We start from the raw sequence: 53,503 nt of genomic DNA, 5'->3' as shown, positions 1-53,503 counted from the left end.
GTGTGTGTGTGTATGTGAGTGTGTGTGTGTGTGTGTGTGTGTGTGTGTGGGGGGGGGGGGGGGGGGGGGGGGGGGGGGGGGGGGGGGGGGGGGGTCACATCTGTTCTCATGTGCTTATCCGTGACCAACGTTTCTCTACAAGAGTTTCTGAACCTGAAGACGATTGTTCATCATATAATGATAAAAGAATAACAAATTTAAATCTTACCAGCATACTTTGGATGAAATTATGTAGACAAATGCAATTAAATTAAATGGAAGTGTATTTGTGTTTCTAATGTGAAGGTATCAGTTTGTACTTTACCTGTGTATTCCACACTCACAATGTTTTATGTAATGCGTGTGTGTGTGTGTGTGTTTATTACTGTATCCCTGTCAGGTGTATTTACAATAAATAGACTACAGATGTTACTTAGGATTCAAGCGCGGTCTTGATGCCTCTGCGAGTGTGTGTTTGCGAGCGTGTGTTAGTCAGCGTGTGTGAAGTGAGAGTAAGAGACAGAGAGCGAGTGAGTGATTGACAGCAGACACGTGTGTCACACCCAGGGGGATTGGGAGAGGCCATGCAGCCAGTCTGGCAGGTCATTATCAGCGTGTCACACGCCGGCGTGACGGCTACTTCCTCTGAGACAAAACACACACGTACACACACGCACACACACTCCTTCACTGAGTCATTGAGGAATGCCTATCCAAGCCAATCAATTGGGCGATCAATTGGGGACCAACTGGCAATCCCCTGCAATCAATACGCCCCTTGTTGCATTGCTCCCGAAGTGCCACAATGGCTGTGGCACTTAATTAAGTTGTTAATTGCTGCGTTAAGCTTTCTCAGGTACCCTCCCAAGACGGTAATTGAGAGTGGCTGGACAATTCGGCTATCGGCAGCACTTTGCTAAATTTAATCACAAATCCGAGTAATGGCAGTGGCTGTAATACAAGCAGCCAAACAACAGGGACAGTGTCGGTTTACGAGGAGGAGAGACGGTGCAGACTGTTGCAGTCCGACTCCTTCGAAGTGCAGACAGTATGCTGGATTCTGTCCCTGTTTACTGCAGCATGTTGACATCTGGATGACATCATGCAGCCGTGCGAGCCTATCACAGTTTAGTACACACTATACAGGCTTTTTATCATCCCCAAAAAATACTCAAAGATACTGCTCTTTTGAAACTCGACTGTGAACTTTATTGAGCTTCAAAACATCTGGCTTACTGTTTATTGGTGCCGCAACAAAATATGGGCGTCCACCTCTAAGATACCCGCATATAAACGAGTCTTTATCTCACTAATGGGGGTTATCACCGTCACTGACTGATGATTGTAGTGAAAACAGATGATTTAATCACTGCGCTTTCAAAGTGTGATATGATTATAGAACATCGTAGTATTGTTTTTATTATCAACGTGGAGCCAATTTTAGATACTATACGTACTACTTGGAAGATTTAACCAGTAACTCTACATTTAGGGGAGTAGAAAGTAGCAGAAATGAAAATATTCAAGTATGTGAATGTCAAAATTGTACTACAACGCAGTACTTGAGTCATTAATGTACTTAGTTTTATTCCACCAAGAGAATAATTGCCAAAAAATCATCGAATTAGAAATGCACCGTGATTTACCAACAGCTTTTTAAAGAGTTTTTACATGTTCACACTCAACAGAAATCATGTGCTGTTGCTCCAGTTTACTAACACGATAAGTAAACTGGTGTTGTGTGACATATAACCTGTATGGAGTTGCCCTCCATCACTGCGAACACCATGAATTGTAATTTGAATGGATGTAAACTCTATCGTCATTATGTACATCAGACCATGAGTGCAAAGTAATCCCCTGTTTGATTGCGGCTCCGTTGCTACTTATCTAAGACGTCGCCCACGAAAATCAAAACAGCAGGTCCTCCATTTCAAACAGGTAGCTTCACCTGTTTAGTGCGTTCTTTACAAAATGGGTCTAATGTAATGAAATATTGATGCAGGAACACTCAGCCTCCCACGCAGCCAAACGGCTTTCTCCTCGCTCCTGTACCCGGTGCTTGGTCTGAGGGGGGTGATTTTACATCGCCTCCAACCAGGGTGGGGTTACGAGGGAGTCGGACGACTGCTGGCTGGCACTTTTATGGCGCTATTAGCGCACGTCCCAGCGTCTCGGTGTTAACACGCCTTTTTGCAGCCTAATCCCATTACTTCCAACACTCAAATGGAATTCAGATGGAATGGGTGTCCTCCATTTTAAGGAAACGACTCCAAACACAGCGGGCGTCTGCATTCGTATCCCTGCTTTGCTGGGGGAAAATTAGAAGAAGAAAAAAATGCGCAGGCGGTAGCCAAAAGCGTATCAAATCATCATCATTACAAAATGGGATCTTTTTTAACGTCGTCCCATAGTGTAAACGTTTTCACCGCGGCGCATCCACTTCTCCGGCTTCCAGAGAGGCCCCCACGAAAGTGCCGCACAGCCCTTCAGAGATTTGGGGAGAAGTGTCGGGGTTTAGTGGAGCAGGAAAAGTGGAAGTAGCAGTGAGACAATGAGAAACAACCACCGCTGCTCTAGGCTCTGTGAACAGGCTTGCCATTGATTAAAACAGCAAGGTGTGCAATAAAGCGCAAGGCAAAGTGTTTCCTTCCATATGGACCCCCGGACCCTTAGGCTCTGGCCACCAATTGGGCCTTTTTGTCTGCCGCTGTTCCCCCTTTTTCTCCTCCCCGCTTCCCCTTCTCTCTCCCTCGGTTCCCCAGATGGTAAAAACAATTTCCCAGCCCTCTGTCTCTCTCCGCTGCCGCCCGCCACTCTGCCGCCACAAAGGGCCCCGGCCGGGATTCAAGCGTTTACTCCAGTAATTAACAGCACCCATACCACAACAATTACAGTCACTACTACGCTCCAACTACACACACACACACACACGCACACACACACAGTGTTAACGGTGTCACAGTGTGAATTAGAAGGGAAGGTGACAGCCGGAAGCTGTGAATAAAAAATAAAATTAAAGCAGTATTAACAAAAAGGTGAGAACAACATGCTGGCACTACAGCGATGATTACCTCATAATTAGAGGAGACAAAGCTCTCTTCCTATCTAGTGGCAAAACGCTGTAATTACTGCCGTGACAGAAAATCAAAGGCTACTTTGTAAGCTGCAGGAAAAATTAACATTTCAGGCCCTGAAGCTGTATGTCCTGATTAGAAACGTATTAAATCAATGCATCGCTAACTGCTGGGCATAAATACGTCGCCTCCTGAAGGGGCCTATAATTGTGAGAGCGCAGAAAAAAAATACAAGAAGTGGGTTTCAATTTCACAAGGAGGTGGCATTAAGCGTAATGGCAGTATTATTTTGGCAAACGTACACTGTTTTTGTTAAAGATGATGCACTTAAAGCAGCGCTTTTTTGATCAAATGTGTTTTTGGTCGGAGTGGAGATCACAGCGTGTGTCACATTAATTATTGGCGGCCTATAACCTGATTGCAATGCACCAAAGCGACAGCATTTGTCGAAACCTCTTTAAACAGGACCATCAGCATACTGTACTTTGCTTTAATTCTTGTTAGAAAATACTTTGATGAGCTTATTCTCATGTTTTCTTATCCAGATTCCTCTAATCATGCAGGATGACATTGGCAATAAGAGTTTGCTCTCAGGTTGGTTGAATCAAGGTTACAGAAAAAGGAAATGAGTTGTTAAATACAACAAAAACAAAAAACACCGTTGTGGAACAGTCATCGCTCGTGGCTCAAGAAATATTATAAATTCAGTTTTGGCGCGAGCTTACAGGTGCGCGAACTTTGTATGCAAGATTTATCGTGAAATTTGAATAAATATTTGAGTATTTGTTGAATTTCTGTGAAAGAAGAGGGCACGGCTTTTGTTAAAAGTCAGCTTGTATTTCAATTTGTTCAAGCAGCTCCTTTCACCTGCCAGGTGGGCCACGTGACTCACACGGAGAGCCACGTGGGTTATGACCCACCTCGTCTCCGTTCCTGTTTAAATTGATAAAAGCTGCTGGTGGGAAAGCCAGCTGATCCCGAGCATCTTTAACACACCCACAATGAGCTCCTTGGGAATACAACTAATTACTTCACATCTGTATTTATTTGATCCGCGTGGAATTCTCCCTTCTGTCGGCGCCGAGCTACGCCAGCTTGGACTAACAGTGATTCATCTAAGTGACACTTCTGGCGCAGATTCGTATCAAAGCAGCGCCAAAATCAATGGGGGAAAGCATGGGGAGGATGGGGGAGGAGGAACTTCTTTTTTTTCCTTCTTCTTACCACCCTCAGCAAAACGGTCATGCATAAAAATCCAGCGGCGTCAATAAAGTACGCCTGTGCTTGCAGGTTTGCTGAATCAGAGAGGGTGGAAATAAGATACAAGCTGTTTGTTAATGGTGGCTTAAAGAAAGACGTTCACGACGACAGCGTTGTGTGTAAACTTAAGCACTCGGTGTGACACACCAGCTCTGATGGAGAGGATGCGATGTCGCTTCATGCAACAGCAGCTTCTGGTGACCTCTGTTGTACACGGAGTAAACTGCAAAACGCCCTGCAAGGAGCCAGCTGGTTAAAGGACTGGCAGGTGGAGCTGCATAACCAAACAATCTGGATATGTTGAAGACCGCATTCATATCAGCTTCCGATCACTTCTTCACATATCAGGTTCAACACTTGAGTCTGAATACCCACTCGCGGGCCAATAGAGGCCGCAACCATTTATTGCAATACTTCAGTGTGCCGGACAGAATAAACAACATGCTTATTATTTACCGTTAGAAGCCTTGAGGCCGCCGAAGGAAGGAAAAGGTCATTTCACGAGCAGAATAAACAACATGAATTATTCCAGAAGACGTCATCGTAACCTGCGCAGGACACTTTGTTTGTACTGCAGCTGCTCTTACAAAATGCGTACTGTTGCATTCAGGATGCATCCAATGGGGACACATTTCCTCGTAACATGGCACCTTGACCTTTGACCCTCTCGCTCGTATATCTGCTGCTCAGAGGATTGTGGGTCAGAACGGCCAGAAAAGCCATGCTGACTTGCCGACTGCAAAATGCCACCGGATGTAGAAGGTCCTGGTATTTTTGGCATACTGCTTTTGACATATTAAATATCTTCTGGCATACTAACTAGTAGGGTATGATGGTTTTTTGGAACGCACGGATGCTTCTGTCGTCAGAGTTTGGCAGTAATGGTCCTCAGTGGCCAACAGAGGAGTGTGGTGGTACCAGGTTGTAACAGTGTGGCATTCCTGTAATAGAGAGGCAACATTAGTCCTGTTACCTGAAGGAATAGCCGCGATAAATGTCAATGCCAATCCATCCATGACAAAGTTGTGTGTAAGAAGGACAGAGGTCAGTTCATAGAGCCGACTAAAGTGCAACAGGTTCATCCTGATGAAGACCATTCAACTCCTTTGTGTTCAGCTCCGTAGATTTTAATACTTCTTGTGTACGTTTTGTTCCAATCGTGGAACCAATGAGGTTTTTTTTAAAGTCAAAGAGTTTGATGAGCATACATCCTCCTGCGATCATGGATAAGTGCAGCATTTTTCCATAGAATGCATGAACTTTACTTTTTTATATATTTGACCTTGAAAATGAAAAATCTACTTTTATGCAATCGATACGGCATTTATGCAAATGCTCACTGACAAAAAGAAACTGTGTGGAAAAACACTGACATTCAAAATTGTTGATGTACGTGACGCCTCTCCGTCACATGTGATGGTATTCGTGTGACTACGTAAGTCACATGTCGTTTCATTTATTCCTTTCTTAATCCTGTGACCCTTCATATTCATCCGAGACCCCTTGGAGAGTCCCGATCCCCGTGATGGGAACGACTGCACTGTGGCAACTTGTTTATTGTCCTGAAGTTAAAGCACCAATGAAATGGCATCCCGGAACAGAAAAGTCCAACTCACTTGAATAGTCCGCATCCCAATGAGCCCTCAGGTGTCCTGAAAACATCTCAGCATGAGGCACTGCAGCCTTTACACGCTGCTTCCCTCCAGAAAACAAACACACTGAGGTCTCAATGGCTTCATAAAAGAAAGAAAAAAGAAAGTGCATCATCTCATCCTCAAGGCTAGAAGGTGATGACTGCTCCAGGCGGAGCATTCATATAACTATATAGCTAATTTGAAACAAATTTACATCATAGTGTTGTATATTTAAACACAACTAAAACGCAAAAAAAACAGGACTTTTAACTTCTTAATTATTCTTGTTCACACTGCATTTCCCATGCACACAGTCGCCTTAAGTGCAAATAAAGCCTCCCATCTGTTTGTAATTACAACTACATAATTTCAGTCGTTGTGGCTAATCATTTCGACTGCACATTCGATTAAAACTAGTGCAGCAATGGTGCAACTTTCTGCATTAAGCCTTTCGTGTTACATACAGATGTCGGACGGACGAAATGTAGCAGATTAACATCGGGGCTGCAAAAGTGACGCTGAATATGTATAAAAGCAGAAACTGGCTTAATACCAAAATCCTTTATGGCCCATTCTCCACGAGCACCTTCAAAATTACGCCACTGCTAGGAAAAGCTCACCCTGCTAAGGTTGCGTGATGCTTTTTATTTGCCTAATCCCCGAATTAAATGATGTTTGACGCAAGAAATTTTAAAAGCTCATGTCATCAAGCCTCTGCTCTCATCGTGTTTTATTTCCCCGCGGTGCCCGTGGAATAGGGCGAGCAGGCGGCGTGGCAGGCTACTTCAATAAAAGGAGTTGAGAAACGTCATGTAACATCACTTTACTGCGGCTCTATGTAAGCTAACGACATTATGAACCCCGGGGCAATGGTGAAAGCTAATGACGGGAGGAGGATGGCAACGCGGTGATGCCATAGCAGCCAATTTCCAGTGGCTTGCCAGATGTTAGACATCTAACTGTGCATTGATCAGTGACAGTATAGCCCATAGAGATTTCTTCATTTGCCCAAAAAACGAAAAATTAGGTTTGACTATGTTCCTCCTCAGTTTAACAGGAACTGAGCGAGGCATAAATGATATGATTTGAATTAATTACATATGTAAAAAATATCTAGTCTCAATTAATTCAGTTAGCCTGCAACGTGATTCCACTGGCAAGGGGTAGATTAGACGGTGTAATTAACAGGAAATGCATCACGACGCAACACACAGCAAACCCTAATTAAAAAGGGATCAGCGGTCTCACACAGATGACAGTTTTGAGTTAAAAACTGGTGGCCTTGTGTTTGTGAAGTTTACAGTACAGTGTTGGAATGATCGGTTGGTTTAATCGATTAAGTCGATCGACTGCTAATTCAGAAACATCTTTGATAACTGATCATAAATCGTCTTTACTGCTCTCAGAGATGGGGATGAGATACTTGTTTCAGTTTCATACGACTGTAAATTCTAAATATTTGTTTTTTTAAGTCTGCACTTTCCCCATTTTCTGGCAGTCTGCTATATGGCATTTTATAGACTTGCTCAATCTAGTGAACTAACTGTCATTAAAAAAATAATACGGTCTCTATTTTGAAGAATATCTTATTGCCTTAGACTTAAAGCTGATACTGCATCATCAGTTTATTGCATTTTGTGCTTGCGTGTGCAGATACTTTAAATAATTTTGCTAATGTGCTGATATTTAACCGACAAAAATGCAGATGAATACACGAGTAAAAGCTTAATAAATAATAATAAAGTGTAATAATGAAACTAAAAGAAAGAGTAAAAAAGAAATTTATGATCTTGTTGAGGACTTCTGACTTCTATATTCGAGAAAGTGCTTCCGTTTGAGGCGTCCTGCCAGCCAATCAGAAGTAAAAAGTATTTATATGAACATAAATGAAATTAACCATCAACGCGATCAGGCAAAAATGTTCTTAAACTGGCAGATATCTGAAGTGAGTATTGTCTGAGGTAATTTAATGACGGAGAACGTGCCACTGAACAGGGATGGATGTATATACAGTAGAAATGCATTATCAACAGATCCATATCTCAGCTTTTGATATCAATCCCATATATCTCACTCCGAGGAAAGGTTTCTCAAATAAACATTAATGTGCACTCTAATATTTATGCTTTTTAATGTATTATTTCAAATAATACGTTTTGTCCAAATTATGCAACCTTTTGGTATTGCATACATATCCTGTGAAGGACTTTTTTTTTATTTTAACAAACAAACTGAAGATGTTAAAACAAAGTACTCAGTATTATCAGTGGATTCAAATAGCACATATTTACTTATTTTTAGAAAATGGCTCCACAATAGTTTAGTTTCTAAGAGACAATACAGTGCACATGTTCTCAAATGTGATCTAAAATCCATGTGTCGAGTTCATTGTTTCTGTAAACATTGCAGAGTTCACTGTGAGATGTTCTACAGGAACTCTAAAAGACCTCCAACAGAGAGGAGTAAACACGAGTAGTTACTTCTTTGTCTCTCTTTTCCACCTCCGGATGAACTTCAACTCTCCGCCATCATGTGACACGGAGCAGAATCCATCTGTTAATTCAGCAACACCGACTTATATCACAGTGTCTGCTGCATCCTCTCCAACTCTGTGACGCGGCCGGTGACCAGTCACACGCGTCATCCAACATCCTGTATTTGGTTCGGTGGCGTATTTCCTGTCGCGATGACACCATTTTCCACGTCGTCGCAAAACGAGCTCTCCTGATCTTTGAGAAACGAAAATCAACAACATTGTTGTTTATCCACTCCAGACCGGGCAGATAACAGCGTCAAACCTCAGCGACACACGAAAGATGACAACCAAGTGACAGGGCCTCGCCCCAATAAACACGAAACATGCAACTAACCCAACTATCGCCCTATAATCACGAGTCAACTGTGGAGCTAGCGTGGTTCCCCCCGCTTTGCTGGTAGCGATCGTCCCCCCCCCCATTTTTGGCAGCCGAGCCCTTTGGAGGGAAAACATGGAACATCTGGTGGAAGCAGACAGGGGCTGGCGCTACACGATGGGAGAACAAGTGCCTGAAAGCTTCATTATGTCCCAGCTGTTGGGCTCGCTGTTGCCCTCAGCCAAAACAACCTCGGCAGGTTGATGTTCCTGGCAAATACGCTGCAGATCATTTGAAGCAAGACCTCTTTTTTTTCTTCTTCTTTTCTTCCTGTGGTGTTTTTCCGGGGGAAACGTGAGCAGGAGGGGGGTCGTGTGCAAGTTGACCCATGTGCATGTAAGGGTCGAGTTCTTGAGGAGGCAATACCAACATGGAGCTCAGCACGGACGCTCAGACGAGGGGAAACTCACTTTGATTGGGTTTTTTTTCCGTCCAAACTTTCTTTGAGTTTTTTTTTTTTTTTTAGGAGCTGTTGTTGGAGCTCCGGATTGAAACATTGTTGGGTGAAATGAAGCTTTTCATCATCAGGTCAAACGTTTTACTTTTTTTACAGGCTGTTTTGGTTTGTGATCAAATACCTGCAGCGTGAATGACATTCCCATCAACCTACAGCTGCTGCTTAACAAATGACAGCATGCTAACACACTTTAACTAAGATGGTCCCCCATTTTAACCTGCTTAACATTTAGCTCAAATCACCTTTTGTGTCAAAGTCCTCACAGAGCTGCTTGTGTGTCTGTGGACCCTTCAGTCTGGTTTTGTGGTGCATGAAACAGATGATTGACAGGTGCTGGGCTCAGCTGTCAAAGATGCGCAGTGAACTTAAATTGAAGACTAGTCTTGATGACGTCTGAGAGTTAAAAAAACATTACTTTTTTTGCATGAAATCCCACAAGAGCCAGAGTTTCAGAAAAACTGAGCACAAGATCCGAATTCCAATAAACATTGCTGAAGACATGTGCTCATTGTGCTCATTGGCCCTGAATCCCTCAATGTTTTACTTTTAAAAAAATCACTTACAGTTGATTCAGGAGTATCTGATGTTCACTGCTCACTACTTGAGTAAAACTATTGCATGTGTGTATTATGTAGAGAACAACCAACGGAGTCCGGCAAGGTGTTCAAAGGTCAAAGGTTGTGATGTGAACCTTCTTTCTGTTTTTTCCCCCGTTTCTAACTTTTCTTATTTCCTCCTCTCTGCAGCCCGTTGCCGTGCCGGCCGCAGCAGAGCCCGCTCTCTCAGGTTGGACAGCTTGTTCAAGTCGAATGCTATTAGTTCTAGGTCAGCGCTTGGGCTTTCTCTACACCCCAACAACACCTTTTCACCAGGCAGGGGTTCCAGCCACCATAAATCAGAGTGGTGACAGCCCATGGATGTCAGTAAATATGTTTCCCTCTCTGCCTCTTTTTACCACCACTTTCCTTTCCCACTCTCTCTCTCTCTCTATTGCTCCTATGATTGTTCTTTCCCCCTCTTCTTTGGAGGTTTAACGTTGACCTGTTCTTGCTTTGATCTTTATTATTAATATCAGGAATCAGCGATGGAAGCGTTCCACTACACATTTAAGTTGGATAGTTTGAGATCAGAAAAAAAGAAAAGAAAGGAAAGAAAACTACACCAAGGAGCAGCAAAATTGCTCGGAGGGGGAAATAAATTAAACCCTTTTGTTTCGCTTGTTCCCCGCTGCACCAGACATACTCATACAACCAGCTTGCTTTTGAGCATCTTATATGCATGTTTGTTCTTTTGCACTGAACATAATTGCTGGCCAGGTGTTTATGAATGTTGTTGGAAGAAAAACGTCTGCTCAGTTGAGACGGTGCGACACTTTCCTCTCCTGCACGGGTGGTACAGCTGACAGTGGGGAAGGGGGGAGTGCTGGCTGGTGTGTGTGTGTGTGTGTGTGCCCGTCTCCATTGGCATGCAGGGCCGGGTACCTGCTGCTGTCCAGAGACAGCTGCAATGTAGCCACCCGTGACGGTGCAATCAGGTCGGTGGCTACTGAAGGCCGATGATGCTGCAGTCTTTTCTCCGGCTGGCAGACGGAGCTGCGAACGACCGACGACAGGCATTCCTCATAAAAACAAGTCCGGCCGGTGCCAGAGAAGTAAACAGAGAGCAGGAAAGGGCAGGAAAGAGAGTGGTGACGAGGGAGAGAGACGAAGAGATGAAGAGGGAAGACAGAGTGAGGGGAGAACGACGTTGAGCAAATGGTGACCTTTGCGAAGACGGATTTGTTTACCAACAAAAAATGAGCGACCACCTGAGTGACCTTCAGAGACGGAGCTGACGGCACTCATCTGTTCATCTTTGTGCCCACTCGTCAACGCGCGAGTCGTATCAATTCAACAATCATCCCACTGCACACAGCCGTGCTCCGTTAATCACTATTAGCTGTAATCACGAGGGCCGAAACAGGCCAACACTAACATGCCATTGAGTTACGAGTGATGAATGCATGTATAGGTATGCACATCTTTTCTGTTCAATAATCTCTGTATTGCTTATTGAGATCAATTTTGTGCAGCGATTGAATCTTGATATTATTATTATTATTATTCATACCATATCACAATGTGATGTCTCTCTTTTGCTTCATTGAGGTGCATTTCAAATGAACTCACTTGGCCTTACGGGCCAACTGGAGATGTAATAGTTAACTTTAAAATGTCAGAAAACGGTCTACGTTTACAACGAATACAAGAAGACAAAAGTATGTCTGGCGCATCTACATTTGTTAAATATCTGCAGTTGTCTGTTGTCACTTTATCCTATGAGTGTGCTGCACAGACGACGCTTCCTCATTGAGCTGTTCAATACTACTGGGTCTGTCCTGTTAACCCTTTAACTGCCTGCCCTACACTTTGGTAGAGCACATTTTGTGTCACTATATCTCATTGAAAAATGTATTGACCTTAACTTAACCTGAATAAGCTCTACTACTTAGTTGAGGTACCACATCGTAAAACAATCTACTAGACGTCACTGTGTCTTTAAGAAGTATGACTTCTCAGCTAGCTTCTTCACAGGAAGTTAGCAAGACACATTTTCCTCCAGACATGTGGACACTATTTGGTGAAAATTTCAAAGGTAAGTGAATTTATTCGACATATTACAGCACTTGAGGTCTTACTGAACATAATTATGTAACTTGATACAAAACAAAAACTAATAAGGGTAAAATAATTTTCCTAAAAACATGCGCTACCAAACGGTTTAATTGTCACTTCATAATAAAGTTAGCGAAGTTAAGCTAATGTAAAAACAAGTCATTATTTGCTTTGAAATGAAACACATCTGACAATTATTCATTGTTGTAAATATGATGCATGTAATGTTACTAATATATGCAAAAGTGCAACCTGTGTCCAGAAGAGATGGAAATGTGCAACGTTTTCCTGTGTTTGAATGCAAACCAGCAATGCTTGTAGCATACCATGAGCAACACAGTTTAGGAGTGTTGAGACTACAATGTTATAAATGCAATGTTTTTTCTGTGTTTTGCAGTGTTTTTTTGTCTTCTGTTTTGGTATATATGTAGCTACTTTTACCATGTAGTGACATCTCAACCGTTTGGTAGACACCTGTATTTACAAAACTGTGAGGTATGTTAAAAAAAATGTTGGGAGATTTTGTTATTACTGCCCCAAAGAATAAAAAAAATGCAAAGAAATAATTTTAAATTTTAACATTAAAGGGTTAAAGCTGATCATTTTCACACCAAAGTGTTACAATTATTCGTCTTACATCAAAACTAATACTAGTTTGCCGTCGACTATCAAATAAAGGCAAATATACCCCAAAACCAAATAACCAAATTGATGTTTTGGACAGTTTTGGACACACTTCCTAATATACGAGATTAGAGTTCCTCCAGCAATAATCCCCACAGCCACCAGATGGCAGTGTTGAGCTAGCGTCATTAACACAGTGACGCACACACAATGCTTCACGAACAACAAACAATAGAGATATTAATTTAAAATCAAACAATTTAGATTAGACCATGAATCAGTTTGATGTATTATGGTGTTATCAGCATGTGAGCATATGTGTTGAACTAAAAGCACCATGGATTAATAGGACACCCGTTTCATTTGAGGTGCACAAGAGTACACAACCAAATAATAATAAGCTAGTCTGGTTCTATTCATATGAGAATGTAGGAAGTTAGGAAGGTTTTAACAGAAGTGAAAGAAACATAAAAAGTTCAAATATCTCAAATTCTAAATGATTAAAGAGCATAAAAGTGCACTTAACCTGAACATGAACCACACCCTCTCCTGCTCTGCACTCACGGGGGAATTGCTTGTGTCTGGATCTTCTTGCCTGTGTGAAATAAATCATACGAAGCCATTATTTATAAATGATCCTTCACTCGGACAGAACCACTCCCTGCTTTTTGACATCATCGCATGTGTGATTGTGATTTATTGTCCAAACCTCACGGAGATGTTGATGTCTTAGTTTAGTGCATTAAACCTGAAGCTATTTTACTTTCTTGGGGTTCACTTTAGGAGAACACGACTTAGATAGTTTAAAGTACATTTAGCTGTATTTGTGGTACAATTATTAGGTGTTGTTGCGTACACTGTTACTGTAGAGTACATTAGAACGAGAATATTGGAAAGTGTATCCATAGATTTCAAACCAAGTAATAAGTCAAACTGCTTGACAATTGTGTTAAAAAAAAAAGAGATAATAACTTCACTGCTATCCTAATTCTTCGAGAACTAAATCTGCCTCCCTGTCCATTTTCATTGGAGCAGCTCCAGATTTGATGGAAGCACGTGCACACGTATAGACCCCATCCCTGTGTGCTTGTTTAATAATTTAATATTTGTGTTGTCTGAATGAAATACCATTCGGCTTTACTTCCTGCCACTTCCACAACTGATTGACTCGTGCAGTCAAAAGTATTTGTCTCCACAGCGCCGGTCGTTCTACCTTAAGGGCTTCAGAACAAAGCCCTGCATTCATATTCAAAAACCATGTTACACCTCTGTGACAGCAGACATTGTTATGGTTTGCATTAGCTTGAAACTTAGAAATAAGAGAAGAGCCCAGAGCGTCTGCGTTGGGCCTGTCATTACCGCTCATGTCTGCGTCTGACGACAATTATACACCACGGGCGAGGAAATCCCCGAACTACAGAAGAAAAATAGTTTCTGAAGCCTGAAAAGTCTCCAGAGAGCTTCAATAACTACATTTAATTCGACTCGTTAAGCTATAAAAATCCAGTTAGTACGTTGTGAGTGTTCCTGAAATACAGATGTGGTTTGCTTCTTACTCTGCCCCCAGTCAACACCAGATATATAGACTTTATTCATAGAACAATAATACACAGAAATATAAAGCAATCACATCAACTTTTTTTTTTTTTTTTTATAGGCAGAGAAAAATAAAAAAAAGGTATACTTTTATACAAGACATCTAAAAAAAACAATTCAGAGCACGAATACATAAATCACAACTAATAACTATTACAGGGAACAGTTTATACAAGGAGGAGAAGAAAAAAAAAAGCACAAGCACTATAATTTGAAGAGTGTATAAAAATGACAAAATATTCCCTACTGGGTGAATTACATTGACCAGCGGGTAAAAGAGCCCACGAGGGTCAGGACTGCTGCGTTCAAAGACACCTGAAGCTCTCGTAAGAACCGACACGTCTCAGATTGGTAGATGCTACCGTCTCTGAGACAATCCCACATTGTATTTTGAAGGTTGAAAAAAAAGAAAAGAAAAATAAGTCATAATTAGTTAATAGAGATCAAAAAATAAACCAGCTTCAACGGTATAATCGTATGGCTTTGCTGTTCTCTTGAGTCCCTAAAAATGTTAAAGATTAGCACCACTGGGCTGGCATTAACATCAAAAGTAAGTTAATGTAAATAACGAACGTGAAAAGGATTCAACATATTGTCTGCTGTTGTGGAGCGAGAAGGAAATCGATCCACTTCCACCACAGCGGGGCGCTGACAGGAAACGGGATCAAAGCGGAGGAAAGCTTCTCCGTTTCAGCAAAAAGCTTTTCTCAACTTTTTCTATTTTCAAGCCTTTCTCTCTTTTTTTTTTTTTTTTTTTCTTTTGTTTCAAAAACCATCAACATTATAAAGGTTGACGGTCACATTATAGGACATGTACTACATGTACAAAGACCAAGAAATAAAACAAAAACAAGGGTACATCAGATTTTGAGAAGCTCCTGATATTTACATGTAAAAGGTTTCACTCGTCTTCTTCACAGGTAGAAAAATACACGGTTCGTATTTTCTTTCAAGCAAAAAAAAAAAACCTTATTGTCCTACAAAAATAATTGGTATTAAAATAGACGTTAAGAGTCTCGAGAGTCACGCGTCTGTTCTTTTCACTGGATTATGTACATAATTCAGCTGTTTTTTGTTTTTTTTTCACGGTCCTGAGTGTGCAAAAAAAAGTCAATATCACTGATGGCTAAAAATAAGACCGATATTATGGACTGCTGAGAGAGAAAATTAAAAAAGCAAAAAGGCATCTTCCTGCTCTCTTTACGCAGCCTTCTGCAGAATACTCATATCACAGACAAGTATTCAGACTACATTTCGTGTGCTCAAGTCATAATTTAACTAAAGGTTTGCAGAACTGTACAGTATGTGAGATGTTTTTCAAGTCATAATACTACCTACTTACACAATAGAATGCAAATTGGCAAAGCTTCCTGAAATCAATGCAGGATATATTTCATATAACCTTCTGACAAGAACTATTGCAGCCACGAACTACAACTGCCATTGAATGCACTTTGCCAACATTGCTTTGCTAGAATATTTGTTAAAAAATAATAAAAAAGTGCATCATCCTCCTGATGACATTTGATGAATGCTACTGTGTTTAAGTACTCGTATGGGTTTTAAGAGTTGTAACTCCTGTAGATGCTTCGGTTTAATCTAGACTATCTTTTGTTCCCATCTGAAAATCAAATCTGTGGTTGAACATGGAGCTATTTGCCTGGTCAGCGTAACACAGGCAACAGGAACATAATGTACAGTATGTTCCTTCACACAGGGTTTACAAAAGGTGGCTGAACATTCCCATTAGAATATTAATTTTCAATCCGTCTCACTGGGTCACATTTGTTAATGTCTTCATAACCAATCAAATGCCCAAAATACAGAGACAAAGTCAAGTGAAATGCATTTAACATGATCTCATACATGCTTTACAAAATTATTATTAATGCTTAAAAAAAATTAAGTTAATTTCTTTTTTTTTTTTTTTTTATATCCACTGTAACATCTGTACAAAAAAAAAAATACGTATATAAATCACAAACAATAAAATGAAATTTAAACAAGAGGAAAGAAATGAGAAACTCTTAATTGAAAAGAAGAAGAAAAAAACCCTCCTCCCGTTGCCTCAGCCTTTCTGGCACTTTGCCATCATAATAATTCTGGACAAAATGTTGAGAACATACTTACATGGTACTGCTTTAATGCACTTGTCCCCTTTCGCCACAAACATGTATATAAAAAGTGCTACTGACAGCTGGTGGGGAGGAGGGACTTACAGATTGAGGATTGGCTGAATGAGGGTAGGGGGTGGGTGGGTGGGGTCGTCATCTTTCCGTACTTGTGTAGCTGTGCCTGCATGCATTCTGTGGGTGCATCCCAAGTCTCTTAATTGCGTCCCCGTTTCCCTCACTTGCATCTTTTCCTCGCGTCTTAGTCCCTCCCACCAGGGATACAGGGAGAGACGCAAGGAAACCATGCGAGGAGAGAGGAAACGAGGAAACATGTTTTAAGAGAAATGAGAAGTCCTTTCCTCTGAAGCGTCACGCGAAGCGTCACGTGAAGCTCTGATCACCGCTGGATCAGCTGTCAGTCGTCTTTAACAGCTGGAGAGACTTTTGACGTTGAGTTTGGCTCTCTGCAGTTTTTAAGCAAAAATTCTTTTAAAAATCTGCTTAGAATATTGATAACGACTTTTTTCTGTATCCATGATAACAGTTATGGAGGGAAATAACAGATCAAGAAAAGACAATTATATTTAAAAATGAAGAAAGTTGTTTGTAGTCCTTTTGTTGTTCAGACATACAACGACGATATATTTTAACCAGATGGTGAATCAGAAAACAAATCTAATATATAAAACTTGAGTTTAATCTGTGATCTGTCTTTCCTCTGGTATCAGTTGCAGCCGTCCAATCAAATAACGGATGAACAACGAGGGGGCGTGTCGAGCGTTAAAACACTTCCTGGAAACGCGCTCTCGTGCCTCCTCCATCGTGGCTCCTCCGAGATCCCTCCTCGCTCCCTTAGAGCAGAATAAGAGCGTTGGGACAGCAGTCAATATGGCGGCGCAGAACAACTTCCGGTTCAAGCGAGGAGCGAGGAAACGACAATTAAGAGACTCGGGATGCACCCTGCATGTTTTTAGTCACTGACAGGAAGTGGGTGGGTGACGGTTTCCCTAAGAGACGCTGGAGCAGCGGATGCTGGGGGAGCCCATTTGTGTGAGCACCTTGTCGAGCCACTGCAGGGGGCCGTTCAGGTGCAGCTCGATCCAGCAGGGGGTGCTGGTCACCGTCTGTCGCCTGGGAGACACACAAGGAGAGCAGATGTTGAGTACACTGGGAGAGCAGAACGTGTGTGAGTAAACTCTACGACTAATCTACTCTACTTTCATTTTAGCCCTTATGTAAGGTTTGTAACTGACACATTTCATTTGGGTTAAGACAGAATTTAAGATCAGTTTAATATCAAATAAACCGAGTGTGAAGTTAAAAATAGTCTTCTCTTTTCTATTTGCAGGTTTCATACACATGTTGACCAATGGATTTCCATGACTTAGCAAATTTCCATGACCAAACATTTTGTGAAATCTCGGTGTATACATGAGTATACCTTAAATGAGACAATAGTTTGATTAAAAGAATAAATATTTATATAAATGATTATTCTTTTAATCAAACTGCGTATATGAACATAACAAATTTCCATGACTTTTCCAAAACTTTTGGAATTACATTTTTTTTTTTTTCAAGGACTTTTCCAGGCCTGGAAATAACCATTTTAAAATTCCATGACTTTTCCAGGTTTTCCATGACCGTACGAACCCTGTATTGATGTTGTCTTTTTTCCCCCCTTGGTATTGAAAGCTAAGCTAAGATAAGAACTATATTTTATGTCTATATCTATTGAGTTTGATCGTGGGTCTATGTTTTCAATGCCTCATCTACATCGTGACGAGTTTAGCTGAATCAGAATAAATATGATGACCTGAAAACATGCTCGTCTCTGTCTTTCTGTTTAAATAATACTTTTTTTTTTAAATAGTCTGATTTATGTGTATCATACTGTTTCATAAAGTGTGTTAACCTTGGCTGTACAAAGTGATGATACGGTTTCTCCACTTACACGTCGTTTCTTTTGTTCACGGTAAAAGAAAAACTTAAGCAAGAAAAACAAGCCTTTTCCAGACATTCAACCTCTTGATCTCCATATCCGTTGGCACCTCTGTGAGTCCCTACAGGCTTTATACAAAAACACTTACTGCTGAGGACAGGAGAGGCAAAAGTGTTCAAAGTAGCATAACGTATGAGAGCATATGGAGTTAAGGGACAGCTCTTATGCCTTAAGTGCCCCGATGAAAGAACAAAATCGTCTCCAGATAAAACATTGCAGACGGCGTATTACAAAATGCAGTTTGTAAGTACTATGAAAAAAAAAAAAAAAAGGGGGATTGTTTTTCTAAACGTGTGCCTCATTTCTGCCATTGACTTGTGTCTGTGGTGCTTTTTTTCCTGAACATTTCATTCGGTTAAAAGTGATAATAAGTAAAAGAAACCACCGACACCATTATCTCTCAGTCAATACCGAGAACAACAGCAGGCAAAATGTATCCTGTACGTTGTTATACATCTAATTTATGCGCTGGCGAGCCAGATGAACAGAGACACTTGCCAGCTGCGTGATTTGCCTCTGGTTTACATAAAGCTCCTGACTGAATAAATTAGATGCAACAATAAGATTTTTCATTCATCTTCATGCCCGTCTGTTAATGTTTTGAACAGGTGAAAGAGACAAACAGTCAGCATGGGAAAAGACAGAGAGTGAGGCGTGAGCGGGGCCCGGCTGGTCCAGTAACCTGAACCCTGTCTCCACATGTCTGGACAGGACGCTCCCGGCACAAAAGGTTTCCCCCTTGAGGAAACCTCCGGCGCAGAGCCAACAGTCAGCCAATCAGCGACTCCTCCTTACTTTCCATCAGTGAGTCAGACTGTATGGAAAACAGGTGAGAGATGGAAAAGGGGAAAGTCTGACATCTCTTTTGACACACCACATGTGTGTTTGTTTAAAAATAGTCTGCCGTGTCAACCGGGGCCCTGCTTCAATTGATGAGGGCTCGGTGATGTCATCCACCGGATTCACCAAAGTGTGAGCAGATGCGTGGGGGCGGCTGGTTTGCTGGGATGTGAATCAGAGCCCGTTTTGTTTATATTGTCTGTGTTTATATAAGGGGATGTTAAGGACTTGATCTCTACACAACCACGCTTCTAATGTTGCAGATGAGTTGGCTGTGGGTTTTATCAGCTCTGTCGCGGTTGGGGTTTACCATTTAGGAAATGAGTGAGGGGCTGTCACTGATGTGTGACAGAAGCTTACCTGTACTCTGCCCCCCAGCCCTTGACAAAGCTCATTCGGATGGTGCACATCCTCGTGAGTTGGTACACAGCCTCAAAGCCCTGGTTGACTGACTGGGCCAGCAGGGCGGCAAACTCCTGGTTATTGAAGATCTTTAGGTTACATCCTGGAGGGAAACAACCAACACAACCACAAGTCAGGCCTCAACAACTAGTCACTTTGGTTTCACTCTGTTTCGACATGTAGTCTTTAATAAGGGGAGCTTGTTATTTATAGCTTTGTGTGGCCCAGGAGGGAGGTGAAACATGTCCCAGTGCATTGTGGTAAATAGAGGCACCGTGTTTTGACAAGAATACATTGAGAGAAAAAAAAAAAAAAAAGATTTCTGGTCTTGATGAATCAATTCTGATATCTTCTTCTTTTTTGTATACTATCAATGAGGTATCAAACAGTGCTACAGGAGTACAATGCTATATCAGTGGGGCATTCTTTTAAACATGGGTGGGAACTGTGGATGAAAGTTGATAAGATAAGTCTGAATATTACAATGTTCTTTGTTGACCCTCGCAATTTATGGAGCCTAATCTGACACACAATTAATCTTTCTAGAATCAGCTGATTGATACTGTTTAATACTTCAATAAAGTGATTTTAATGTTAATCATTCAATTCTGACGTGTTGTGTTCCAAGGTTTGACCTAATATGAATGCAGTCATTTCTTCTGAATACAAACCTCGATCAAGGAAAACTTGTAACACTCCTCTCACACTTTCATAAATTGTGTGGAAAAAGAAAACCTCTATATTCAACAGATGTCTCTTTAGCTAAAAAGGACATTCTTGGATGAAGGAAAGTGGGTTGGATTTGTCTTCTGCCGTAATGATACAGTCTGTTCTGAATCATCCATTTTAATGAATTAACTTTACTTAAATGGATCCCAACTTGGCTGCCCAAAGAGGTCCTTCAATGTCATCACTTACAGATATTGAAAGTGCTCAAAAATTCTGGCAGCAAAAAGTCGCCGACACACACTCATACTTGTCTCCAGATGGAACAACACAACCAACTGGATGCTTATTTTCTTTTTCTTTTTTACATGTACACATTTGGAAAAGGTGTCTCTGTCAGCTTGACACACACCTGGAGGGATCTTGCAGACGGTGGCAGGGTGCCAGCCGTAGCGTTGGTTACAGTTGGGGCTCTGGACAAAGATGGCGCTGTCGCTGAGACACTCGGCGAACACTTCTCCTCCGATGTAATACAGCCGCACACCACGGCCTTGAAGAAAACAGACAGATTAAACTCCTCAGATAAAATGGCACACACACAAAAAAAAGGGCATTAATAACAAAAAAGGTAGAGTCATGTCATATTTGGATATAGTCTTTAAAAAAAAGATCATCATATGCGCAGAAAATGTAGTCATACCAATATGTCTGCGTGTTAATTCCACGGCGGCGTTGCGGTTGACGTTGGACAACAGGCCCAGGCAGAAACGCTCTGAGTTTGAGGGGTCCGTGAAGCCGTCTACGGTCAGCGAGGGCTGTGAGGCGTGGAAGGTCTCTCCTACTCGCTGGTTCAACTCGTAGTAGGAAATGGAGCACCAGAAGGCCGGCTCGCAGTATGTCACTGGCTGAAGGTCTGACACAAAGATATAGAGTTCGCTTTCATCAAACAGACAGAGACACAAGTGAAGGGAGTACAATACTGTAGACAGTAGGGTGGTTGTTAATAGACAGAAATGTGCGGATCAATAATAAATTCAATGCATAATATAATACAGGAGGAAACAAACGGGTAACAGGAGAAGCGAGTCAAGGTTAACAGGATAACAAAGGATGCAATCAGAGGAATAATGGTCGAAAAACAGAAATGATGGCAGAGAAAATGGAACATGGGCTGAGATGGATGTAGAGGGCGCAGACAAACACAACCAACCAAAACATGAGGCTGCGCTGGCGTCGCAACACGTAAAACCCAAACGCTGTTTCCCAGAAGCTTTTAACAGACAAAATGTGGAAACTCAAACCTCACTGGTGGGAACTGGAGCCAAAATTATACAAATTAAAGACTTATCCATGATCATTTTCAGTAAGTTCAACTGCTTCTGGTAATTTGTTATTTTTCCCCTCGACATGGCCACTCTCGAACAACCTCAACATTTTGTCCTTGGCTTTGAAGACCAGAACATAACAGCGGGACGACTCTGCCAAATGAAACCGGTGTGATTTTGTTATTTCATCAGAGGCTTTCCAGCCAAGCCCCCTGGTGTTTTTCCATCCTGGTGGAATAAACGAAGCATATTGTCATTGAACTTAGTGGAGGCTAAATGGTGTCTTGGCTTGTTCAACAGGGAAGACAAAGGCTTCTTTCATCATCCGGTTTCCTCTTACAAAAATGGAATTAAATCAAACGGAGAATTCCCACCGGGAAGTTACGCTTCTGAAACATTTGTCTGTAAGTGAAGCCGGACAGACAGAAAAGTACTCAAACACACACCTATGAACACAACGTACCTAAGTTGTTTTGTGTGGGTGAAACGGGGTTAGGTGACAGGTTTGGGGAGCTTGTGTCCATGCTGTGGGTCATCTTGTGATCGCTGGTCTCTCCATCCTCACTGAGGTAGCCTGGTGGTGGCGTTTCTGCAAAGACACACAACAACTCATCACATGTGTTGCAAAGTTACCAAAGATAGATCTGATTTAAAGAGCAGGTTAACCGATAGGATCCCCAAAATCAAAAGATCCCAATTGTCTGAACAACTATACTGTTCCAAAACAAATCTAACCTTCTCACTTTGAGTGATAAAGTGACAGAAAACAAAGTGATGCATTGTTCGATCCACGCTCATGTATAATGTGAACAGCTTGACACTGGGTTTCTGTGGACGATCAGACTTTGTGTAAAAGGAGTATCCGAGTGTGAGTCATAAACGGGAGCATGCTGGTACCTGGTATGTAGTTACTCTGAGGCTCAATGCCAGCAGGGAAGTTGGTGTTTTCTGGGATTGAATGGCTGTAGTCATCCAGAGGTGGGAACTCACTGGGGATTTCTGTGTGTCTGGGCACCAGCACTGGTGGAAGTACTGTATAATGGAGAAGACAGACACACACACAACAAGTAGTTCCTTAGAAGATAGTAACAGTGAATGGTTTCATGTCAGGGTAATATGAATGAATATGTAATGCAAAGCAATTTCACCATAAAATGCAATAAAACAATAATATAGGAGAAAGTTTCGTGCAATAAAATCACTGGAAAAATATGAGATAAGCTATAGATAAAAACAAGTCTATAAATGTGCATCTTTAGAAAAAAGGGCAGATCATTCCACAGAAAAGGGGCCCTGGCAGCAAAGTGAAATAAATCTGAACAAAGTGTCAAACATCACCCTTTAAATTCTTGGCTAAAAACTAAGAAGAAGAGATCAACGCGCTCCGAGCTCTCGTACCTGGCGTCTCTACTCTCTGGTAGTGGTACGGGTTGACACACACTTCATCCTTCTTCGTGTGGAAGGCGTACTCGCACAGCTCCACCGCCCGCAGCTCGTGGTGGGACTGCAGGTCGGGCCAGCGCCACAGGCGGCAGTAGATGACATGGGGCAAACCTTTTCTGTGGGAGACTTGCAGACGGCCATCCAGAGACCTGCAGAAAGGAGGAGAAGAAGAAGCAGGAGAGGTTGGTCAATAACCTGAAACAGTTGGTTTGACGTGCTGATTTATGTGTTTTCTCTGGTTTGTTTAACATATTCAGATGTATTTTTTCCTCATCAAGGTTATGACAAATTTACAAATTATAAGGACTGATTGTCCGATATCTCCTTTGTGAAATGTGAAAAGTAAAACAATAGCTTATTTTGCTTTCCCCAATAAGGACTTCAGCATATATTTGTTTCGAACAGTTAGCGATATGATTGTCTCACCTGGCACCTCTTTTTTGATTGGTAGTCACAACCTGTGGCTTCAGTGCAAACATGTATTGATTAAAATTGGAAACTGATACCTGACAAAAGGTCCATGAGTTAACTCACTTGAGAATGAAACTTTTCTTTCACAGTGTAGTATGATGAACATATTTGTAAAAGAAAGATTTTAACACCGATATTCATATGAGATTCTGTTTTAGATGTTGTTGTCTGACACTACCTCCTACCGACGAGGGTCACAGCTTACTGCTTGCTGCTGATGAGGTGATGTCTAATAATAAACAACCGACAATGACATTTCAGTATGCATAAACAGGAATGTCCTCGCGTTGTATAACATCTGCACTCATCTATACAACATTGTTGGCAGGATGATGATTTAGGCTACCGTGTAATGAGCGGTAGTTTGAATCTGCAGGTCATCATATCGGAGATGTAGCCTGTAATCTCTGAGCACAATGACCCAAAAACACACTCATCGTCTTATGCAAGAGGCAACCAACACATATGGCCCCTCTCTCTCTCTCTGTCTCGCCCACTCACTCTCACACACAAATACAGCGTAAGGGTCAAAGGCATAAGCTAAAGCCCTTCAGAAGGACAAATGTCAGTCCCCAAATAAAAACAAGGCTGTTAAACTACTGAAAGCTCAGCAGTGCCCCATCTGGGTCAGCCATTGTACATCCAGCCAGCACAGAATGGTGTTTTAATTTTTCATGGCAAAGGCTTTCATTCATCTTCTCTGTACTGGAAAGTATGTGTTGAGGGAGGGCGTCTTACATTTGTAAATGGTGTCTGAGTACTTTAGGTGCACAGAAGCATAGAGTCACAGGAGGAAAGATGAAAAACACATCCATAAGCCTTAAAAAAGGGAAGATCTGTTGTGTTGATGCACACAACTGCATCCAAAAGCCTTTGAGGGGTCAACATATTTTAATAATCAGGAAGTATAATTCAGATTATCTATCCGGCACTGTACAAACCTTAAGATTCCCCAAATACTAATCTAAGGATTGAAAAGCTGTAATTAAGTTGCCAACGGTTTTCACGGTTTATTAAAAAAAGGCAACAATTTCTTTGTTTTATTTTAATGCTTTTATGGCCCATCAATAACACATAAAACAGCATTGTCTTTCTTCATAAATGTCTTAATAAATAGGATGTCTTGTTTATTGTACGATCTGTTCTGTTAAAGCTTGTCTTTACTAAAAAAAGTAATGAGCCACAGCAACATCATGTAGGTCACCACTGCTGACGCATCAACAAGGGAGCTGAGCAACATAATAATATTAAAAATAATAAATCTATTATGTCATGTAAAATGGCTCGGGATGACTCACGATAACACAGCGTCTGATCAAAGACCTCCGAGACTGCAGGCTTTTGAAATCAAGGACAGACAACAGCGCTCGGCCCGCTGCTTTTGATCTCAGTGTTGAGAGAAAACATTCAACACTGAGAGATGTGGCTGCTCCCAAAAGTACAAACTGGATACTTACACAGAGTAGACAAATAAACGGGAACACCTCAGGTTATTATGCAATCAAGTTAAACACCCTGCAATAAAACTTTCTTTGTGAAGCTAATACTGATAATTGTGTCAACGTGTTTAAAGTCGTAGTGTAATATATATTTTTTAATGTCTTTCAGCTAATGCTTGTGAGGTTCTACTTTTCTATTGCAGTTTTCCCGTGTTTGGCACAGGCCGATATCTTCATCATTTATTGGGGCTGTTTCCCTAAACCACATTCATTGCATAATTTCTTTTAAGTTTGTGACTCGTGAAACAGCTCTTCAGGCCTTTAATTACCTCTGTAAATCGCCTCAAAAGTCACTTGGAGATGTTTTCAGACATCCTTTAAAAGCTAATTAATGTTTAACTAACTGACTAAATTTCAACCTCCTGTTAGGGTTGGACAAAATAAAAGGAACATAAAACACAAAAAGGCAGTTATTAGCCGTGAGGATTCTAATTCACAGTTACACGGACAAAGGTAGCTACAAAAGATAATCATGGGAGATTGTCCAAAAGTCCCGATGACACAAGGGAAACATGTGAAATTAATTTTGAGAAGGGGAACATGGATCACATGCCCGACACTCACAACAAACTGAAGGAAACAAGATGTTTACCGAGTAAGAGCACAAACTGGGCTATGAAAAATAACCATAACGTTGGAACGATTCCTCTCTCACAGATCCAACAAAAATAGTGCATTACAATCCTCAAAGGGGTTGTAATTAATAAAGAGTTATTGTGTCAACACTGTAAGGTATGAGCACTGCAGATGTGGTAAATGGTCAGATGTGCAACATGCTGATCTGATTTCAGTGGTATGTGTGTGTGTGTGTGTGTGTGTGTGGCGTCCCTGATGCAGAATGGGTGTTTGGTGGGGCTAGACTCTGCGTGGGCTGAGACAGACATGCGCAAACTGCAGAGCATTGCTGGCCATTTGGAGTCCTGCAGTACTTGAAAAGCCCCTTCCAGTCAGTGTTTTTGAAAAAAGGGCTTACAGTAAAAAGGTATGGTACGAGTCGCACCGATAAGTTCAATGGATGAACTACAACATACTGCAGGCAATACAGCACAAAAGACTCACTCAACCAGAAACAATGGATATGACTACATACAGCAGTATGTCATCAATGATCCTATGTGAGGTCATGGGACAGATGATGTTGTGTGTGTACAGATTGTAAAGCCCTCTGAGGCACATTTGTAATTTGTGATTCTGGGCTATACAATATAATCTGAATTGAATTGCTTAGGCAGACAGTCATCTCTGCCTTTATTAATTATTTCAACGGAGGTCAAAATCAAGTTAATTTATTTTCACGCAGTATAAGGTCTCAGTGGGTTTCACAGGTGCACGAAAGCAACAGTTAATACCAGCCAAAATAATCCAGAGAAGAAAGGGAAAGAAATGGAAGAAGCTTGGTGACTCTGCACTGCTCCGTGAGACACAGGGCAACAGCACAGCACATGTTATCAGATGTCACATTTAAAACAATTATTTTCTCAATGAATCGTCTGGTTTATGAAATGGCGATAAAATATCAATCACAATTTTGGGGAGCCCCATGTGACCTAATCAAGTGTCTTCAAAACACAAACATAATGCAATGTACTATTATGAAGACAAAGGAAACACAGCAAATAGTCAAATTTGAGATGCTGAAACCAACAAATTAATGATTGAAAAACAACTTGATTTATTGATTATCAAAATAGTTGCCTATTAATGTCATGATTCACTAATCGACTAATATTACTAATATTTACATCCATGTGTCAATGCCACCGTACACTCACACACATGCATGTTGGATACATGCAGTGCTTTGCTCCATAGCTCTACGAGTAGTAATGACACTTCAAAAAAGGTAACTTGACATATTACCTTATCTACTCACAGACCACAACAATGTACTCTCTTGTGTAGTGTTATTTAATGTTATTGTTAATATACAGGAGAAAGAAAAAAAAGGAAAAACAATAGCAAGTCAAAACACTGTCCGCATGAAACACAGACGGGTCCAAACAAACAATATACCTCCCTGAATCTGTATGACTCAGTTTAATGAGGACAGTTATGAATACTGCAGGGTGAATGGTACATTAATGGAAAACAACTGTAAAAAACACTCCTGCACCACCATCAAGCCTCAGCCTGTTAGTGAGAGGAAGAGCCAGCCGCACACAAGCAACCTCAGATCCTGCAAAACACTTGAAAATCATTTGGAGCTTAGAGTGCTTCAGCTATGGGAAGAAGGGGGGGGGGGGGGGAGGCAGACGGGGAGGGGGGAGAACTATGACCCCAAATTCCCTGCTGGGTGGATATGGGTGGGATCTCAGGGCTTCCAAGAATCCAGAACAGCAGTTTCCAACCTTCAGCACCAGAAACTGGTAAACACAGGTCACAGCAGACTAATCTTGTTTACTAAGTCACAACTCGGATGAAACATCAGATGGACCCCGATGACGAAGGAATAGCCTTGTTTTGGTTATAGTTTTTAGCAATTTTGATTTTGTGTAATATTGCATTTCTGTGTGCCTTAAATTTGTCAGTACATCAAAACTCAATATTTTCTTACATTTTCAAAGTTATGATTATTTAAAGTTGTGAATAGAAAGCTAATTCTGCAACTAAATAAGTTTAAAGATGAATCAATAATTTTTCAAAAATGATTGGCAATCATCATCTGTCGACAGACTAATAGATCAATTGCTGAGACTTTTTACAAGAATACAAAAACGTGTTTAACGATTACAGAAGGAGTGAAAAAGATTACTCAATAACCCAAAAACAAAAAATCAGTCGAAATATCCAAATCTCCCTCCTCTTCTGTCCTGCATTGATTTTTGTTTTCTACTGTAGAGACAACATGTCTAGGTTTATCTTCAGGTCTTCTTGATTCCCTTTCTGATTGACAACGAGAGTCAAATCGCCGACGTTTCTGTCAAGAGAGCCAGAGTGAAATTGATGTCCAAAAGAGAAAGGGACAAATTGGTATAGATTTTTTGCCACAGGGGAAATTGTGTCAACATCATTGTGTTTCATGACCCGAAGCTAAGGCTGAACCTGACCTTTATGCCCAACCAGCTCTGTTTATGTGAATGGTACGGATGCAATATGTGCGTACGCGCGCGCACACACACACACACACACAAGTTAGAGCGAGAGTAAGATAAAATAATTGTACTTCCGAGGGATTTACACATTTAGTAATCATTTGTGTAAGAGGGAGGATATATATATACACACACACACACACACACACACACACACACACACGTGTGTGTGTTTGACTGACTCATAAAACAGACTCAGACAGAGCAGATTGAGCTTCACTGAGCTCGAGAGGGAGGGGGTCAAAACAAACACTGAGGCATGCCCAGTTACGCTCAGAGACATAAACATATACACTGTGTGTGTGTTCAGGCTGGCAAAGGTCCGAGCAGTGCTGAACACACACACACAGCACACATATACACTCTTCCCTGTGGGCTCAGACCTTTTGACATGGGCGTTTTACAACTTTGCCGAGCTTCTAACTCAAATTAAAGTCTAAGCTCACTAACAAGATGCCAGCAAACACTGTGAGGACCTAAACGCCTTTCAGAGTCCACATTAATATTTGTTGTCCTCCGGTGTTGGTCCGTAAGCTGCTAAACTCTCGTATTTAATCCAAATATTGAAAGACACTATTCTGGTTGCTTTAAATGCCTGCAAGTGCATGTAAACATCAGGACCTCCAGTCAGATTCTGTCCTATGAGAGGACAGAGGGGGGAGGACAAAGTGGATGATGGATAAAGAAAGAAGGGTGCTGCTGGACAATAGGGCTGGCAGACTGTCTCAACAGCTCAGGGCAGCTCAGAGGGTCTGTGATTGGGCCCCTAAAACCCCCCCTTCCATCTCCTCCGTCTGTCCCACTGTCACGACCGCCCTGCCTCCGTCCAAGTAGGCTGAAGGCTGAAATGGCCTTTGTGCCTTTTATAAAGTCTTGTGGCCAGTCTGTCGAGCCATGACCAGCAGGGCTGCAGTCCAATGACATTCAGCAGAGCGCTGCTGTCCTCCAATAACAACATGGGAAGACACAAATCATCTGCTAACTGCAGTAAAGTCTCCGTAGTTTCCCCCTAAAACTGCTTCAATACAGCGATCTCTTTTTCATGCATCCGTGTCACACAACAATTAATGCATCGGACCATTGTACTTGTACGGCTGTTGTCACAGGTTCAGTCCTTGTTGTGCCACCTTTTAAGGAATCTTCAAATGTTGAGTTAATCACGTTAATTAATCATAGGAATAAAAAATAGTCACAGTTTGAGTTCCCTCTCCAAGGTCTCTTGCTCTCTCACTTGAGTTGGTTGGAGGGAGGGGTTAATTTGTTATTTAAACAACAATAAAACTAAATTAAAATCAATACTGTAGACCTGCAAAGCCAGATGCGAACCCACCCTATCATGGGTTTAACAACCAGTGTTGGTCTGAATTACCAGGGCTTTCAGACCGAAAACAAGCCAGATTAAATACAAGGGGCAGCTTTCAGAGGGGCATGTTGTGTCAGATACCGTGAGATAATTAAATGGAAGGCCAATTAAGAGTAACATCAATTAGTTTGAAAGCCGGACAATAATCCAATAAAGTGTTTTTTTTTATTTTTATAAAGTATGACGATTGAAGTTATTATGGCAACAATCATTCAATTATGATAAATTATGCTTTTCTGGCTGAAATGCAAAAATCAAATATTCCCAGTAATATTGAAGTGATAACTATCGTAGTAGAAACAGTACATCAAAATCAGGTTGACAAATGTTCGTAATCTCACGTCATATACATCGTCATATTATCCAACCATATTACTTTCTAAATATGAGCATTTGCCGCTTTTATGTCTTCTGTGACATTAAACTGTTGCCATCCGAGAAATAAGTCCTTGTTCTTTCATAATGGCGGAGAAGGTAAAACCCTTCGACATTTTCTCAAAAATCAAATAGATGTTTCTTTCTTATTTAGATTGCGTTTAGGTTTCAATGCAGGGCAGCGGCCATCAACTTGATCACAAAAGAAAAATGCTCAAAGTGCGCAAATCTTGGCTCGTGAACTACATTCCAGCAGTGGTGCGACTCACAAAAGAGGAACGTCACACACACACAAAACCACAACCCTCCCACTCTCTCTGGAAAAGCCATCAGACTTCTCTTTTTCTTACAGTGTGAAGGAAGAGAACCAAGAATAGAGTGCGAGAGAGAAAAGCCGGTCTGACTGTAACCCACAGGTGATATCATCGGGCTGGAGTGTGCCGGGACCAGTTGGAGGATGTGAAATAAGAAACCAGCAGACAGACGACCGGCCATGGTGGACGACAAATAACGTAGTCCAGACTCAAAAAGCTGGGGACACGACTGGGAACCATTAGTTTTACTGCTAATACTGAATGAGCTGAGCAGCCTTCTCTCTCTTTCTGCATCAAAATGATGAATGACTGAAAATATTCCACATGCAAGTCATCAATACTTTTTTTTTTTTTTTTCCCCAGAGTGTAGGGCAGAATGTAGACAGGTCGACAAGCTATTAATGTCTGTTCATTCTTTTAAACAGATAACTCCACCTGGATACAATATCCCACAAAGGGAAGTGTGATTTGATGAACAGCTAAAGTAGCTCACACATGTTGGCGCATTTGTTATTTTAAATGGCTTTTCCATCATGGATAATAAACCAGTCGTTATTTTTGGAGAATCATTTGTTTGTAGATTCATTATTTTCTGAACAGATGGTAAGAGATCCGAATATAGGCCGACATGATTAAGTTATGTGGTTAAAGGAAAAAAAGAGTGAATACTGGGAGAAAAGTACACTGCTGTTGACAGATCAACAAAAAAGAATCCCCATCTTCACCAAATTACTTTTGGGGACAAGCAAAACATATTATTTGATGTTTATGTTTTACTATGCAAAACATTTGAGAGTATATAATAGTACAGTAATAGTACATCATTACTGAGTTAAGAAATACATTTAATAAAAATGTTTCCCTCAAAACATAAGGAAATATTGCAATATGAAAAAAATAAATTTTTTATGTTAAATGCATCAATCTAGTGCACTTTGAGAGAGAAAATTAAGAGGTTAGATAAACAATGTTGTGCTCAAGTGAACAATGTAATCATAAATACAGTGGTTGTATATAAATGAGTGACATGTTGAAAATAAAATAAAGTATAACTACAAGGGCCCTACCTAGACTGATATAAATGGGAAACCCTGTATCAAGCAGCAAAAAAAAGTGAGTTATTTGCTGACATTGCACGTCCAGCTATATGACTTTCACATGTGCATATCGCAATATCGATGCTGAAATAATATGTTGTGTAGCCCTTCTTTAAATGGAGCTATCTCAAAGAATAAGTAAAGGAGATTACTTGTCTTATTACGAACTGGTACCTAGCCCTATCTGACCCCTGAACAGTCTACTTCTGGCATAACACACATTAGTGAAACGCATTTACAGCTTACAATTTTTAATCTCCAATTACTCGTATGTTTCTGGACCGTGCAACGAAACCGCAGCACCCAAGGTTCCCAGCAGTCTGGCAAAATAAGGTAAGTTAAATCATCACTAATGCTTTAACCTAGACTTCGGGATCAATATTTTAATCATGAAAGTATATTACAACCTCAAAATAGGTCACAATCTGAATATGGGTCCATGGTCTCTTGTGTTGCTAGGTTGGTTGTTCTTGAGTGTGTCTGCGGCGCATTAGCTAGACTAAAGTTTCTGGTTCTTTTCCTCGCGATGAAGTGGCGCTCTCATCTAAAGAGCAGATCCAAGGACGAATGTTCCAAAAATACTTAATGGTATAAATGATCCTTCTGTATTTGAAAACGTCCACTTGTACCTGTGGCTAAAAAATAATCGCCTCTCTTTTTAAACCCCTGCTCCTTCCACACAGTTCCAGCTGTAGTCCAGCACCCTGTAGCAGCAGCGGTGGTGGAGCACAAAGACCGGCCTGTTGTCTGGTGAACGTGTCTGTGCGCGCGCGTGTGTGTGTGTGTGTGTGTGTGTATGTTTCTACGCTGTGCACGTGCACTCCCCCGCAGATAGTGAGAAGGCCAAGTCGAGGCAGCGCTGTCTCTCTAACCCCCTCCACCCCCAGAGCAAGCCCAAAACCAAACAGCAGCCTACGCCCTCATCAAGTCCCCGGGAGGCAGAGAGCATTCCTCTGAGCTGACTAACCGCACACACACACACACACACACACACACACACACATGCACACAACATGTATGATGACATACAATCAGGACGCGGCATGAATGTGGTTATCACGTTTTCTATCAGTAAATAATGACTTTTAAGTGTAAACTACATTACAGTTCAATTTAAATTAAAACCAAATAACTGTCCATATCTTATCTTTTGTTATTTATTCATTTCTGAATAAAACATTGCTGTTATTAATTTAAACTTCAGAAATATCAGCTTTACACAGTAAACAATTTAATTAAATGATTAACCTGCAGGTTAAGCCAATGAGCTTGGACTCATTCAGTAAAACTTTGATTACGAGGTAAACACCATAATGCGCGTATTGTAGTACACACACACACACACACACACAATCATTAGATCAGCCAACCACACACAGACAGACAACACACATAAACTCTCTGTGACCTGTCTTGGAGCGCGTACCTGTTGAACAATGCTGTCTCAGATGACTCAAGAGTGATACTTGACATGTAAGCTACCGACTGGAGTGAGAGAGAGTGTGTGAGTGTGTGTGTGTGTGTGTGTGTGTGTGTGTGTGTGTGTGTGTGTGTGTGTGTGTGTGTGTGTGTGTGTGTAAAAAGGACATGGTAGAGTTTTGAGCACACTGAAATATGATGAAGGTGAGAGAAAACAGCATGCGGATCTCCCAAATATGAAACTGTATTAATTCTTACGGTGTCAGTTCAAGTGCTTTGATTATGTCATTCTTCACATGTAAAATTGTTATTTTATAATAAATATATTAGACATATTATATTAGTCAAATATATTATATTAAAGTAAGATATTTTTTTTAAAGATTGGCAGTGTATCTTGTTAAGATGTTTCTAAATAATCTAGAGCTGCAAATTGAATACAAGCATTTTTGATAAATCGATCAATCCTTTCAAAGAAATGTGACCTTGGGGCCTTCTGTCTAGAAAAATAATCAGCAGATTAAAAGATTATAAAAATGACCTAAAATAATCTGAATAAAATGCATAGGACTGTGTCAACAGTTTGCTGGCTATGTTAACTGGTGTGAAGAGGATGAACCATCAGTTTTATAAACTTGAATCCACTGCATTCCAAGATTACACCCAATTCTTGGCATATGTTGCTTAAAGTAAAATATATTGTGAGTGTATCACTATCACGCTGCTTCATTTTAGCATTTCATTTAATTCTATCAACTTTGACCACAGTAGGAAACAACCGCATGATTATATGATTAAAACAATTGGTTCACAAAGACATGATGGCAAAATAAAAATCCCTCGCATTAAAAAAAAGAAAAAATACACACACACACAACTCAAACAATATGCAGTGATGTCTGCTATGCTAAATGTCAGGATGTGTAGGACAGCAGTGCACGCTGTATGTACAGTATATGTATGTGTGGCATTCAAGCAGGTGAAGCTATGCAAGCACACAATATTTTCCTGACATAGATGCCGTGTGTGCATTTATTGTAGTCTGGCGTCCAGACACACTTTTGATGCTCGACGGCTGTCTCGAAGGAACACAAACCAGTTTTATCTCAGCGCTTCTTTTTCTGCACGCCAACCACAGGAACCGCAGTCTTCCTCTGATAAGCTTGAAAATCCAAATATGCTGCCTCGTGCCAAATGTTCTGTCTCCTTCTCTTCCTCCCTTGGCTTTCTGGTTCACATTTCTCTTTCAAATTATGATCCCCTCAAATTTCTCATCTGTGTCACTTTCACTCTTTATATTCTGTCTTCCGCCGTCTATAATTTATGTGTCATCCTCCCTTATTAAATCCCCCCCCCCCCCCCACTATGATGATGACAGGCTCTCCCCTGCAGCACCAGACACAACACTGGGAATCCCAACTCCACTTCATCCCTCTGTATTTCCCTTTACATTCTCTCCCTCACTTAGCACCCGGAAAGCAATAATCTGACTAATAAAGACTTGTACTGTGTGATGGTATCAACATATCAACAAAGGCTGGGAGGAGACGATATAACACACAAGTTTCACTAATGACAACAAAGAGAGAATGGTTTAAATACTTTTCTTGAAATTAAAACACATTTTCTACAAAATAGTTTTTTAAAAAAACAGTTGATCAAAGAACACAGGCGACAAATCTTGATTTGCAATGGTGACCGCCTGTTTCTATAATTAGATGATTAACACAAGTCCAAAAAAGTTATTTTGGGTATGATTTCTAGCTCTTTTAGTCATAAGTTGTGCCGTTCTCTCTCGTTCCACCCATAATCATCTCTTTTTGGTCTTTTTTGTTTCATCCCATCTTTTATTTCTCTACTTGGGATTCCTTCACTCCCTCCCTCATGCCCTGACATGCAGCAGTGTGAATCAGACTCGCTGCCAGGACGGATGTGTGTGGACAAGACGAAAGCACTCCCCAGCCATAAGCCAGACTAAGTTAAGGTAGGTAAGCGGGAGAAATCCACTCCCCTGGGCTCCGGGAAAAAGGCAAAACACACACAAACATGCAACACACATCTTGAATCATTTGTAATATACCACCAGTGTTCCCGCACTAAACTGCTAATGGAATCGGACATATACGTTTCCGCTGTGAAAGCTCCGCTGTAAACGTATTCACCCTCGATCACTGTTAAGACACAGAGCCTTTAACATTCATGTGTTTATCTATTTGGCTGGAAGACTAGTCAATGCAAGCTATTGATAGACCTAGTGGTTCCTGAAAAATGTTAACTAATTTCTATCCAGTCACAAAAGTAGTTAAGACGACTACACATCTACCACTTCAACGACTTTGAGAATCCATTATTGAAGCAATTATGTGGGAGATCAAATGTTTGTGAATTTCAAAAATGTTTACAAATTACTCTCGCAAATGACAAAAACAATGTTGGTTAGGGTTAACCAAAGGCCATGGCAATGTTAAGGAAACACCGTGGTTTTGGTTAAAATTAAACTTCCGTAAAGTTAAGGGATAATCAACATCTCTGTTATGAAGGTCAGGGAACAATCGCTTATAGAAACGAGCAATGACTATGGGTAGAAAATATAAACCAAATAGCAGCCTCTTGTGTCAAAGTCTTGCTTGGTTGACCAATCCAACCAATCTGACCTCCTCCCTCTACCCTTGACTTTGTGGCTATTTTGCTGAAGAGACAATTTCTTGGCCACTGGAGGGCATTGGAATATTTAGTTATTTGGCAGCTACAGTATAACCGCCTGAGTTATTTACCAATCCATAACTCAAACAGACTTGGCTTCTTCTTATAAATGCATGACAGTCTCCTTAAACGGCAGTAGTTAAGTCATTCGTTGGTAATCTTTTCACGTTCAAAGAGTGCAGGCCACCACACTACACATCCACTCCTCTCCCATCGGGAACTGGGAGACTGTCATGGCTTGACGCATTTTACACACCGATGTTTGTGACTAACCCAAGTTTACAGCTCATAGAAAGAAAGGATTTAAAAAGAGAGAGGGAGAAAAGGAGAGGTCAGCACCAGAATGCCACAAGTGCTTGTTGTTGAGTGACTGAGGTTTGAAGTTGGACAGGAGCCCCAGCATTCACTTTGCTTACTGGTCCTAAAAAAAGGAAAAGAAGGGAAAACAGCTCTTGTGAAAACCACAGTGAGCTAAAAGGCGAGTAAAGCAGTCGCGGGGCCCAAATTATATGCGAAGCCTGATGTACAGTAAAAGCACTTTGTTTCCAAATTCAACTGGGAATTTAAATCAAAGTGACGATGACTAATGGTTTTTTTACGAGACGCAGGCTTTATCTCCAGTGCAAACATGCGCGCCCACACACACACACACACACACACACACACACACACACACACACACACACACACACACACACACACACACACACACACACACACACACACACACACACACACACACACACACACACACACAGTTGTGATACCGTGGCTTCAAACCAGAGACAGTCGTGTTATTTTAAATGTCGTCGAGCAGATCTCAGCACTTTAAAATCTGACAGATGGCTTTTCCCAAATCTTCTAAACATCCAGTTTTTTTTCCCACTTGGCAAGGCAAGTTTGACATGTATAACTTACTGGGAGGAGCTGCTTTGGACAGAACTTGTAAACATTGTAAACATTGCTTGACACAACTGGAAGACATTAGCCTTGACATTTCAAAATCAGCTTCTGGCATTCAAACCTCTATAATATGATATCTTGAACAGCTGTGACGAGTAAAACACCTGTTTACCCCTTTTCAATAATCCAATCTTAAATTCCCCCAGCAGATACTTGATCTTCTAATCCACCACCTGATGCCTGGCTCAACCAATGCACACGTCCTGCTTGCTTCAGCACTCAGCATCACGGCAAACCGTCATCATGAGGGGTAGCAATGAGCCTCATTAGGGAGTACATGTGTCAGAGAGATACAAGCTGACCTCCTCATGGACAGGCCTGAACACGCAGGCAGCTGCTGTCAGACAGCCAGGACGTAGGGGAATTAATAGAAACAGCAGCTCTCCAGGGACGGTGTTAGCCCACACTGACAGCCAGCCCTGATCTGGGGTCATCTTAATGCACTCTGTATTAGTGTTGCGAAATATAAAACCTGGATCATGACGAACATTATTCAACTTTCCGGGTAGGCTTAACTCCGAAAGCTGGCCCAGGCCTGTGCAAGCTGTGATATGCACACTTGTGGCAATAAAGAATGTGGGAGTGCCCTGTGTGGGGCTCAATTTTCATCTGACACAGTGTGGTATTAAATCTAAATTGACCACATATGCAATGGAGATTTTGTGGACACAGGCAAACGTTGAGTCCTTTATTTGTCACTGACAACTTGCAGAAATGGTATCTACTTAAATCAAACTCTACACTCTGTGCTAGTTTATGAGTCACACTGAACTGAACGTAATGCAGTCTAATGTGACAAACCTGCAATTACTACTACCTTTATAAAGGCTGTAATGCTCAGTTATTGTTGAAACTTTTAAGGAGAGGTATTGATTAAACTCTGTTGCTTTGGAGACTGTAGATAATAGGGCTATTGAACATTGTTGTGCTATTGTAAGAGGCCTTTTCCCCCCCTCAAATGTATTACAATCATTTAGGGCTGCAGCTAATGATTGTTTTCATTGCTGATTCATCTGCCAATTACTTACCTGAACAATTGACTAATTGTTAAGTCTGGACAGTTAATTGTTAAACATGCCTTACCGTATTTGTATAACAAAGTAAAACATCAAAACCTCACATCTGAAACCGGCAAATATTTGGCACTAAAAAATTAATTAAACAATCCCTTGATTATCAAAATATTGCCAACTAATTTTCTGTTAATTTATTGATTAACCACTGCAGCTGTACCCTCTCTGATATGCGGTACAGGTGTGCTAAAGACACAGGTAAATGAGTGTATGTGACAGATACTGTCCTGTTATAACCGAAAAGGCAGTTCCTATGTTGGACTGTGTTACGGCAGATACAACCTTTTATTCCACATTACTCTTACGAATATGATGTATAGGATGTATACTGATGTATAAGACTTTTGGCAGACATGATTTGTATTTACAAAGGATCTTACCTGGAACAACCTTTCATCCAAGGGAGGAAGAAGACTGCTTATACTGAATGCCAAAATTCTGAGCAGCAATTTTATATTCAATGCCAGAGCTTACTGTCTGATTAAAATGCTGTTTTGATCAGACAAATGCCTTTATGGGTGCATTGAAAGGAGAACCAAGAGCTCCACAGAGTCACCTACGCACTAGCCCACGGCGCTAGAAAGTGTCCCAGATTAAGGCCAAGTTATATAACTTGGGACTCCATCTGCCATTTTTTTTGCATTGCATGTGCGCTGCTGGCCAGTCAATGCACACATTGCGTCCCCCTTCTTCGACAACGTGACGCCGGTTTAAAAAATGTTTAAGTGCTTCTTTCTTCTTCTTTTTTTTTTAAGTGGACTTAATAAAAGTGTTCATGTGATGGCATGTCAGCTCGCTTAACTAACTGAGGCGATGCTTCTGCTAGCTTTCTCTGCGGACCCCCGTTAGCTCGTTAACCCGCCGTGTGACGATACAATTATAACGTCAGAGGGGAAACTAACGTTCGGAGTTTGAAATATTTGACGCGAGGCAGGAAGTGGAAATGTCAACTTATCTGTCACGTAATGTTCAGAATGTCAGCCTTTAAAACGGTGCGCGTGCTACGGTGGAGGTTTTTTTTTTTCTCTCCCCCCTGTAAGGGTCGTTAAACGTCTGGACTGAAGCGTCCACCGAGTTAGGATGCTGACTTCACGGTCACCGTCAAACTCCCCCTACCTCGGTATGGTGATGCATTTCGTGTTGATATTCTGGGTGGTGATGGCTTTCTCCAGTTCGTCCAGTTGCCCCGTCTTCTTTAGCTTCTTCACGAGACTTTTCACCGCCTTTTCGCACCACTTTTCCTCCTGGCCGTTCTGCTCGCCCTTCTTCCAGCCCAAAAGTCGTTTGACAATGGGGGGGGTGAAAGGCAAAATTGACATCTTGAGTTCAGTTTAAGTCCTTCCACAGTGTCGAGGAAAACCAAACCAAACAAAAAAAAGTCCAGGCGGGTTGGTTCGGACAAAACACGGGAGCGACTGCTCTTCAAACGGTCCAAATGAGTGGAGGCCAAAGCGTTACTTAGCTAAAGACGAATTGTTGCTGTTTATTAGACGCTCCGAGATGCATCCCGGAGTTAAACCCTCCAGTTTTAGCGCACTCCGTCTGGCTCGAGCTCAGCCGTGAACTGTGAGCGGGTAGTCTGCTGCGCTGTAGCTTTAGTGCTACTCCGCCAGGAAAGCTAGTCCCGTCTGCACCGCTTTAACCCCGGAGCTATTTTGAAAATACACCCGACGCGAGTTAACACCAGAACCGCGTCTTTAACTCGACCAGGGCTCAAACGATAAAGTGGAAGTACTTTATTCTTGTTTTTATTTCTGCTCCAACCTCCGATCAGCAAAGTTCTTTTGAGTTCAGAGTCATCCGCGGTGCTGGGTCCCCCGACTAAAGTCTGCAAGAAGTCTGCATCAAATGCAAATGCGGGAGCTGCTGCTGAGAGTCATCATTCAGGCTTCAGACTGCATAGCAGACCTGCGAGAGGCCAGTTTGAGCAGCTGGCCAAATGCGTCGCGCTGATATCGCACAATCCTCGCCTCCACGGGTACTGCCTGCTGATTAATTAGCTGGAAGCTGTGCCCAAATACGCTGTCAACACCCACACACGTGCACAGATCACTCGATTTAGTTATCTAACAGTGAGCAAAAAAAAGTTGATTGCACGTGTCTGCAATTTAAGTCCTGGTGTGTGTGTGTGTGTGTGTGTGTGTGTGTGTGTGTGTGTGTGTGTGTGTGTGTGTGTGTGTGTGTGTGTGGGCGCGCGTGCGTGTATGTGGAGCACATAGGATACAGGGGTGCTAAAAGATTTGTCCACATCCACACACAAAAAAAAAACGTGTTGCATATTCATTGGGAAAAATTCCCCAAAGTAAATCATCCATCTGTTTCAGTTTATCTATATAACATAATTATAGTCCGGAGAGGGCCATGGTGTTCCCACCTCCTTATTCCCCTCCACAGGGTAATATTTAACTTTGAGAGGGAAATTATAATTTATTTTTCCATTTTATTTTTGGAAATCCACACACTCTTAATGATCTAACAGGCAAGGATACATTCCTGTGTGTGTTTGTTGCGCTAAGACTTTGTTCAGCATCTCCAACACAAGTCTTTCCAGTAATTGCTCCTGGGTTGTTTGTCTCCACATGGGTAAATAACTTGGGAGCTGCTGTAAGATGGAAGGTGATAAAAGTCACGCACGCAAACACAACCTGAGCCACCAACTTGCCTCAGCTTGTTAGAGATCCGAGCATGTCTACTTTACAAGGTGGCAGTTTGGTTTGCAGCGTGGCTCAGCCCCTAAAACCTCAACTAGCCTGACATATGCCCCACCCCCCCACACACACACCGTGTCAAGGAGTCGAAAGTGCCAGATGTACAAAAGAGTGTGTAACGCAGCTGAGCTCACCACAGAGAGAGTGATAGTCGAACAGTTTAGGGCGGCCTTTGTTCTTCAAAAGAAAGACTTTACTGCGTTCAAAAGCAGTTTGCCTACTTTAAAGAGTTCTCAAAGTCGTGGAAGCTCTGCAAAAAGAAGCTAATGCCCTTGCAAGGGTTTCTCTTTACAAATCCCAATTTCTAAAGTATCATACGTAAGCGGCTCGAGAGACGGCCAAGGCAAGGAGAATAACTTGCAATACTTACACAGCCTCAAAATGGCAGCAAACAGCACTGGAAAATGTTCAATAAAACAGACATGAACTTTATGATGAATTCAAATTCAAGGTCAATTTCTCCATAATTTATCTTCAAAAAGCACAAACCTTTAATGAGTGCCGCCATTGACATTTCACACCCATACGAGAGGATTGGCATCGACCTGTGGTTACCATTCTGGTTTGTGTGTACAGGCGCACGGACCTGCGTCCAGCACTTCCTCTCTCTGTGCACAGTGTGTTGTTTGTGCTAAAAATACAGCTGGCTTAGCCGGGCAGACCCCTTTCCTTTTATCTATTTCGGTCACACAGCAACGTATATTTTTATAGCCGCTAAAGGCATGTCAAGGTTCCTCCTTAATGCTAAACCAAAAATATATCTGACAAATAGGTTCACATTGCACAATAATGTATCTAGGTGAAAACATCTGATACAACTTATCTCCATGAAGTTATTTTGGAACACATGCTTTTTTTCAAGCAGTTACCATCGCAACCTTTTTACATAACTTGACCCGGAGAGAAAGCTGTTAGTGTCGTCTCTGTGCTATCAGACATCGACAGCTCCTCATCTGACACAGCATTGAAAACACGTCACTCTCATCGGCCTTCTCTGGTGTGTTGGCAGGTTGGAGGAGAAGGCTGGAGGAGCGTGCTGCCATGTGTCACATGCTGAGGCCCCGCGGCCCTCTCGGCACCTGTTTACGCCCCCGGGGGACACGACCGGCCAAGACAGCTGGTTTGTTTTGGGAGAAGTGCAGGGTGAGACGGGGTGGATGTGGGGGTGCAGGATGGGGGGATGGGATTACAGATGGGCCGCAGTAGATGGGAGGGGGGAGAGGACGGAGAGGCGGGGGGGGGGGGGGGGGGGGGGGGGGTCCTGTGAGAAGAATTACAGAGCACAAAAGGCACGTCAGCAAGACTGAATGGGCAGTGACCACGTACAATCCGATGGTTGATAATGACATTGTGCTGGCTTCGACCTCTGGGGACTTGGTCCACAGAGTGTGTGTGTGCACGCGCGTGTGTGTGTGTGTGTGTGTGTGTGTGTGTGTGTATGGATGTGTGTGATGTCAGCTGGCTTCCCAATGGAGAAAAAGAGTCAGAAAGAATAGAAAATGTAGGTGTCTGGATGGATGTGATAAGGACACAGACTGACCAATGTTTGGCCAACTTCAAGAGGAAAACACAACATTTATTAAATGATCTTTAATATGGATAAAATATTTACTACATAAATACAGTTTATTTATGTATTAATCTTCATCCAATATTCATCTTAAAGGTTCCCTGAAATGGCTTCAAAATTAGATTACTTGTATTGCTTTAAATTTTATTTTATATTAAACTCAAACATGTTTGCCTATGGTTTTATACACATTTATATGTACTTAACAACAACGTAGACTATTTGGTGTCTTTGAAAAGTTCAGAATTTTGCAAATAGGAAAAGAAAGTTTTGTGTTTGGCAGCGATTGAAGTATTCAGATACTTTGTGCACTTAAAAGTAGCATCACCACAATCAAAACCACAAGTTAAAGCCTTAACATTAAAATGTTACTTAAAATATTTTAGTATTTTCAGATAAATGAACCAAATTAACCAAGTACTGCATGCAGCATAATGACTGATAAGTGATAAAGTTTAAAGTCCACAACAAAGCATTATATTTTGTTATTTTATCATATTAAATGTTTTACGTGCGAGAAAAAAAGGAAAGAATTTAATCTGCAAAGTATCCACAATAGCTAAGAAACACATGTTGTAAAGTGAAAGGTACAATCCTTTACTTGTAAATGAATAGTAGAAGTACATTAACTAAAGGTACCTCAAAACTTTACTTCTTGAGTAAATGAACACAGCTACATTTCACCACTATTAGACAAATGCTAAATATCACACTTTAAAGATTATTAGGTTTTTATTTGACAGGACAGTGCAGAAATAGGGGGAGAGACAAAGACAGATTCATCAGTTGTATAGCATGTATTGTAACCACTCTACTCTGCCATATTACAGAATAATATGTATTTTGTAAATATAGAGCCACAAATGTGTCTGTGGGTTCACAAGTTTCTCTCTTGTTCCTTAGCAACAGATCACAAAAACTCTTTCCAGTTTAATAAAGCTGAGCTCTTCACATATACAGTGTGTGTGTGAATGTGTGCGTGTGTGTGCGTGCGTGCTGAGAAATAAGTGTTTTCACAGATCTCCTTGGCAACAACATGATAACATGACACTGAGCCATCAATTGCTCAACAGCTCACTTGGTGTACCAAAGGCTCTTCATCATAACCCACCTACACACACACACACACACACACACACACACACACACACACACACACACACACACACACACACACACACACACACACACACACACACACACACACACACACACACACACACACACACACACACACACACACACACACACACACACACACACACACCTCCTCTCTCGGTCCAGTACTCTATATAGATGACACTTTGTCTTCCTTGCTCTCTCTCTCTTCCGCTTGTGTTTGCACCCGCTTCACAAACACCGTGTGATGAAAGAGCAAACTTCTTAGAGAAGAGTTTTATTGCAATAGATAAGGTTCACATTTGCAAATGTGGACTTTGAAGTTGGCTGGTAGGAGAAAGGATGCAGTGCACATGTTTTCACATTTGGCAGGTGCAGTAACACACCTTGTTAAGGCTTAATTTCACGTCAATATCGGCTTTGAAACCACGAGTTCGCTCCTGACGGCCAGGAAGCTGAAGGCTCGATTACACGGGGAAGGCACAGAGAGAAGCTCTTGAGGAGATACGCCCCTTATTTAAGACAGTATGACGCAATCATAATGAATTAACCTGACAACGCATGCTCCTTTTTCACATTTATTTATCTAAACGTGTGTTTATATGTGACCATCCGATAATCCACTTCAATAGAGGAACCACTTCGGTGACAAATGTGTTGTAACTTCTGGCCGTCGCACAACTCACACTTCTATGAATGACACGAACACAGCTCTTTTTCCTCGCCGTGTAATTTGCCTGTCACTTGGCAAACTCCTCAGTAGCAGCCTGCACTCATGAATAAAACCTCACATAAAGGTTGGATTTGCTAAAAAAAAACATGCCGTAATTACGATGCAAGAGCTTCTGAGATCATCTTGGGCATTCTGTCTGTTTTACTGTAATAACCTGTTGTTTTTAGACAGTGTCGGTGCTTCTGTTATAACAAAAGGCCTCATGTCAATCAAGGGGCCAGTTACAAGCTTGTGTTTTGAGTTTTGGTGGTGAGCAACCTGTTTTCTTCTTGATACAATCACCTGCAGTGGCTATATTTTAGTAACCGGGTTACTGGATGATAAGTGGAAGATCAGCAACCATCCAAGCGGGGGCTGGATGCATTAACGTCAGGTGTCCCTCGCGCAATATTATAGTAATATGAAAAAAAAAGAAGTCTATTGATGGAAAACCTAAATGTGCAGTACATCCAGTCCCCTTACAATTAACTGTATAAGAACATTGTGTCCGTGTTCCTTTAAAAATAACAACATTCATTTGGTGATTCTACGACAGAGTTCAAAATAAATTCAGCTAATTGTGAAAACAACAAAATAGTTCTCATATATATTGACATATTGTGGATGATTGACATCATCTTTCAAGTTTCCAGTGGCCAGTCAACTCAATGTCATACTGCTCAAGTGGGAATTAAAAATGCTGTAAATGTTCATTGTAAAACATTTTACATTGGTTGGTTGATTTATTCACTTAAATGCCGTTAAATGTAGTTTCCACCTTGAAGGTCCACATATTGCCTCTTTTGTCTGTGTTGATCTGAAAGTAGTCAAATATTATATTTTAAGTAAAAAAAACTAGTTTGATCTGCAAGTGAAATAAAAGTAACTCGAAATTAACTGTTCTCAGTGTTAGCTACGGCCCTGGCTTTGTCATTCTATTTTGAGTTTTGTTGAAAACCCACAAAGGGAAATGGGTCAGTGTGAGTCATGTGGTAACAGACTGGTACAGCAGAGTCATGCAGTGTGTTTGCTCATCAGCACTCTGCTGATGCTATACGTGAACACACACACACACACACACACACGGGCGGATCAAACACAAACACATGACTCACTGCACAGGTAGCTCTACTCTCGGCCCATAAAAAGTCACTGAGGCCATAAATCGCTGTCGCCGCAGAGAAAGGTTCGACCTCCAGTTTCAGGCTGCGTGACTCATCGTGTGAAACGACAGTCCAAGAGATAACCCCGGTGTTCCTACTGTGACTGATTTATAAAAACACAAGTTTGTCTTGCAGTGCAGTCCGAGGTTCCGCTGCCACAATTAACCTCTGAGTCACGAGTCACTATAAATGGCTGCAGGTCAAGTCCCTGTGAGAGCAAATTTCCTGTTGTTAGCATGCCTGCATAATCTCATTGATAGCAGACAGGATATTGAGTTGAGGTCATGCAGTTTGAGACGGTGTGCAAAGGCGAGTTGAACTCAACTTGGACTAAACTGCTTTGTGATGTTGATTCAGCTGATGGTATAAAACCCGATGAGCAATAGAGTAACAGTCAAACATTGTGTTTAATCTGTTATTTGCACCCAATGGAATCCTTCTTACAAATGACTAAACAACACGTTCACTGATGGGTCTGGGAAAATGCACATTTCATTACAGGGAGCTCCCTGTCTGTCATGTTTCATCATGTTAACATCTTTTACAGGAAAAGGAGCACACCCAAGCCTCTTTAATACTAGCAACTGAAATATAATATTTTAATCTGTGCATCGTCACTTGCTGTCAGTAATGATTCTAAATTAATTTCCACTCTTGAGCCCCCTCAGCAAAGCCAACACAATCATCAGCACGTGAGCAGGTGTCACTGATGTAGATGAGTCAGGCCTTTTTCTTTCTTTTTTTACACCCCTCAATTTTTTTTTAAAGATACAGAAATAAAGCAAGTGGACAACAACATTTGTATCCCAGTAATGGGTAAATACAGCAGAATAAAGAAGAAAAAGGACAAGTGAATAAATAAATATGAAATGCGTTGTCAGATGCGAGACCTTATACAGACACGTGTGTGTCTTTCTGAATCATGCCCAGTAAATTAAATTCACCACAGGTGGACTTCAATCAAGTCATCAAGTGTCAAAGCAAAGGAAGGGAATTCTTGTGTCAATGTGATATTCATGTGTTATCATGGCTTTGTTATTGTGGGATATTGAGATTGATGAAGAAAAATGTAAACAAGGCTGCAACATAACTAAATGTGACACAATGAAGAGGCCTGAATCCTTTGTGATTCGCTGTGCGTCGGGTTGTCTTTAATCACATCTTGTGACCTCTGAATCTCTGTAAGAGTAATAACTCCATAATGTTGCTTCCCTTTATAACTGTGACACAAAAAAAGGTTTTCCCTGATAATACACGTTTTAGTATCATTGTCTTTCTCTTCACATTCACTCTGCTCAGCCGGGCTCCAGCCTTCAGCCACATTATGTCATTCCTACTTCTAACTATTGCCACAATCAGGGTAAAAAGACAACAACTAAATATCAAAACATAGAGAATTTTATATTGTGCAATGAAGAAAAAAACTGAAAATCATAGACATAAAAAAAAAAAATTAATAAACGTGTTAATTCAAATATAGGTGTTCCAGTGACCACACACACGATTACTCACAAAATAAAAAAGTTTCCTGTCTTCTGCTGACTGAGCGTGTGAGAGTTTAATGTCTTTCTGGGAAATAGACCTGTTACATTGCGCCACCCAGTGGCACTTTGTATTCATTACACACATGCGCACTTCTCAGGTATTTAATTCCCTGTGAGACAGAAGAGCAGTTTGACTTAACAGACTGTTTTCTGCTGAGCAAAACTAAATCTATTATTAAAAAAAAAATGTTACCAGTCAAAATAATCAGACATTTCTGGTCATCTAAATCGTCATGGTGTTTTCTCTGAAGGACATTAACCTCCTCGATATCCCTGATTACATGCTGCATTAAATGAATTATGTCTAAAAGCATACTACCATGTTGGATGTGTGCGATACTGTCCACTGCACATCATACTTAACAGAACACTAAAGTGGATTAGATGGAGTGAAATTCCTATTTGAACCATAATTGCACATTTTATCCCTGAATACCGTTTTTTTTTCCATTTGCATTTATATGACAACAAAACCCCTCAATCTCAGATAAGATATGCATAGAAGATCGAGCATTTGGTCACAGATCATTGCTTTTCTTTGTGGCTGATACAATTTCTCATTCTCCTAAACCCTATTCACACACCCCTTGACAATATGCAAATAGTGTCCCTAGGCTACCATTGTATTGCTGCACTTGAGCAATATGAGTGAGAGGAACACTATTGTTGCCGGAGTTGTTATCAAATTCCATGAGCCTTTAAAAAATGGCTGCAGCTGATCATAATGTAGCAGCATATAAACAAAGAGATCTATGTGATCTGCCTAATGTTGTTTGGAAAACAAAGAGGTATTATGAACAATATGAAAATGGGATACTCACATTTATACGGCTCATCTCAATTTGTACACCTTTTATTTTACTCTGGAATGATATTTGGTCATTTTGAGATATAAAGACATTAAACATGATTACTGGTAATAAAGAAAACAAATCATCTCGTCATGACGTGACGTGAATAAAGTTAGACCAATTTAAGAATAGTACAATTTAGGATTATATAATATAACTTCAAAACCTGATCCGGTCGATTCTGAACCGTTTGACTTGAAGAGCTGGGAAGTAACTAAGTACACTTACTCAAGTACTTGTACTTCAGTACTTTCGTCAGATGCCACTTCATACTTTTTCTCCACTACAATTCAAAGAGAAATGTTGCTCCATTTTACTCCACATTCATTCATTTGACAGCTAAGTTGTTAAAAAAAACAACCCATTAAGTAGATTTGATTGACAGAAAGTTAACTGGCAACTAAAATAGTGCTTTGTTATTTTTCATGCAAAAAACATTTCATAGTTTCCGCATCCAGAGAGGGAGGATTCGCTGCCTTTCCTTTAATCATTTTAGAAATTGTAACGTTTTCAGGCCAAAACAAGCATTTACGATGAGGTCACTTTGGCAAATTGTGATTTCTCTATATTTTTTTTAATGAATTCGAACCAAACAATTTGAAAAATGAAAAAAAATAATCAGAATTATCCATAATGAAAACAAATCATAAACAAAATAGTTCAAATTAATCTCCACCTCAACCACCTGCATTAATAGAGTCCTACTTCTACATTAAAACATGAATAATAATATAAAGATATAATATATATATATATATATATATATATATATATATATATATATATATATATATATATATATAGTATAAGGGGCCTTTTTTACTTACGTACTTTTATTATATTTTTACATTGTGGTATTAGTACTTTTACTAATGTGGAGGATCTGAATATTTCCTCCATCACTGTCGATTTGCGAACCCTAAAAATCTTTTTGAAAAAGATCAAACGAACTAACTGGATTTTGAATTATGACTCAAAGTCAGAGTGGAGTTATACTTTTGCCCTCAGACGTGTGTTTTGAAAGCCTCTTCTTTCAATGTTTGTACTCCAGAGAGACTCCGTCATCCAATTTATGTATTTCTTTAGCAACACACATACAAAAAGGCCTTCAGCAGGACATTTCTCAGCATTTCCTGCTCTGTGCTTCTTCAATGCAGCTCCAAAAATTAAAAAAAACACCACGTGACTTGTTACACTCGGGCCAAGAGATGGCAGCAAAAACCCACCGACACCCCACTGAACAAAGTCCATTCATAAATGTAACCAGCACACAAAACACCCATGAGAGGAAGGCAATTATTTACTCGGCAGCACTCTGAGTAGAGGATTGTGTTTCTGAGGAGAAAGTACAGACACGGTTCAAAGTCTGACTGCGCGTGCTTCCGGTCAGCCTTTGGTGCCAGACAGTCTAACTGCGTGTCTGCCTGCCAGCACGTCTCTGTATCTGTCCATCTGTGTGTGCGTGTGTGCGTGTGCGTGTGTGTGTGTGTGTGTGTGTGTGTGTGTTGTCAACGATGCCTCGTATCTTCATCAGGACCGGAAGAATCTAACCCTAAACAGAAGAGAAGAGATTTGTTATGTTTGTTTGTCAAATGTATATGTATTTTTTAAATTTATTTGAAGGTACAATATCTAAATGAATATAATGTTCTCGATAAAGTGATAAGTAAGTAAATAGTATTTGTATTGTACTTATCACAGACAAAAGGTCACAAAGTGCTGTACATGGGTCACGAAAAACAAAACATAAAACAAACCAAAGTGACCCTAACAGGGGCCAAAACACATTAAAATACACAATAAAAAAATAAACAGGTAAAAAGCAAAAGTGATAAGATGAAGATAAAGTGATAACTCTGTTAAGATACATCTTTTGTATTGTGCTCCGACTAAAGGTGATTCCCACCGTAACATGCCTCTCATTGATAATATAGATTTTTTTAAATAAAGACATAATTTTGTTAAGTGAGGGAAAGAGAAAGAAAGAAGTCGTGGCGTGTCTTTGTTGTCATTTCATAGTTTCAATGTATCACTCAACATTAGTTTTACAGTGTGCTATGATCATGCACATTTATATTGCTATTATATTTATATCTAAAATAGTAAGTAAACTAAGATGAGTATTTGGTTTTTGGTCCTCTAGTTTGTCTCTGGCTCAGACACAAGTATTGTGTATAGTATTTTATTTGTATACGCTGTAGTTATACACGTTTCTCTTAGGAAACAATATTAACATACAGCCATGCGCTGCATAGCTGTGTAAACATAAAAGCCTTATTATGCAACTCTTAAATAAACACAGAGAATATGTTTGTAATTCAGCAGCAGAAATATCAAAGATCAACAACCAGCAGAGTTTCTGATGTTATTGTCTCCCATGATTCCTCTGCAGGAAAGTTGGACCCCGTGAATTCATCCAGAATATCCAGTACTGAATTAAAAAAAATGTTATATGTGAATTTTATTGTTGTTTTGAACTGTGTACTGCAGTAAATTCTTTTTTTTCTTCTTAACACTCTGCCATCAGTTGTGCAAAGCATGCTGAAGTGTTTTAGATTCCTGCGTGTTCACATTTCAATGAAAGGATTTTCTTACTGTAATGAAACAAATGGGACTCATGCCTGGAGGATAGGAAAACAACAGTCAACAGCACATTCAAGTTATAACACCAATCTGACCAAAGCACGGAAATAATCTAGTTTGATCTTTGTTTTAACAGAAAATGAGGGAAAAGTAAAACAAAATTTGGAATGTTTGAATTCAGAGTTTGGTCACAGTGAGAGCAAGGACTCAACATCTTGTGTGGACGCATCTTTTGTGTTAGTCTTACATTGTTCAAATGAAGGATAACTAGCACGTATAATATGTCATATGAAGAGTCCGTAGTGGAGGAAGTATTCAGATCCTTTAATCAAGTAAAAGCACTAATATCACACTGAACAAGTACTCTGTAGCAAGGAAAGTCCTGCATTAAAAATAATGGTATTTCAGTAAAAGTGTATCATCAGGAACATGTACTCAAAGTATTAAGATTCAAAACATTTAATAATGAGACATGACGTCACAATTACCCAAAGTGACACCTTCACAATGTGTGGTTTGTCCAACCAACAGTCCAAACCTCAGTTATTAAAATAATGAAAACCTTGAAAAATCAATTAAATGATTATGAATATAATATATTTGCCAGTTATTCTTCTTGTCAATTCATTAATTGACTAGGTTAATAATTTCAGCTCTACTTGTATGAACTGTTGGGTAGTTTAATTTATAACAAATAGTGTTTCTTCATATGTTTTGTTTGTAATAATTTGAAAAGTAACCAAAGTTGTCAGATACATGTTGTGGAGTAGAAGTGTAAAGTGGATTTAAAAGAAAATACTCAAGTACAAGTAACTCAAACGTGTACTTCAGCACAGTACTTGAGTAAATGTACTTTTACTTTCCAGCACTGTGTGGAGTATTTAATTTGATGATTGGATGTTAAGTTGCAGGGCAAACCCAAATGTTACGACATGTCTGTGGTCTCCTCATTATCACTGTGAGAACATTGGGACTTCTCGTGAGGTACTTGACGTTCCAGCACACCCAAAAAATAAATCAATTGAGCAGAACAAAACAAAACCTTCTGCAAAGACAACGAAGAGACAAACAAATGTGATTCTAAACGCAACCAGCGAAAGGCCAACTGTAGCACTGCGGGACTCCTCCGACAATCTCAAGAACATCAGGAGTCGTGGTAATGTTGCCTTCGGGGCTCAGGCTAGTACCTGTAACACCAGCAAACTGACAGGCAGACATATCTTTCTCACTTCCACTTCAGTTTGATTGACGTCGCCAGAAAACCCAGAGAGAAAGCCCATTAAACCACTTCAGACCTGAGCACAAGCACGGAGACTTTGAGTGGAACTGATGCTCCACTGGCTGCGTCTCTTGTTCGACACCCAGACTCTCCTTTTGAAAGTCTATCATGTTACTGCTGCAGGAAAACAGGGCAGTGGTATCTTCTCTTGTCAATACGATGAGCTGAAAGCGAGACCTCTCGGTTCCACTCTTTTATTTCTGTTTTTAACACCTTTGCTTGAGACAAAAGGGTGAGAGATGAAAAATGTCTGTATGCATCTGTCTGGTCCAAGAGGAGGTCAGACAATGAGGCTTTGTGACTTTGGCTAGCCGCCCCGGTTCAATAAAACGCTTTGATATGGGGAATAATGTGTGTGTGTTTCAAAGAGCGAGGGAAAAGAAGAAAGAAAAAGAGATGAAAGAGTCACGTTTAATGTCCCCAACAGTTTTTGGGGGTTGTCTGACGTAGAGCTGCTTTATTTTTATGTTGAAGTACAGTTTAGTTTCAGTCACAAATGATTGTGATGCCACAGTTTGTAAATGACAGGATGACATGTGTACAGTTGGTTGGTAATTATACTTACAGGGATGAAAGGCCTCAGAGCTGGTCCATTACTTTTCCAATCTATTATTAATTACTTCCATTTTAGGAAAAGGTAGGCCGATAACAGATAGAGGTTACAGATAGGAGCAGTTAAAAAATGTAATTAATCAGAAATCCTCTGGTGCAAAAAAAGGCTTGTCGAACAAACGTACTTGAACAAATTGTAAATAAGTTGCTGTTTTCTGCAAGTTCAAGGGGAAACAACAGGTTTTATAAACGCAGACACCTTTCTTTTTCCCCCAGCTGATGAATCCTAATGACTTTAGGGAAAAATGCACTCATGGTTTTGAGAGAAATGTCTCCACGACAGTTGGATGGATTGCCATTCAATTTGGATCAAACATTCACGTCCCGGGCCCGGATGAGTTGTAGTTGCTATAACTTTGACGACACTCTGACTTTTCATCATTATGTCAAACTTTTAGTAATTAGTAAAATAATACTTTGGTTTGTCGCTACCATCAGCCTCCGATTTCTGTTTTGCAGCACTTTTTAGCATTGCAACGCATACAGCTAAAATGGTTTGCAAAGTAAACTCCTAAACGTCAGCATTTTAGCATTGTGCTAACGTTAGCGGTTAGCTCAAACGAAGCACCGCTGCACGGCCTCACAGGGCCGCTTGGCACGTCTGTAGACTTGTATGGATTCTGCTGCTGTCAGATATTGAAAGGCAGACACCCACTTTATGTGCTATTTATCACTGTCAAGACACAGAGAGCAACCTTCTAAAACACATAATCTGTCTTTAAATATATTTAAGAACAGGTTTTTCCCTTTCATTGCTCCTTTCAATTTCTAACAAAGTTCATGTTATCATTTTTTTCCCCATCACAGAGTTTTCAGGGATTGCTAGACCAGCAGTCTCTAAATTAACCGAGACCAACTTGTAATGCTGTCAGGTTCATTCAGTTGTAGCCAAAGGCTCATTCTTCCCACTGATTCCTGTCAGCTTTAAACGCTGCTTATATGATTTCCAACACCTCTGACAGGCCCAACCCAGCGCTGCTCAGGCTGGCGGCCTGCAAAATAATGTCACCAGTCTGGCTGAAACATGCTCTATCTGCAGGGTTTCTTTTTCATCCATGTTTATGCCTTTGCTCTTCGTGTTTCCCCTGCAGCTCCACTTCAGTTAATCTGCTGTTTAGATCATATTGTATGTACTGAGCTGACAGATGATCTGGTTCGCGATGGCGTAAACTGGGCTCGGGCAGTTAAAGGATGCCTTCGGGTACTCCGTTTATTAGCAAGAAGTGCCCAGAGGGAATTATCAAGACTGTACTCAAGTCAAGGTAACATACTTCCCTGAGATCTGAAATGAGCTGAATGAACAGCGATGGGGGGAGGTGGGGGGGGGGGGGGGGGAGGTGGGGGGGGGGGGGGGGGGGGGGGGGGGGGGGACTGTACTGTGTTCTTCTGAGTCAAGAGAGGGTGGAGACTCCTGAAGCAGAGGAAACCTGAGCAGGGTCGGTACCACGCTGGAATCTACCGCACTGGCCAGAGCCAAAACCTCATTCTGGAAGTTTGGAAAGCGGAGCGGAGTGACAGCATTTCCTGCATCCATTTAGAGTCCCACAATATGGAAAACATTTAGACCTCATGAAGAAGAAAAGTCAAGTCATACGTCGGTTGCGTGGTGATTTATTTTCCTCTGGTGGTATTTTGGGTAAATGCGAGGTTTGTAAAGGGAACCGTTTTATCTGCAAACAATAACAAATTGGAAACAGAAGGGGAGTTGGTTGGATACTCGATTGTGCGGTCTCGGGCCAGGATGGTTCTTTGTTATGGATTTGTAAAAATGAAATATGTCAAAATGTCTATGAAAACAGTCAAACATCTTGGGTGTCTCTGGAAACTATTATCTGAGTAGTGGAGCTGTCTGCCAGATTAACCAGCCATTAACCACCATGCCCTGTATTCATATTTACTACATTCATTTCAAAAGTATGTCGGGAAGACAACAATGTCAACCCTGAGAGAAACGCTTTCTGTTGGTTCTTTAACATCAGAATCATTCCTGAATTATATTTACTACGGG

At 40.9% G+C, this 53,503-nt stretch overlaps 1 protein-coding gene across 1 annotated transcript; it reads right to left on the bottom strand.

Moving 5' to 3' along the window:
• Positions 1-14,948: 14,948 nt before the first annotated feature.
• LOC117728634 (mothers against decapentaplegic homolog 3) lies at positions 14,949-39,295 on the bottom strand. The gene is made up of 8 exons (XM_034529392.1): positions 38,471-39,295; positions 22,941-23,134; positions 22,440-22,574; positions 22,006-22,131; positions 20,918-21,130; positions 20,630-20,767; positions 19,510-19,654; positions 14,949-17,438 (listed from the first exon to the last, which is right to left on the bottom strand). Exons 1-8 carry the CDS (start codon positions 38,671-38,673, stop codon positions 17,315-17,317), a joined length of 1,278 nt encoding a protein of 425 aa, XP_034385283.1. The 5' UTR covers positions 38,674-39,295; the 3' UTR covers positions 14,949-17,314.
• Between the last annotated feature and the right edge of the window lie 14,208 nt (positions 39,296-53,503).

Source organism: Cyclopterus lumpus, chromosome 3, assembly GCF_009769545.1.
Source record: "Cyclopterus lumpus isolate fCycLum1 chromosome 3, fCycLum1.pri, whole genome shotgun sequence".
NCBI lineage: Eukaryota > Metazoa > Chordata > Actinopteri > Perciformes > Cyclopteridae > Cyclopterus > Cyclopterus lumpus.
Note: the sequence above shows the minus strand (reverse complement) of the source record. Positions and strands in the feature narration are given on the sequence as shown.

Bases quoted from the DNA above. Each gene is read 5' to 3' on its own strand.
- LOC117728634 (XM_034529392.1), bottom strand. From the start codon at position 38,673: ATGTCAATTTTGCCTTTCACCCCCCCCATTGTCAAACGACTTTTGGGC. The intron at 22,575-22,940 runs GTACGAGAGCTC...TCCATTATACAG, and splicing joins CCAGAGAGTAGAGACGCCAG to TACTTCCACCAGTGCTGGTG. The intron at 17,439-19,509 runs GTAAGCTTCTGT...TGTGTCTCCCAG, and splicing joins GGCTGGGGGGCAGAGTACAG to GCGACAGACGGTGACCAGCA.